This window comes from Phyllobates terribilis, unplaced genomic scaffold (genome assembly GCF_046119375.1).
Source record: "Phyllobates terribilis strain yellow unplaced genomic scaffold, ASM4611937v1 Scaffold_14__1_contigs__length_39327217, whole genome shotgun sequence".
Classification (NCBI taxonomy): domain Eukaryota; kingdom Metazoa; phylum Chordata; class Amphibia; order Anura; family Dendrobatidae; genus Phyllobates; species Phyllobates terribilis.
This window is the reverse complement of record NW_027362774.1, coordinates 21557754-21629842: the sequence shown is the minus strand read 5'-3', so window position 1 is coordinate 21629842 and position 72089 is coordinate 21557754. Positions and strand designations below refer to the sequence as shown.

General features: G+C 46.5%; 1 protein-coding gene across 1 annotated transcript; it reads right to left on the bottom strand.

Moving 5' to 3' along the window:
• Nucleotides 1-32172: 32172 nt before the first annotated feature.
• Nucleotides 32173-63876, bottom strand: WDR88 (WD repeat domain 88). The gene is made up of 11 exons (XM_073659939.1): nucleotides 63752-63876; nucleotides 62795-62905; nucleotides 62300-62388; nucleotides 61765-61828; nucleotides 36633-36771; nucleotides 34999-35128; nucleotides 34724-34908; nucleotides 34098-34180; nucleotides 32791-32859; nucleotides 32519-32611; nucleotides 32173-32358 (listed from the first exon to the last, which is right to left on the bottom strand). Exons 1-11 carry the CDS (start codon nucleotides 63854-63856, stop codon nucleotides 32212-32214), a joined length of 1215 nt encoding a protein of 404 aa, XP_073516040.1. The 5' UTR covers nucleotides 63857-63876; the 3' UTR covers nucleotides 32173-32211.
• Nucleotides 63877-72089: the final 8213 nt, after the last annotated feature.

The following is a 72089-nucleotide window of genomic DNA, read 5'->3' as shown; positions in this document are numbered from 1 at the left end:
ATAATGCTCCCTGTGCCTCTACACAGTAATAATGCCCCCTCTGTGCCTCTACGCAGTAATAATGCCCCCTGTGCCTCTACACAGTAATAATGCCCCCTCTGTGCCTCTACACAGTAATAATGCCCCCTCTGTGCCTCTACACAGTAATAATGCCCCCTGTGCCTCTACACAGTAATAATGCCCCCTCTGTGCCTCTACACAGTAATATTGCCCCCTGTGCCCCTACACAGTAATAATGCCCCTCTGTGCCTCTACACAGTAATAATGCCCCCTGTGCCCCTACACAGTAATAATGCCCCCTCTGTGCCTCTACACAGTAATTATGCCCCCTGTGCCCCTACACAGTAATAATGCCCCCTGTGCCTCTACACAGTAATAATGCCCCCTCTGTGCCTCTACACAGTAATAATGCCCTCTGTGCCTCTACACACTAATAATGCCCCCTGTGCCTCTGCACAGTAATAATGCCCCCTGTGCCTCTACACAGTAATAATGCCCCTGTGCCTCTACACAGTAATAATGCCCCCTCTGTGCCTCTACACAGTAATAATGCCCCCTGTGCCTCTACACAGTAATAATGCCCTCTGTGCCTCTACACAGTAATAATGCCCCCTGTGCCTCTACACAGTAATAATGCACCCTCTGTGCCTCTACACAGTAATAATGCCCCCTGTGCCTCTACACAGTAATAATGCCCCCTGTGCCTCTACACAGTAATAATGCTCCCTCTGTGCCTCTACACAGTAATAATGCCCCCTGTGCCTCTACACAGTAATAATGCCCCTCTGTGCCTCTACACAGTAATAATGCCCCCTGTGCCTCTACACAGTAATAATGCCCCCTCTGTGCCTCTACACAGTAATAATGCCCCCTGTGCCTCTACACAGTAATAATGCCCCCTATGTGCCTCTACACAGTAATAATGCCCCCTGTGCCTCTACACAGTAATAATGCCCCCTGTGCCTCTACACAGTAATAATGCCCCCTGTGCCTCTAAACAGTAATAATGCCCCCTCTGTGCCCCTACACAGTAATAATGCCCCCTCTGTGCCTCTACACAGTAATAATGCCCCCTGTGCCTCTACACAGTAATAATGCCCCCTGTGCCCCTACACAGTAATAATGCCCCCTCTGTGCCTCTACGCAGTAATAATGCCCCCTGTGCCTCTACACAGTAATAATGCCCCCTGTGCCCCTACACAGTAATAATGCCCCCTCTGTGCCTCTACACAGTAATAATGCCCCCTCTGTGCCTCTACACAGTAATAATGCCCCCTGTGCCCCTACACAGTAATAATGCCCCCTCTGTGCCTCTACACTGTAATAATGAGTCCTCTGTGCCTCTACACAGTAATAATGCCCCCTGTGCCCCTACACAGTAATAATGCCCCCTCTGTGCCTCTACACAGTAATAATGCCCCCTGTGCCCCTACACAGTAATAATGCCCCCTCTGTGCCTCTACGCAGTAATAATGCCCCCTGTGCCTCTACACAGTAATAATGCCCCCTCTGTGCCTCTACACAGTAATAATGCCCCCTCTGTGCCTCTACACAGTAATAATGCCCCCTGTGCCTCTACACAGTAATAATGCCCCCTCTGTGCCTCTACACAGTAATATTGCCCCCGGTGCCCCTACACAGTAATAATGCCCCTCTGTGCCTCTACACAGTAATAATGCCCCCTGTGCCCCTACACAGTAATAATGCCCCCTCTGTGCCTCTACACAGTAATTATGCCCCCTGTGCCCCTACACAGTAATAATGCCCCCTGTGCCTCTACACAGTAATAATTCCCCCTCTGTGCCTCTACACAGTAATAATGCTCTCTGTGCCTCTACACAGTAATAATGCCCCCTGTACCTCTGCACAGTAATAATGCCCCCTGTGCCTCTACACAGTAATAATGCCCCTGTGCCTCTACACAGTAATAATGCCCCCTCTGTGCCTCTACACAGTAATAATGCCCCCTGTGCCTCTACACAGTAATAATGCCCCCTGTGCCTCTACACAGTAATAATGCCCCCTCTGTGCCTCTACACAGTAATAATGCCCCCTGTGCCTCTACACAGTAATAATGCCCCCTCTGTGCCTCTACACAGTAATAATGCCCCCTGTGCCTCTACACAGTAATAATGCCCCCTGTGCCTCTACACAGTAATAATGCTCCCTCTGTGCCTCTACACAGTAATAATGCCCCCTGTGCCTCTACACAGTAATAATGCCCCTCTGTGCCTCTACACAGTAATAATGCCCCCTCTGTGCCTCTACACAGTAATAATGCCCCCTGTGCCTCTACACAGTAATAATGCCCCTCTGTGCCTCTACACAGTAATAATGCCTCTGTGCCTCTACACAGTAATATTGCCCCCTGTGCCTCTACACAGTAATAATGCCTCTGTGCCTCTACACAGTAATAATGCCCCCTCTGTGCCTCTACACAGTAATAATGCCCCCTGTGCCTCTACACAGTAATAATGCCCCCTCTGTGCCTCTACACAGTAATAATGCCCCCTCTGTGCCTCTACACAGTAATAATGCCCCCTGTGCCTCTACACAGTAATAATGCCCCCGGTGCCTCTACACAGTAATAATGCCCCTCTGTGCCTCTACACAGTAATAATGCTTCTGTGCCTCTACACAGTAATAATGCCTCTGTGCCTCTACACAGTAATAATGCCCCCTGTGCCCCTACACAGCAATAATGCCCCTCTGTGCCTCTACACAGTAATAATGCCTCTGTGCCTCTACACAGTAATAATGCCCCCTGTGCCTCTACACAGTAATAATGCCCCTCTGTGCCTCTACACAGTAATAATGCCCCCTGTGCTCCTACAGAGTAATAATTCCCACTGTGCCTCTACACAGTAATAATGCCCCTCTGTGCCTCTACACAATAATAATGCCCTCTGTGCCTCTACACAGTAATAATGCCCCTCTGTGCCTCTACACAGTAATAATGCCCTCTGTGCCTCTACACAGTAATAATGCCCCCTGTGCCTCTACACAGTAATAATGCCCCCGGTGCCTCTACACAGTAATAATGCCCCTCTGTGCCTCTACACAGTAATAATGCCTCTGTGCCTCTACACAGTAATAATGCCTCTGTGCCTCTACACAGTAATAATGCCCCCTGTGCCCCTACACAGCAATAATGCCCCTCTGTGCCTCTACACAGTAATAATGCCTCTGTGCCTCTACACAGTAATAATGCCCCCTGTGCCCCTACACAGTAATAATGCTCCCTGTGCCTCTACACAGTAATAATGCCCCCTCTGTGCCTCTACACAGTAATAATGCCCCCTGTGCCTCTACACAGTAATAATGCCCCCTGTGCCTCTACAAAGTAATAATGCCCCCTCTGTGCCTCTACACAGTAATAATGCCCCCTCTGTGCCTCTACACAGTAATAATGTCCCCTGTGCCTCTACACAGTAATAATGCCCCTCTGTGCCTCTACACAGTAATAATGCCTCTGTGCCTCTACACAGTAATAATGCCCCCTGTGCCTCTACACAGTAATAATGCCCCTCTGTGCCTCTACACAGTAATAATGCCCTCTGTGCCTCTACACAGTAATAATGCCCCCTGTGCTCCTACAGAGTAATAATTCCCCCTGTGCCTCTACACAGTAATAATGCCCCTCTGTGCCTCTACACAGTAATAATGCCCTCTGTGCCTCTACACAGTAATAATGCCCCCTCTGTGCCTCTACACAGTAATAATGCCCCCTGTGCCTCTACACAGTAATAATGCCCCCTCTGTGCCTCTACACAGTAATAATGCCCCCTGTGCCTCTACACAGTAATAATGCCCCCTGTGCCTCTACACAGTAATAATGCCCACTGTGCCTCTACACAGTAATAATGCCCCCTCTGTGCCTCTACACAGTAATAATGCCCCCTGTGCCTCTACACAGTAATAATGCCCCCTGTGCCTCTACACAGTAATAATGCCCCCTCTGTGCCTCTACACAGTAATAATGCCCCCTCTGTGCCTCTACACAGTAATAATGCCCCCTGTGCCTCTACACAGTAATAATGCCCCCTCTGTGCCTCTACACAGTAATATTGCCCCCGGTGCCCCTACACAGTAATAATGCCCCTCTGTGCCTCTACACAGTAATAATGCCCCCTGTGCCCCTACACAGTAATAATGCCCCCTCTGTGCCTCTACACAGTAATTATGCCCCCTGTGCCCCTACACAGTAATAATGCCCCCTGTGCCTCTACACAGTAATAATGCCCCCTCTGTGCCTCTACACAGTAATAATGCTCTCTGTGCCTCTACACAGTAATAATGCCCCCTGTACCTCTGCACAGTAATAATGCCCCCTGTGCCTCTACACAGTAATAATGCCCCTGTGCCTCTACACAGTAATAATGCCCCCTCTGTGCCTCTACACAGTAATAATGCCCCCTGTGCCTCTACACAGTAATAATGCCCCCTCTGATAATGCCCCCTGTGCCTCTACACAGTAATAATGCCCCCTCTGTGCCTCTACACAGTAATAATGCCCCCTGTGCCTCTACACAGTAATAATGCCCCCTGTGCCTCTACACAGTAATAATGCTCCCTCTGTGCCTCTACACAGTAATAATGCCCCCTGTGCCTCTACACAGTAATAATGCCCCTCTGTGCCTCTACACAGTAATAATGCCCCCTGTGCCTCTACATAGTAATAATGCCCACTCTGTGCCTCTACACAGTAATAATGCCCCCTGTGCCTCTACACAGTAATAATGCCCCCTCTGTGCCTCTACACAGTAATAATGCCCCCTGTGCCTCTACACAGTAATAATGCCCCCTGTGCCTCTACACAGTAATAATGCCCACTGTGCCTCTACACAGTAATAATGCCCCCTCTGTGCCTCTACACAGTAATAATGCCCCCTGTGCCTCTACACAGTAATAATGCCCCCTGTGCCTCTACACAGTAATAATGCCCCCTCTGTGCCTCTACACAGTAATAATGCCCCCTCTGTGCCTCTACACAGTAATAATGCCCCCTGTGCCTCTACACAGTAATAATGCCCCTCTGTGCCTCTACACAGTAATAATGCCTCTGTGCCTCTACACAGTAATATTGCCCCCTGTGCCTCTACACAGTAATAATGCCTCTGTGCCTCTACACAGTAATAATGCCCCCTCTGTGCCTCTACACAGTAATAATGCCCCCTGTGCCTCTACACAGTAATAATGCCCCCTGTGCCTCTACACAGTAATAATGCCCCCTCTGTGCCTCTACACAGTAATAATGCCCCCTCTGTGCCTCTACACAGTAATAATGCCCCCTGTGCCTCTACACAGTAATAATGCCCCTCTGTGCCTCTACACAGTAATAATGCCTCTGTGCCTCTACACAGTAATAATGCCCCCTGTGCCTCTACACAGTAATAATGCCCCTCTGTGCCTCTACACAGTAATAATGCCCTCTGTGCCTCTACACAGTAATAATGCCCCCTGTGCCTCTACACAGTAATAATGCCCCTCTGTGCCTCTACACAGTAATAATGCCCTCAGTGCCTCTACACAGTAATAATGCCCCCTGTGCCCCTACACAGTAATAATGCCCCCTGTGCCTCTACACAGTAATAATGCCCCTCTGTGCCTCTACACAGTAATAATGCCTCTGTGCCTCTACACAATAATTTTGCCCCCTGTGCCTCTACACAGTAATAATGCCCCTCTGTGCCTCTACACAGTAATAATGCCCTCTGTGCCTCTACACAGTAATAATGCCCCCTGTGCCTCTACACAGTAATAATGCCCCCGGTGCCTCTACACAGTAATAATGCCCCTCTGTGCCTCTACACAGTAATAATGCCTCTGTGCCTCTACACAGTAATAATGCCTCTGTGCCTCTACACAGTAATAATGCCCCCTGTGCCCCTACACAGCAATAATGCCCCTCTGTGCCTCTACACAGTAATAATGCCTCTGAGCCTCTACACAGTAATAATGCCCCCTGTGCCTCTGCACAGTAATAATGCCCCTCTGTGCCTCTACACAGTAATAATGCCCCCTGTGCTCCTACAGAGTAATAATTCCCCCTGTGCCTCTACACAGTAATAATGCCCCTCTGTGCCTCTACACAGTAATAATGCCCTCTGTGCCTCTACACAGTAATAATGCCCCTCTGTGCCTCTACACAGTAATAATGCCCTCTGTGCCTCTACACAGTAATAATGCCCCCTGTGCCTCTACACAGTAATAATGCCCCCGGTGCCTCTACACAGTAATAATGCCCCTCTGTGCCTCTACACAGTAATAATGCCTCTGTGCCTCTACACAGTAATAATGCCTCTGTGCCTCTACACAGTAATAATGCCCCCTGTGCCCCTACACAGCAATAATGCCCCTCTGTGCCTCTACACAGTAATAATGCCTCTGTGCCTCTACACAGTAATAATGCCCCCTGTGCCCCTACACAGTAATAATGCCCCCTGTGCCTCTATACAGTAATAATGCCCCCTCTGTGCCTCTACACAGTAATAATGCCCCCTGTGCCTCTACACAGTAATAATGCCCCCTGTGCCTCTACAAAGTAATAATGCCCCCTCTGTGCCTCTACACAGTAATAATGCCCCATCTGTGCCTCTACACAGTAATAATATCCCCTGTGCCTCTACACAGTAATAATGCCCCTCTGTGCCTATACACAGTAATAATGCCTCTGTGCCTCTACACAGTAATAATGCCCCCTGTGCCTCTACACAGTAATAATGCCCCTCTGTGCCTCTACACAGTAATAATGCCCTCTGTGCCTCTACACAGTAATAATGCCCCCTGTGCTCCTACAGAGTAATAATTCCCCCTGTGCCTCTACACAGTAATAATGCCCCTCTGTGCCTCTACACAGTAATAATGCCCTCTGTGCCTCTACACAGTAATAATGCCCCCTGTGCCCCTACACAGTAATAATGCCCCCTGTGCCTCTACACAGTAATAATGCCCCTCTGTGCCTCTACACAGTAATAATGCCTCTGTGCCTCTACACAGTAATATTGCCCCTCTGTGCCTCTACACAGTAATAATGCCCCTCTGTGCCTCTACACAGTAATAATGCCCTCTGTGCCTCTACACAGTAATAATGCCCCCTGTGCCCCTACACAGTAATAATGCCCCCTGTGCCTCTACACAGTAATAATGCCCCCGGTGCCTCTACACAGTAATAATGCCCCTCTGTGCCTCTACACAGTAATAATGCCTCTGTGCCTCTACACGGTAATAATGCCTCTGTGCCTCTGCACAGTAATAATGCCCCCTGTGCCCCTACACAGCAATAATGCCCCTCTGCGCCTCTACACAGTAATAATGCCTCTGTGCCTCTACACAGTAATAATGCCCCCTGTGCCCCTACACAGTAATAATGCCCCCTGTGCCTCTACACAGTAATAATGCCCCCTGTGCCTCTACACAGTAATAGTGCCCCTCTGTGCCTCTACACAGTAATAATGCACCCTCTGTGCCCCTACACAGTAATAATGCCCCTCTGTGCCCCTACACAGTAATAATGCCCCTCTGTGCCTCTACACAGTAATAATGCCTCTGTGCCTCTACACAGTAATAATGCCCCTCTGTGCTTCTACACAGTAATAATGCCACCTGTGCCTCTACACAGTAATAATGCCCCCTGTGCCTCTACACAGTAATAATGCCCCTCTGTGACTCTACACAGTAATAATGCCTCTGTGACTCTACACAGTAATAATGCCTCTGTGCCTCTACACAGTAATAATGCCCCCTGTGCCTCTACACAGTAATAATGCCCACTGCGCCCCTACACAGTAATAATGCCCCCTGCGCCTCTACACAGTAATAATGCCCCCTGCGCCCCTATACAGTAATAATGCCCCCTGCGCCTCTACACAGTAATAATGCCCCCTGCGCCTCTACACAGTAATAATGCCCCCTGTGCCTCTACACAGTAATAATGCCCCCTCTGTGCCTCTACACAGTAATAATGCCCCCTGTGCCCCTACACAGTAATAATGCCCCCTGTGCCTCTACACAGTAATAATGCCCCCTGTGCCCCTACACAGTAATAATGCCCCCTGTGCCTCTGCACAGTAATAATGCTCCCTGTGCCCCTACACAGTAATAATGCCCCCTGTGCCCCTACACAGTAATAATGCCCCCTGTGCCTCTACACAGTAATAATGCCCCTCTGTGCCTCTACACAGTAATAATGCCCCCTGTGCCTCTACACAGTAATAATGCACTCTGTGCCTCTACACAGTAATAATGCTCCCTGTGCCCCTACACAGTAATAATGCCCCCTGTGCCCCTATACAGTAATAATGCCCCCTGTGCCTCTACACAGTAATAATGCCCTCTGTGCCTCTACACAGTAATAATGCCACCTGTGCCTCTACACAGTAATAATGTCTCCTTTGTGCCTCTACACAGTAATAATGCCCTCTGTGCCTCTACACAGAAATAATGCCCCCTCTGTGCCTCTACACAGTAATAATGCACCCTCTGCCCCTACACAGTAATAAAGCTCCCTGTGCCTCTACACAGTAATAATGCCCCCTGTGCCTCTACGCAGTAATAATGCCCCTCTGTGCCTCTACGCAGTAATAATGCCCCCTGTGCCTCTACTCAGTAATAATGCCCCTCTGTGCCTCTACGCAGTAATAATGCCCCCTGTGCCCCTACGCATTAATAATGCCCCCTGTGCCTCTACGCAGTAATAATGCCCCCTGTGCCCCTATACAGTAATAATGCCCCCTGTGCCCCTATACAGTAATAATGCCCCCTGTGCCTCTACACAATAATGCCCCCTGTGCCCCTACACAGTAATTATGCCCCCTGTGCCCCTACACAGTAATAATGCCCCCTGTGCCCCTACACAATAATAATGCCCCCTCTGTGCCTCTCCACAGTAATAATGCCCCCTCTGTGCCTCTACACAGTAATAATGCCCCCTGTGCCCCTATACAGTAATAATGCCTCCTCTGCCCCAATACAGTAATAATGCCCCCTGTGCCTCTACACAATAATGCCCCCTGTGCCCCTACACAGTAGTAATGCCCCCTGTGCCCCTACACAGTAATAATGACCCCTGTGCCCCTACACAATAATAATGCCCCCTCTGTGCCTCTCCACAGTAATAATGCCCCCTCTGTGCCTCTACACAGTAATAATGCCCCCTGTGCCCCTACACAATAATGCCCCCTCTGCCTCTACACAGTAATAATGCCCCCTCTGTGCCTCTACACAGTAATAATGCCCACTGTGCCTCTACACAGTAATAATGCCCCAGGTGCCCCGACACAGTAATAATGCCCCTGTGCCCCTACACAGTAATAATGCCCCCTGTGCCTCTACACAGTAATAATGCCCCTCTGTGCCTCTGCACAGTAATAATGCCCCCTCTGTGCCTCTACACAGTAATAATGCCCCCTGTGCCTCTACACAGTAATAATGCCCCCTGTGCCTCTACACAGTAATAATGCCCCCTCTGTGCCTCTACACAGTAATAATGCCCCCTCTGTGCCTCTACACAGTAATAATGCCCCCTCTGTGCCTCTACACAGTAATAATGCCCCCTGTGCCTCTACACAGTAATAATGCCCCTCTGTGCCTCTACACAGTAATAATGCCTCTGTGCCTCTACACAGTAATAATGCCCCCTGTGCCTCTCCACAGTAATAATGCCCCTCTGTGCCTCTACACAGTAATAATGCCCCCTGTGCCTCTACACAGTAATAATGCCCCCTGTGCCTCTACACAGTAATAATGCCCCCTGTGCCTCTACACAGTAATAATGCCCCTCTGTGCCTATACACAGTAATAATGCCTCTGTGCCTCTACACAGTAATAATGCCCCCTGTGCCTCTACACAGTAATAATGCCCCCTCCGTGCCTCTACACAGTAATAATGCCCCCTCTGTGCCTCTACACAGTAATAATGCCCCTCTGTGCCCCTACACAGTAATAATGCCCCCTGTGCCTCTACACAGTAATAATGCCTCTGTGCCTCTACACAGTAATAATGCCCCCTGTGCCTCTACACAGTAATAATGCCCCCTGTGCCTCTACACAGTAATAATGCCTCTGTGCCTCTACACAGTAATAATGCCCCCTGTGCCTCTACACAGTAATAATGCCCCTCTGTGCCTCTACACAGTAATAATGCCCCCTGTGCCTCTACACAGTAATAATGCCCCTGTGCCTCTACACAGTAATAATGCCCCTCTGTGCCTCTACACAGTAATAATGCCCCCTGTGCCTCTACACAGTAATAATGCCCCTCTGTGCCTCTACACAGTAATAATGCCTCTGTGCCTCTACACAATAATAATGCCCCCTGTGCCTCTACACAGTAATAATGCCCCCTGTGCCTCTACACAGTAATAATGCCTCTGTGCCTCTACACAGTAATAATGCCCCCGGTGCCTCTACACAGTAATAATGGCCCCTGTGCACCTACACAGTAATAATGCCCCCTGTGCCTCTACACAGTAATAATGCCCCCTGCGCCTCTACACAGTAATAATGCCCCCTGTGCCCCTATACAGTAATAATGCCCCCTGCGCCTCTACACAGTAATACTGCCCCTCTGTGCCTCTACACAGTAATAATGCCTCTGTGCCTCTACACAATAATAATGCCCCCTGTGCCTCTACACAGTAATAATGCCCCCTGTGCCTCTACACAGTAATAATGCCTCTGTGCCTCTACACAGTAATAATGCCCCCGGTGCCTCTACACAGTAATAATGGCCCCTGTGCACCTACACAGTAATAATGCCCCCTGTGCCTCTACACAGTAATAATGCCCCCTGCGCCTCTACACAGTAATAATGCCCCCTGTGCCCCTATACAGTAATAATGCCCCCTGCGCCTCTACACAGTAATACTGCCCCCTGCGCCTCTACACAGTAATAATGCCCCCTGTGCCCCTACACAGTAATAATGCCCCCTGTGCCTCTACACAGTAATAATGCTCCCTGTGCCCCTACACAGTAATAATGCCCCCTGTGCCCCTACACAGTAATAATGCCCCCTGTGCCTCTACACAGTAATAATGCCCCCTGTGCCTCTACACAGTAATAATGCCCCTCTGTGCCTCTACACAGTAATAATGCCTCCTGTGCCTCTACACAGTAATAATGCCCTCTGTGCCTCTACACAGTAATAATGCCCCCTGTGCCTCTACACAGTAATAATGCCCCCTGTGCCTCTACACAGTAATAATGCCCCCTGCGCCTCTACACAGTAATAATGCCCCCTGCGCCTCTACACAGTAATAATGCCCCCTGCGCCTCTACACAGTAATAATGCCCCCTGCGCCTCTACACAGTAATAATGCCCCCTGTGCCCCTATACAGTAATAATGCCCCCTGTGCCTCTACACAGTAATAATGCCCCCTGCGCCTCTACACAGTAATAATGCCCCCTGCGCCCCTATACAGTAATAATGCCCCCTGCGCCTCTATACAGTAATAATGCCCCCTGCGCCTCTATACAGTAATAATGCCTCCTCTGTGCCTCTACACAGTAATAATGCCCCCTGTGCCCCTACACAGTAATAATGCCCCCTGTGCCTCTACACAGTAATAATGCCCTCTGTGCCCCTACACAGTAATAATGCCCCCTGTGCCCCTACACAGTAATAATGCTCCCTCTGTGCCTCTACACAGTAATAATGCCCCCTCTGTGCCTCTACACAGTAATAATGCCCCCTGTGCCTTTACACAGTAATAATGCCCCCTGTGCCCCTACACAGTAATAATGCCCCGTGTGCCTCTACATAGTAATAATGCCCCGTGTGCCTCTACACAGTAATAATGCCCCCTGTGCCCCTACACAGTAATAATGCCCTCTGTGCCTCTACACAGTAATAATGCCCCCTGTGCCTCTACACAGTAATAATGCCTCCGCTGTGCCTCTACACAGTAATATTGCCCCCTGTGCCTCTACACAGTAATAATGCCCCCTGTGCCTTTACACAGTAATAATGCCCCCTCTGGACATCTACACAGTAATCATGCCCCCCCTGGACATCTACACAGTAATAATGCCCCCTGTGCCCCTATACAGTAATAATGCCCCCTGTGCCTCTACACAGTAATAATGCCCCCTGTGCCTCTACACAGTAATATTGCCCCTCTGTGCCTGTACACAGTAATAATGCCCTCTGTGCCTCTACACAGTAATATTGCCCCTCTGTGCCTCTACACAGTAATAATGTCCCCTCTGTGCCTCTACACAGTAATAATGCCCTCTGTGCCTCTACACAGAAATAATGCCTCCTGTGCCCCTACACAGTAATAATGCCCCCTGTGCCCCTACACAGTAATAATGCTCCCTGTGCCTCTACACAGTAATAAAGCCCCCTGTGCCTCTACGCAGTAATAATGCCCATCTGTGCCTCTACGCAGCAATAATGGCCCCTGTGCCCCTACGCAGTAATAATGCCCCCTGTGCTTCTACACAGTAATAATACTCCTGTGCCTCTACACAGTAATAATGCCCCTCTGTGCCTCTACGCAGTAATAATGCCCCCTGTGCCTCTACACAGTAATAATGCCCCCTGTGCCTCTACACAGTAATAATGCCCCCTCTGTGCCTCTACACAGTAATAATGCCCCCTCTGTGCCTCTACACAGTAATAATGCCCCCTGTGCCCCTACACAGTAATAATGCCCCCTGTGCCTCTACACAGTAATAATGCCCCCTCTGTGCCTCTACACAGTAATAATGCCCCCTGTGCCCCTACACAGTAATAATGCCCCCTGTGCCTCTACAAAGTAATAATGCCCCCTCTGTGCCTCTACAAAGTAATAATGCCCCCTGTGCCCCTACACAATAATGCCCCCTCTGCCTCTACACAGTAATAATGCCCCCTCTGTGCCTCTACACAGTAATAATGCCCCCTGTGCCCCTACACAGTAATAATGTCCCCTGTGCCTCTACACAGTAATAATGACCTCTGCCTCTACACGGTAATAATGCCCCCTCTGTGCCTCTACACAGTAATAATGCCCCCTCTGTGCCTCTACACAGTAATAATGCCCCCTGTGCCTTTACACAGTAATAATGCCTCTGCTGTGCCTCTACACAGTAATAATGCCCCCTGTGCCTCTACACAGTAATAATGCCCCGTGTGCCTCTACACAGTAATAATGCCCCCTGTGCCCCTACACAGTAATAATGCCCTCTGTGCCTCTACACAGTAATAATGCCCCCTGTGCCTCAACACAGTAATAATGCCCCCTGTGCCTCTACACAGTAATAATGCCCCCTCTGGACATCTACACAGTAATAATGCCCCCTGTGCCCCTCTACAGTAATAATGCCCCCTGTGCCTCTACACAGTAATAATGCCCCCTGTGCCTCTATACAGTAATAATGCCCCTCTGTGCCTGTACACAGTAATAATGCCCTCTGTGCCTCTACACAGTAATAATGCCACCTGTGCCTCTACACAGTAATAATGTCCCCTCTGTGCCTCTACACAGAAATATTGCCTCCTGTGCCCCTACACAGTAATAATGCCCCCTGTGCCCCTACACTGTAATAATGCTCCCTGTGCCTCTACACAGTAATAATGCCCCCTGTGCCTCTACGCAGTAATAATGCCCCTCTGTGCCTCTACGCAGTAATAATGCCCCCTGTGCCCCTACACAGTAATAATGCCCCCTGTGCCTCTACACAGTAATAATGCCCCCGGTGCCTCTACACAGTAATAATGCCCCCTCTGTGCCTCTACGCAGTAATAATGCCCCCTGTGCCCCTATACAGTAATAATGCCCCCTGTGCCCCTATACAGTAATAATGCCCCCTGTGCCTCTACACACTAATAATGCCCCCTGTGCCCCTATACAGTAATAATGCCCCCTGTGCCTCTACACAGTAATAATGCCCCCTGTGCCTCTACACAGTAATAATGCCCCCTCTGTGCCTCTACACAGTAATAATGCCCCCTGTGCCCCTACACAGTTATAATGCCCCCTGTGCCCCTACACAGTAATAATGCCCCCTGTGCCCCTACACAGTAATAATGCCCCCTGTGCCCCTACACAATAATAATGCCCCCTCTGTGCCTCTACACAGTAATAATGCCCCCTGTGCCTCTACACAGTAATAATGCCCTCTCTGTGCCTCTACACAGTGATAATGCCCCCTGTGCCCCTACACAGTAATAATGCCCCCTGTGCCTCTACACAGAAATAATGCCCCCTCTGTGCCTCTACACAGTAATAATGCCCCCTGTGCCCCTACACAATAATGCCCCCTCTGCCTCTACACAGTAATAATGCCCCCTCTGTTCCTCTACACAGTAATAATGCCCCCTGTGCCTCTACACAGTAATAATGCCCCCTGTGCCACTACACAGTAATAATGCCCCCTGTGCCCCTACACAGTAATAATGCCCCCTGTGCCCCTACACAGCAATAATGCCCCCTGTGCCTCTACACAGTAATAATGCCCCCTCTGTGCCTCTATACTGTAATAATGCCCCCTGTGCCCCTACACAGTAATAATGCCCCCTGTGCCCCTACACAGTAATAATGCCCCCTTTGCCTCTACACAGTAATAATGCCCCCTCTTTGCCTCTACACAGTAATAATGCGCCCTGTGCCCCTACACAGTAATAATGCCTCCTGTGCCTCTACAAAGTAATAATGCCCCCTCTGTGCCTCTACACAGTAATAATGCCCCCTGTGCCCCTACACAATAATGCCCCCTCTGCCTCTACACAGTAATAATGCCCCCTCTGTGCCTATACACAGTAATAATGCCCCCTGTGCCCCTACACAGTAATAATGCCCCCTGTGCCTCTACACAGTAATAATGCCCTCTGCCTCTACACAGTAATAATGCCACCTCTGTGCCTCTACACAGTAATAATGCCCCCTCTGTGTCTCTACACAGTAATAATGCCCCCTGTGCCTTTACACAGTAATAATGCCTCCGCTGTGTCTCTACACAGTAATAATGCCCCCTGTGCCTCTACACAGTAATAATGCCCCCTGTGCCTCTACACAGTAATAATGCCCCCTCTGTGCCTCTGCACAGTAATAATGCCCCCTGTGCCCCTACACAGTAATAATGCCCCCTGTGCCCCTACACAGTAATAATGCCCCCTTTGCCTCTACACAGTAATAATGCCCCCTCTGTGCCTCTACACAGTAATAATGCCCCCTGTGCCCCTACACAGTAATAATGCCTCCTGTGCCTCTACAAAGTAATAATGCCCCCTCTGTGCCTCTACACAGTAATAGTGCCCCCTGTGCCCCTACACAATAATGCCCCCTTTGCCTCTACACAGTAATAATGCCCCCTCTGTGCCTCTACACAGTAATAATGCCCCCTGTGCCCCTACACAGTAATAATGCCCCCTGTGCCTCTACACAGTAATAATGCCCTCTGCTTCTACACAGTAATAATGCCCGCTCTGTGCCTCTACACAGTAATAATGCCCCCTCTGTGCCTCTACACAGTAATAATGCCCCCTGTGCCTTTACACAGTAATAATGCCTCCGCTGTGCCTCTACACAGTAATAATGCCCCCTGTACCTCTACACAGTAATAATGCCCCCTGTGCCCCTACACAGTAATAATGCCCTCTGTGCCTCTACACAGTAATAATGCCCCCTGTGCCTCTACACAGTAATAATGCCTCCGCTGTGCCTCTACACAGTAATAATGCCCCCTGTGCCTCTACACAGTAAAAATGCCCCCTCTGGACATCTACACAGTAATAATGCCCCCTCTGGACATCTACACAGTAATAATGCCCCCTCTGTGCCTCTACACAGTAATATTGCCCCCTGTGCCCCTACACAATAATAATGCCCCCTGTGCCTCTACACAGTAATAATACCCCCTGTGCCTCTACACAGTAATAATGCCCCCTCTGGACATCTACACAGTAATAATGCCCTCTCTGTGCCTCTACACAGTAATAATGCCCCCTGTGCCTCTACACAGTAATAATGCCCCCTCTGTGCCCCTACACAGTAATAATGCCCCCTGTGCCTCTACACAGTAATAATGCCCCCTGTGCCTCTACACAGTAATAATGCCCTCTGCGCCTCTACACAGTAATAATGCCCCCTGTGCCTCTACACAGTAATAATGCCCCCTGTGCCTCTACACAGTAATAATGCCCCCTCTGGACATCTACACAGTAATAATGCCCCCTCTGGACATCTACACAGTAATAATGCCCCCTCTGTGCCTCTACACAGTAATATTGCCCCCTGTGCCCCTACACAATAATAATGCCCCCTGTGCCTCTACACAGTAATAATGCCCCCTCTGGACATCTACACAGTAATAATGCCCCCTCTGTGCCTCTACACAGTAATATTGCCCCCTGTGCCCCTACACAATAATAATGCCCCCTGTGCCTCTACACAGTAATAATACCCCCTGTGCCTCTACACAGTAATAATGCCCCCTCTGGACATCTGCACAGTAATAATGCCCCCTCTGTGCCTCTACACAGTAATAATGCCCCCTGTGCCTCTACACAGTAATAATGCCCCCTCTGTGCCCCTACACAGTAATAATGCCCCCTCTGTGCCTCTACACAGTAATAATGCCCCCTGTGCCTCTACACAGTAATAATGCCCCCTCTGTGCCCCTACACAGTAATAATGCCCTCTTTGCCTCTACACATTAATAATGCCCCCTGTGCCTCTACACATTAATAATGCCCCCTGTGCCTCTACACAGTAATAATGCCCCCTGTGCCCCTGCACAGTAATAATTCCCCATCTTGGCCTCTACACAGTAATAATGCCCCCTGTGCCTCTACATAGTAATAATGCCCCCCTGTGCCCCTACACAGCATTAATGCCCCCTGTGCCCCTACACAGTAATAATGCCCCCTGTGCCTCTACACAGTAATAATGCCTCCGCTGTGCCTCTACACAGTAATAATACCCCCTGTGCTTCTACACAGTAATAATGCCCCCTGTGCCTCTACACAGTAATAATGCCCCCTGTGCCTCTACACAGTAATAATGCCCCTGTGCCTCTACACAGTAATAATGCCCCCTGTGCCTCTACACAGTAATAATGCCCCCTCTGGACATCTACACAGTAATAATGCCCCCTCTGTGCCTCTACACAGTAATATTGCCCCCTGTGCCCCTACACAATAATAATGTCCCCTGTGCCTCTACACAGTAATAATGCCCCCTCTGGACATCTACACAGTAATAATGCCCCCTCTGTGCCTCTACACAGTAATATTGCCCCCTGTGCCCCTACACAATAATAATGCCCCCTGTGCCTCTACACAGTAATAATACCCCCTGTGCCTCTACACAGTAATAATGCCCCCTCTGGACATCTACACAGTAATAATGCCCCCTCTGTTCCCTGCATATTAATAATGCCCCATGTACCTCCTTATGGTAATAATGCCCCCTATTGTACTTCATAATAATACCCCCCTTTGTGCGTCCTTTTTAATGCCACACACCCCTATTGCTCCTTCCTAAAGTAATATTAATCCACCCCTGTGCCTGGCAAAAAAAAAACATAAACTAATGCTCGCCTCACTCTGCTCCTACGCTGAGCAGTGATGTGCTCCTCTCCACTGCAGTTTCTGGGCCGGCATGATCTAGTGACATCATTGCACTGCCCGATGTCTCAGGCGTTATCACCGACCTCTTTTGGCTGTATGCAGCGTGCAGCATTCCTGTGTAAGTGGTGGAGCAGGGAGCAGATGGCTTTCTGCTCCGCTAGAGTTGTTGACAGTATCTACTTCCTGAGAATGCAGATGTTTGTAGCAATCACTGCGGCCCACTGCCGGAGTGGCCCATCTGACATTTGCCAGAATTGCCAGATGGCCTGTCTGGCACTAGTATCGGCCCATAAGTAGAGGGATCCCAATGCCAATGTCACGGGTGTGTCAGATGTAGCAGACAGTCTGTGACGATACAATTTAAAATCTTAATTAACCAGACGATTAGATTAGTTAATCCAAGAGAAATACATTACTGTGTTTTATTAGAGATTGCTGGCTGTGTTTTACTAATGTTCTGCTTGCTTGTCAGTTTATGTACACTAATTTAACTTGTAAAGTGTCCAGCATTCCACTAATCTCATTAGCATCTCAGAAGCCTCTAACCAGTGTTCAAAAAATCGTCTAGGCCCATTGTGTAAGTGTTGAAAGAAGATCCGGCGGAGCCTTCACCACAGGGAATCTCACATGTCGACCCAGGTGATGAGGTCACCTGAGAAATATACCTCCACTAATGCACACTTAGCTTTGGGGGAGGAGGGTGAGAGCAGTTCTGCCCATTCAGGTGGCTGAGCCCAGAGAAGCAGAAAGAACATGTGTTTTTGTAGCAGTCAGACTTGGGACAGAGAATCAAGGAGCTTCGGAAAGACTTTACAAGGAGAATGAAAGACATCCTTCAGGACAGCAGATGGATTGCATGGCACCCAAAGAGACACAGATTTGAATTCTATATGATTCTAGCCTAAGTGTGTATGGCCCTGACTGGAAAGATACAGATCTGCTCCATTTGACCATCAGAGAGACATGGATACAGTTTGGGGAGACCAGGGTTGGGACGAAGAAGTCATCTGGCCCCATGTATATGTTGTTTGGGGTTGCCAGGAGGCACCCACCGGTCACCTACAACCCTCAGAGACATTCGGAGAAGCCAGATTGGGACCCACCGGTCATCTGGCCCCATGGAAACTGTCGGAGAGGCCAGGTTGGGACTCTCGGGTCTCCTGGTCTTGTACCTCGATGGACTGCTAGCTTCCTAAGATTGCCGCTACCTCCTCTCTGTGGGGGCCCGCTAGAAGCAGGGAGGCCACTGGAGGTCTCCAAAGTCGCAGCTGTTCTATCCCAGGCGGGCGGAGAAGGAAGGGTGAGACTGTGTAATGTTGTACCAACTTAGGTATTTGCTGGGACTGTTCTGTGTGTTTATTGTCCACTTTGTGGTTCAATAAAGTATTGCCATGCTGTTTTACCCTCACCCTCTGTTGTCTGAGAAGCATTACTCCCACGGAAGACCCCGGGTCTTCACACAGTCGTTCTGCAGCTGGTTGCAGAAGGTCACTTCGTTTGGCATTACAGATACCTTCTTAAATCTGTCTTACTCTAGGACCCAGCGGCTACCTCCCTCCTGCTCTGATTAAACACCCAGGGCTGGGTGTCACATACTTTCAGTTTGCTACAGGGAGGCGCCGGTGATATTCCCATGTTCCCTTGTGAAGGCTTGGAGCAATTGTAGTCTGCTTACTTCCTCGCTGGCGCTTGGAGGACGTTTGGTGTAATCTCTCTGAAGTCGGCTCAAGCTAATTTGCTTCCCCTGTGTTTGTCTCCCTTGTTGTCTTTAGTTGTTAGTGGGGACTGACCAGTACTCACCCCCCCCCCCTTTCCCTATCCAGGGCCTAGGTCTAGGGAGATACAGGGCTTAGGTTTCCTGTTCGGCGATTGGTGAGGAACCAATATAGGGACGGTAGGGGAGACAGGGTGATATTAGATCAGCCTTGGAGGTCTCCACTCCCCCTTTCCCTAGTGTCTGGGCTCCCTTTCCCTCTTCACTTCATGTTGCACTTTCTTTCCTACACTGTGCATGACATTATCACCGTTCGTGCATATTTAAGAAATAAAAAAAACTGACACGTGGTTTTATTTGTGTGATATTTTTTTGGTATGGTTTTGGTTGCAGAGCCCACAGAGCAGCTGCGCTGTCTGTCTCTGGAGGTGACTGACCTCCGCTGTGAGGTTCAGCAGCAGCATCAACAGCTGCAGGTCGCTAATGTTGGGGTCTCTGCAGGTAGGCCGGTCCAGCTTGAACCTAAGGTTGCCCTCCCGGACAGGTTTTCAGGAGGTAGGAACAAGTTTTTTGTGATCAAGGAGGCATGCAAACTATGCTTTAAACTTCGTCCTTACTCCTCCAGAAGTGAGGAGCAACGAGTGGGAATTGTAATCTCACTGCTGCAGGGCGATCCTCAATCCTGGGCGTTTTCTTTACAGCAGGATTCGGTTTGTCTCCAGTCTGTAGAGGTTTTTTTGGGGGGCCCTAGCCCTCATCCATGATGACCCTGACCGAGTCGCCTTGGCTGAGTCTAGGCTACGTCGCCTTCAGCATGGGAATCTGTTAGTGGAGACGTACAGCTCTGAATTTCGTAGATGGGCGACGGATTCTAAATGGAATGACTCAGCTCTTAGAAGCCAATTTTGTGATGGGCTTACTGAAAGGTAGAAAGATGCTTTGGCAGTATATGAAACCCCTCAGTCCTTGGAGGCTGCCATGTTGTTGGCCATACTTATTGATAGACACCTTCGGGATAGACGGGTGAGACCACCTTCTCCGGGGCCTTCTTGTCAGGGTTAGGTACCTCTGGCGGTGAATCATTACTGGGGGAGGTGGAGGAACCCATTCAGTTAGGGGGTGCCTCTACATCATACATTTCCCCGGAGATTCGCAAGAAAAAAGGCGTATGTTTTTTTGTGGGAAAAAGAGACATTTTATTAGGGCCTGTCCTTCGATTCCTAAGCAAAAGGAGACTCGTTAACTCTCGGTAGTCTGGAGTTGGATAAGAAAGGGGTGCATTTATCGTCAACTTGCAGTTCCTGGTTTGTCCTGATAGCAGAGGTGGTGCTAGAGAGCAAAACCGAAAAAATTTCTGTGGTTGATGCTGAGTTTGTGAAAACTCATGGTCTTGTTTGCTGTACTTTAGCTAAGCCTATTCCCATATTTGCCATCGACTCAGCGCCACTTGCACAGAAAGCTCTAACTCAGATTGTACATAATGTAAAACTGAGGGTGGGGTCGGTTCATTGTGAGATAATCCTTTGCTATGTCCTGGACAGTCATCCCGCCCCAATTGTTTTAAGTCTTCCGTGGTTGGTGAAACATAATCCGTTGGTGGATTGGCAAACTGGGGAGATTATTGAATGGGGAGATTACTGCCATGAGAACTGTCTAGATATTTCCCTTGCTACAGTTTCTACGGAAATATTACCTGCTTTTCTGTCTGGTTTTGAGGAAGATTTTTCTGAGAGTGGGTGTCAGGATTTGCCTCCTCATCGTGCTTATGACTGTCCTATTAACCTGACCCCTGGAGCTAAACTACCAAAGTCCAGACTGTATAATCTTTCTGGCCCTGAGAGACAAGCCATGAAGGATTTCATTGCAGAGAGTCTGGAGAAAGGACATATCAGACCCTCATCTTCGCCTGTGGCAGCAGGGTTCTTCCTCGTGAAGAAAAAAGATGGCGGTCCACATCCCTGTTTAGATTTCTGGGAATTAAATCAAATTACCATCCGAGATCCATACCCTCTTCCTCTGATTCTTGATTTGTTCAGCCAGGTTGTAGGAGCTAAGGTATTCTCCAAGTTGGATTTAAGGGGAGCCTACAATCTGATTAGAATCAGAGAAGGGGACGAATGGAAGACAGCGTTCAATATCCCTGAAGGACATTTCAAGAGTCTGGTTATGCCTTTTGGTTTGACCAATGCACCTGCTGTGTTCCAGCATTTCATAAACTATATTTTCCATCATTTGGTGGGGATGTTTGTGGTGGTCTATCTGGCCGATATTTCGGTTTACTCACCTGATTTTGAGACACATCGGGGGCATGTTAAGCAGGTTCTCCAGATATTAAGGGATAACAAACTATATGCCAAACTAGAAAATGTGTTTTTGCCGTTCAGGAGGTGCAGTTTTTGGGGAACTTGTTGTCATCTTCGAGTTTTCGGATGGATCCGGAGAAGATCCGTGCAGTCCTTGATTGGGACCGTACCGAGAACATGAAGGCTCTACAACGTTTTCTGGGCTTTACTAATTTTTACCAGAAATTCATCCAAAATTACTAAGTAATTGTGAAACCCCTTAGTGACATGACCAAGAAGGGGTCTGATTTTTCCAAATGGTCGAATGCCTCCCTCTAGGCTTTTTATTCCTTAAAGAATTATTTTGCCACTGCTGCTATTCTCAGTCAACCCGATGTTTCTCAACCCTTTATTGTGGAAGTTCATGAGTCGGATGTGGGGGTTGGGGCTGTGTTGTCTCAGGGTCCGTCCCCTGGTAAACGGTGTCCATGCGCCCTCTTTTCTTAATTTCTCTCAGCCAAAGACAATTTTTATGACGTAGGTAATAGGGAACTTTTGCCGATCAAATTGGCGTTCGAAGAATGGCAACATTGGTTGGAGGGGGCTGTCCATCCTATTACTGTTATTACTGACCATAAGAATCTGTCATATCTCCAGTCAGCTAAACATCTCAACCCTAGGCAAGCCAGATGGTCCCTGTTTTTTACTAGGTTCAATTTTGTTGTCACTTTTCCTCCAGGGGTTAAACATGTCAAGGCTGATGCTTTGTCCCGGAGCTTCCCTGGTGGTGGTGACCATGAGAACCCTGCCCCAATATTACAGAAGGGGGTAGTCATTTCGGCATTATATCCTGAACTGGAGGGTGAGGTGTTGGAGGCTCAGGGGGACGCCCCTGTCTCCTGCCCTTCAGGAAGGTTATTTGTACTATCTAATCTGCGACGCAAAGTAATTAAGGAACATCACAACTCTGTGCTTGCTGGTCATTCAGGTGGTAAGTCAACCACAGACCTCCTCTCTCGTCGTTTTGGTGGCTGGGGTTGCACTGGGATGTGATAGGACACGTACAGTAGGTACGGAAAGTATTCAGACTCCTTTAAATTTTTCACTCTTTGTTTCATTGCAGCCATTTGTTAAATTCTAAAAAGTTCATTTTTTCTCATTAAAGTACACTCTGGACCCCATCTTGACTGAAAAAAAACAGAAATGTAGAAATTTTTGCAAATTTATTGAAAAAGAAAAACTGAAATATCACATGGCCATAAGTATTCAGACCCTTTGCTCAGTATTGAGTAGAAGCACCCTTTTGAGCTAGTACAGCCATGAGTCTTCTTGGGAATGATGCAACAAGTTTTTCACACCTGGATTTGGGGATCCTCTGCCATTCTTCCTTGCAGATCCTCTCCAGTTCCGTCAGGTTGGATGGTGAACGTTGGTGGACAGCCATTTTCAGGTCTCTCCAGAGATGCTCAATTGGGTTTAGGTCAGGGCTCTGGCTGGGCCAGTCAAGAATGGTCACAGAGTTGTTCTGAAGCCACTCCTTTGTTATTTTAGCTGTGTGCTTAGGGTCATTGTCTTGTTGGAAGGTGAACCTTCGGCCTAGTCTGAGGTCCAGAGGTTTTCATCCAGAATATCTCTGTACTTGGCCGCATTCATGCTTCCTTCAATTGCAACCAGTCATCCTGTCCCTGCTGCTGAAAAACACCCCCATAGCATGATGCTGCCACCACCATGTTTCACTGTTGGGATTATATTGGGCAGGTGATGAGCAGTGCCTGGTTTTCTCCACACATACCGCTTAGAATTATCACCAAAAAGTTCTATCTTCGTCTCATCAGACCAGAGAATCTTATTTCTCATAGTCTGGGAGTCCTTCATGTATTTTTGAGCAAACTCTATGCGGGCTTTCATATGTCTTGCACTGAGGAGAGACTTTCGTTGGGCCACTCTGCCATAAAGGCCTGACTGGTGGAGGGCTGCAGTGATAGTTGACTTTGTGGAACTTTTTCCTATCTCCCTACTGCATCTCTGGAGCACAGCCACAGTGATCTTGGGGTTCTTCTTTACCTCTCTCACCAAGGCTCTTCTCCCACGATTGCTCAGTTTGGCTGGACGGCCAGGTCTAGGAAGACTGCTGGTGGTCCCAAACTTCTTCCATTTAAGGATTATGGAGGCCACTGTGATCTTAGGAACCTTGAGTAATGCAGAAATTCTTTTATAACCTTGGCCAGATCTGTGCCTTGCCACAATTCTGTCTCTGAGCTCCTTGGGCAGTTCCTTTGAGCTCATGATTCTCATTTGGTCTGACATGTACTGTGAGCTGTGAGGTCTTATATAGACAGGTGTGTGCCTTTCCAAATCAAGTCCTATCAGTTTAATTAAACACAGCTGGACTCCAATGAAGGAATAGAACCATCTCAAGGAGGATCACAAGGAAATGGACAGCATGTGACTTAAATATGAGTGTCTGAGCAAAGGGTCTGAATACTTATGACCATGTGATATTTCAGTTTTTATTTTTTAATAAATTTTCAAAAATTTCTACATTTCTGTTTTTTTTCAGTCTAGATGGGGTGCAGAGTATACTTTAATTAGAAAAAAAATGAACTTTTTAGAATTTACCAAATGGCTGCAATGAAACAGAGTGAAAAATTTAAAGGGGTCTGAATACTTTCCGTACCCACTGCATCTGCTTGTAGTATTTGTGCGCGTTCTAAGGTTTCGCATAACCATCCATCTGGTACTCTTCTTCCGCTACCTATCCCTAGAAGGCCATGGACACACTTGTCCATGGATTTTATTTCTGACCTGTTTCTGCAGGCAAAACAGTGTTTTTGGTGGTTGTAGATAGGTTCAGTAAAATGGTTCACTTTGTCGCATTACCTGCACTTCCAAATGCCAAGACACTTGCTCAGATGTTTATAAATGAGATCATGAAGCTTCACGGGGTTCCTTCTGATGTGGTGTCAGATCGGGGGACCCAGTTTGTTTCCAAGTTCTGGAAGGCGTTCTGTTCTCGACTGGGGGTGCAGCTGTCCTTTTCCTCTGCCTTCCACCCTCAGTTGAATGGACAGACCGAGAGAGTCAATCAGAATTTGGAGACATCCTACTTACCGCTGGCAGAATTTGCCAATCATCGTCAAGAATTCACTGGCAGGTCACCGTTCTTTGGTGCATACGGTTATCATCCTCAGTTTGGTACCTTTAGTGGGGGAGGAGCTACGGGAGTTTCTGAGGAGGAACGTTTTGCTTCATCGCTCTCCTCAGTGTGACGGGGGGTTCTGAGTAATTTAAAGATCATGGGAGACAGGTATAAAGGTATGGCTTACAGAAACACTAGCCAGGTCCGGATTTGGATGTGAATGACTTTGTGTGGTTTTCTACCAGGAATATCAAGTTGAAAGTCCCTTCTTGGAAGTTGGGACCTAGGTTTATTGGTCCCTATAAAATAACCGCCGTCATTAACCCAGCAGCGTTTCTGTTATGATCTGCAACATGATCTAAGGAAAGATAGGGGAAAGCTGTCCCTACAGTAAGACTAAGCTGAATCCCTACAATGTAGCGGGCTGCCTGTTCCTAGTGAACAGACCCGCCTTAGTCCTCGGCTAGTCTGAACGAAGACCTATAGAATTAAGGGAGGGGTCCCTAAAGAACTAAGGACTGGGACAAAAATGGGACACCTCCTAAACAGAAGTTGTTGTAGAAAACAAAAGACAAACTGACAAAAAGTACTAAAGGTCCCAGAGGACCAAGCAAACTAGACAGAGAAAGGCACAGAAGCACCAGGCTAGCAAAACAGTCAAACAACACTGAAGTCCAGCAAAGCCAGAAGGGGGGAGCTGGAATATAAAGGCAGAAGGTCAAAATACAAGATAGAAAAAACTAACAGGAGGGCTCTAACAGTACCCCCTCTTTTATGAGGATCCTCCGGATCCTCCAGGCCCAGGCCTATCCGGAAACCTCCTGTGGAAAGCTTTAACAAGCCAAGAGCAGAGACATCATCCGACCTTACCCAGGAGTTGTCTTCGGGACTGAAACCGTTCCAGGAGACAAGATACTGTAATTTACCTCTATGCCATCTAGAATTCAAGATACGCAAAATTTCAAATTCGCCGTCTTCCACCACAGGGGGAACTGTGACAGTGGCGTCCCTATCAGATACGTCAGCCTTTTTCAACAAAGAAACATGAAACACAGGATTAATCTTCCAGGAAGTAGGGACCTCCAACCTAACAGCAGACGGGTTAACCACCTGAAGCACTTTAAATGGACCCACAAACTTAGGACCCAGTTTTTTAGAGGGAATCCTCAACCGCAGGTTCTTCGAGGACAACCAAACCATGTCACCCACAGTAAACAAAACCTCTTTACGTTTCCTGTCAAAATACTTCTTGGACTTCTTGTTAGCCTCTTGAAGGTTACAACGTACATTAGTCCAAACTCTCTCCAAATCACCGGAAAAATTCTCCTCCTCCGGCACCGCCGACCCTAATTTGGCGAAGGAACCAAAAGACGGATGTCTCCCAGTACAACAAAAAAAAGGAGAACACCCAGCAGAGGAGGATGTATGATTGTTAAGTGCAAATTCTGCGAGAGGCAGAAACTCAGACCACCCCTCTTGATTGTCCTCCACAAAACAACGCAAAAACTGTTCAACATCCTAGTTCTTTCTTTCAGTCTGTCCATTAGACTCAGGATGATAACCAGACAAAAATGACAAATGGACTCCCAACCTGCCACAAAAAGCACGCCAAAAGCGAGCCACAAACTGAGGTCCTCTATCAGAAACAATATCTGTTGGAACGCCATGGAGTTTGACAATCTCCTTAACAAACGCCTTAGCGAGTGTCTTGGCGCAGGGCAACTTAATGAATGGAACCAAGTGACACATCTTACTAAAACGGTCCACGACCACCCAGATGACAGTAAAACCCTCGGACACCGGAAGATCAGTAATAAAATCCATTGTGAGATGCGTCCAAGGCGCACTAGGAACCTCCAGAGGGCAAAACAGCCCCGCAGCAGCAGTATGTGAAGCCTTCGACCTCGCACACACAGTACACTGACGCACCCACTTGATGACTTCCTTCTGCCATCCAGGCCACCAAAAACTGCGACTGATAAGTCTCTTAGTTTCCAAAATTCCTGGATGACCTGCCAACCGAGACTCATGACACGCCACAAACAAATCTCTCCTAAAGGCTCTAGGCACGAACAACCTCCCATGGGGAGTGTTAGATGGAGCATCATCTTGAGCATTCAGAATCCCATTCTCCAAAACGGAGTCCAAAGCCGCCACCACAACTCCTTTCTGCAAAATGCTCTCCTCCTCCTCGGCACCGACCGTAGGAGAGAAGCTGCGAGATAAAGCATCGACTTTAACATTCTTAGTACCAGGGATATAGGTAACAGAAAAATGAAACCGAGAAAAAAAAAGTGCCCACCTAGCTTGACGGGCATTCAAGCGCTTGGCAGCATCCAGATAGATCAAATTCTTATGATCTGTGAAAACCTGAATAGGAAATCTAGCGCCTTCCAAAAAATGACGCCAATGCTCAAACGCAAGTTTAATAGCCAGCAATTCCCGATTTCCAACATCATAATTCAGTTCGGTTTCCGAAAATTTCCTCGAAAAGAAGGCACAAGGATGTACTCCACCCTTGTTCTCCTGAGACAAAACTGCTCCGACGCCCACCGATGAAGCATCGACCTCGACTAAAAAAGGCTTGATCTCATCAGGCTGCATAAGGATAAGGGCAGAACTGAACCTCTCCTTGAGATACACAAAAGCTTCAATGGCCTCAGTAGTCTACTGGGCCGTATTCGCACCTTTCCTGGTGAGATCGGTTAGAGGTTTAACAATTACAGAAAAATTCTTAATGAATTTCTTGTAATAATTGGCAAAACCCAAAAATCTCTGTATAGATTTCAAACCAATAGGCCTAGGCCATTCCTGCACAGCCTGAATCTTCACAGGGTCCATCTCAAAGCCCTCGCTGGAGATAATGTAGCCCAAAAAAACTAATTTTCTGCACAGCGAACTCACATTTCTCCAGTTTAGCAAAGAGTGAATTATCACTCAATAACTGCAAAACTTCACGTACACTCTGCCAATGGGACTCCAGATCTGGTGAATAAATCAAAAGGTCTAAGGATGTCATTAATAAGGTTCTGAAAAAATGCAGGTGCATTGGTAAGACCGAAAGGCATCACCAGATTCTCAAAATGACCTACCGGAGTGTTACAAGCAGTTTTCCATTCATCACCCTCCTTCACTCGTAACACATTGTATGCCCCCCGGAGATCAATTTTGGAGAACCACTTGGCTCCCACTAACTGGTTAAACAAGTCAGTAATTAACGGCAATGGGTAGGAATTGCGTACGGTAATCTAATTAATTTCACGAAAATCCAGACATGGACGTAAACCGCCGTCCTTTTTTTTAACAAAGAAGAATCCAACTGCCACAGGCGACTTAGAAGGTCTAATGTGACCAGCAGCCAGGCTTGTCTGTATGTATTCCTCCAAGGCCTTTCTTTCAGGGATAGTCAGATTAAGCAAGCGACTTTTGGGAAGAGTAGCACCCGGAACAAACTCAATGGCACAATCATAATCTCTATGAGGTGGTAAAACTTGCGACTCCTCCTCCGAAAAAACCCTCCAAAAATCTTGAATCGGTACAGGTAATTCCCCTTTTTCCACAGCCGCAATGCGACCATTACAACATTTATCATAACACTTCGGACTCCAAGACTTAATCACATTAGTAGACCAGTCCAATAAAGGATTGTGCAGTTTTAACCAAGGCAATCCTAGAACGACCGGAGAGGGTAAATTATCCAATACAACCAAGTCCAAAATTTCTTGGTGAACTCCATTGATAGTGAGAGGAAATGCAGCAGTCTTGTGAGTAATACATTTCAAAGGAGTGTTATCAATTGCAACCACAGAAATAGGTGATGACAAAGGTTTGGATTTCAATTTAAGGTTTTCCAAAAACCCCTTATCAATCACATTAAGTGTTGAACCACAATCCACAAATACCTGAAATTCAATCAAATCTCCCTGCAGAGTAGTACTCCCAGAAAGAAACACTCCTACAGAGCGTAAACAAGCTATACGGGCGTAACTGACCTTTTTTTTTTCTTTACTTAAACGACGCTCACAATACTCAATCAAATGGTCAGCTTTACCACAATAAAGACATAAACACTCGGCAAATCTCCGGTCTCTTTCCTGAGAGCGGAGTGACATCGCCCCAACCTCTATTGGTTCTCCGCTGTCAGAGCAGATTTTCTGGGAACTGGGACCTGACGTTACAGGAGTTTTTACATCATTCACACTGGACCTCAGTCTCCTGTCCACACGAACTGCTAACTGCATAGCTTCCTGCAGAGTCTCATGTGCAGGGAATGCAATTAGCAAATCCTTAACCCTTTCATTCAGACCAGCAAGAAATAAACATCTCAGCGCAGAATCATTCCACTTAACTTCTGAAGCCCATCTCCTGAAGTGTGTGCAATAATTTTCAACATCATCTGACCCCTGATTCAAACGTCTAAGTTCTAATTCAGCAGATGAGATTCGATCAGGATCGTCATATAATAGCCCCATAGCAGAAAAAAATTCTTCAACAGACCTTAGACATGGATCATTAGGCTGGAGAGAAAAGGCCCACCCCTGTGGTTCTTTGCGCAAAAGTGACATGATAAACCCAATGAGCTGTGATTCATTCCCAGAGGACCTTGGTCTCAAACGAAAATATAACAAACAAGCATTTTTAAAGGAAAAAAAATCTTGCTGTTTACCACAAAAAACATCAGGCAGTCCTACCTTGGGTTCGACAAAATGCGCTCCAGAACAACTACTCACGTGTTGCTGGAGCTCGGCCACCTCCAGAGACAATCCCTGCAAGCGTTGAGCCAAATCCTGGACGGAAACCATACTGATCCCCGAATTTCTTTCGATTTAGTTTTTTTGGCTGGACTTACTGTCATGATCTGCAACATGAACTAAGGAAAGATAGGGGAAAGCTGTCCCTACAGTAAGACTAAGCTGAATCCCTACGATGTAGCGGGCTGTCTGTTCCTAGTGAACAGACCCGCCTTAGTCCTCGGCTAGTCTGAACGAAGACCTATAGAATTAAGGGAGGGTCCCTAAAGAACTAAGGACTGGGACAAAAATGGGACACCTCCTAAACAGAAGTTGTTGTAGAGGATTTCGGGGCCATCATACTGTGTGGGGAAATTATACTGTGTGTGGGAAGCTGTGGCAACATCAGACTGTGTGGGGAGTTGTGGGGGCTTCATACAGTGCGGGGGTGACTGGGAGCATTACACTGTGTGGTGGGAGCATCATACTGTGTGGGAGGCTGTAGGGACATCATACTATATGTGGGGAGTTGTGGTGACATCATACTGTGTGGGGGATTGTGGAGACATCATATCGTGTGTGTGGGGGAGTTTTGGGGACAACATACTGAGTGCGGGGGGTTGTGGGAATATCATACTGTGTTGGGATGACTGGGGGCATCATACTGTGTGGTGGGAGCTGTTGATCAAGGTATGAGGCCTGAATAACATTTTGATTCCCTGCTAGTGGTGAGAATACAAATTACCATAAGTGTTATCTTAACAATTATCAGCAGTAGCAGCACGTCACGGCAATAAAATTAATATTAATATGAGCAGAATTAATGTCAGCCTATTGGTTTGGCCGTTCACAACAGTCACAGTCTCTCTCTTGGCCCCTCGGGAAAGTTATTTTCCCTCCTCAACATCCACGCATGTACTCACATATACATACAGTAGGCTTATACATACAAGTGCTTCTCACAAAATTAGAATATCATCATAAAGTTAATTTATTTCAGTTCTTTAATACAGTGAAACTCCTATATTATATAGAGACATTACACACAGAGTGATCTATTACAAGTGTTTATTTCTGTTAATGTTGATGATTATGGATTACAGCCAATGAAAACACAAAAGTCATTAACTCAGTAAATTAGAATAATTAACAAAAACACCTACAAAGGCTTCCTACGAGTTTAAAAAGGTCCCTTAGTCTGTTTCAGTAGGCTCCACAATCATGGGGACTGATGACTTGACAGATGTCCAGAAGGCAGTCACTGACACACTCCACAAGGAGGATAAGCCACAAAAGGTCATTGCTAAAGAAGCTGGCAGTTCCCAGAGTGCTGTATCCAAGCATATTAATGGAAAGTTGAGTGGAAGGAAAAAGTGTGGTAGAAAAAGGTGAACAAGCAACCGGGATAACCGCAGCCTTGAAAGGATTGTTAAGAAAAGGCCATTCAAAAATTTGGGGGAGATTCACAAGGAGTGGACTGCTGCTGGAGTCATTGCTTCAAGAGCCACCAAACACAGACGTATCCAGGACATGGGCTACAAGTGTCACATTCCTTGTGTCGAGCCACTCATCACCAATAGACAACGCCAGAAGCGTCTTACCTGGGCCAAGGAGAAGAAGACCTGGACTGCGGCTCAGTGGTCCAAGGTGTTGTTTTCAGATGAAAGTAAATTTTGCATTTCATCTGGAAATCAAGGTCCCAGAGTCTGGAGGAAGAGTGGAGAGGCCACAATCCAAGCTGCTGGAGGTCTAGTGTGAAGTTTCCACAATCAGTGATGGTTTGGGGGCCATGTCATCTGCTGGTGGAGGTCCACTGTGTTTTATCAAGACCAAAGTCAGATCAGCCGTCTACCAGGACATTGTAGAGCACTTCATGCTTCCCTCTGCCGACAAGCTTTTTGGAGATGGAAATGTCATTCTCCAGCAGGACTTGGCCCCTGTCCACACGGCCAAAAGTACCAATACCTGGTTTACACACAACAGTATCACTGTGCTTGATTGGCAGCAAACTCGCCTGACCTTAACCCCATAGAGAATCTATTATAGAGAATCTATGGGGTATTGTCAAGAGGAAGATGAGAGACACCAGATCCAACAATGCAGACGAGCTGAAGGCGGCTATCAAAGCCACCTGGGCTTCCATAACCCCTCAGCAGGGCCACAGGCTGATCCCTCCATGCCACATTGCCGCATTGATGCAGTAATTGATGCAAAAGGAGCCCGACCAAGTATTGAGGGCATTTACTGAACAGACATTTTAGATTGTAAAAACATTTTTAAAGCTGTTGTTATGAAGTATTCTAATTTACTGAGATAATGACTTTTGTGTTGTCATTGGCTGTAAGCCATAATCATCACCATTAACAGAAATAAACACTAGAAATAGATCACTCTGTGGGTAATGACTCTATATAATATAGGAGTTTCACTTTTTGTATTGAAGAACTGAAATAAATTAACTTTTTGATGAAATTCTAATTTTGTGAGAAGCACCTGTATATACAGTAATACATGCACCCATACAATGCATTTACACACACAGATATTCAGAGAATCATACTCCTGCACATAGATACACACACATATATAGTACAGACATATACACACACAGTACATACATATACAGTACACATCCATACAGACATATACTCACTCATTACTTCATATAAAACAAGAATCCAATTACAAGACATAACACAGAGATCTCTTATTTTGTATTTTCGGCCTTTCACCTTTATTCCTGCTGTAATAACAGGCATATAATACACTATATTTAATATAGAGGTGAGATCACACGGCACAGGGGCTGGTGGGGGGCACGCTGGGCAGGGTGGGCATCCTGCTACATGGGGCAGAGAGGCGACAGAAGAAGCACTTGGTGATCACGTTAGCATTGTCCCAGTGCTTGATAGGAAACGGCTTCTCGCACTGTTCACACTGAAAAGAAGCACAAACATGAACAATTAGTAAACAAACAGAACTTTCGGCCTATAATACGACTGTCTCAGCCGCCACCGGACCCCCTCCATCACTTATACCACATGTACATGACGGGGCTGCGTCCTCTCTCTTGTTCTTCGACACGTTAAATTCTTACCCGCGTCAGCCGGGAGCCGATGGCTTTCTTGTTTTCGATGACAGCGGGGATTTCTTCGTAGTTTTCTACGTTCCACAGTCGCAGCGTAGAGTCCTGTGTGGATGAACAGTCGGTAATCACAGGCGCATTGTCCTTACAGGGGTCATCCATGGATCAGGCTCTGGAATCAGTCACGTGCGGTGACCCCAGTACCGTCCACATACACCCCACTATACTAAACCAGAAACCGCCGTAATGGCCGAAGGAGAAGCAGCAGCCGCTCCTGATTTTACCTTAGAAGAAGACAAGATCCACTTCTTGTTGGCACTCAGTGCGACATCCAGGACCCAATCAGTGTGACCCTAACGATGAGACAAAATTATCAATTAATTACATTATTTTTGCAACCAAAAGATGCATTTTTTTAGCAAGAAAATGTCCCAGGCCTCCTCCTCCTGCTACAGGGAATCACATGATGGAGGGATGGATGGAGGGATGAATGGAGGGAGAGAGGGAATGAGAGATAGATGGATGGATGGAGAGAGGGAAAGAGGGATATATGGAAGGATGGATGGAGAAAGAGATGATGGTGGGCTGGATGGATGGAGAAAGATATGGATGGTGGGCTGGATGAACGAAGAGAGGGAAGGAGATAGGGAGGGATGGAGAGATGGATGGAGGAAGGGAAGGAGGGATAGATGGAAGGATGGAGAGAGGGATTGATGGATAAATAGGGAAGGAGGGAGGGAAGGATGGATGGATGGATTAAGATATGGATGGAGGGATGGATGGAGAAAGGGATGGATGTGGGATGGAGGGGGGGAGAGAGAGGAGTCAGGGATGGAGGGATGGAAGGACGGAGGGAGGGATGGATGGTGGGAGGGATAGACAGATGGATGGAAGGATGAGAGAAAGAGAAAGAGGGAAGGAGAGAGAAAAAGAGGGAGGGACGGAGAGATGGAAGGAAGGACAGAGGGAAGGATGGAGAGATGGATGGAGGGAAGGAGAGAGAAAAAGAGGGAGGGACGGAGAGATGGAAGGAAGGACAGAGGGAAGGATGGAGAGATGGATGGAGGGAAGGATTGATGGAGGGAGAGAAAAAGGGATGGATGGTGGGATGGAAGGAGGGATGGATGGTGGGATGGAGGGAGAGATGGAGAAAGTGATGGATGAATGGATGGAAAAAAGGATGGAGGGAGGAAGGATGGATGAATGAATGGAAGGAGAGATGGATGGAGGGAGGGATAGATTCAGGGATGGAGAGATGGATGGAAGGAGGAAGGTAAGGATTGATGAAGGGAGGGAGGTAGAAAAAAAGAAAAAAAACAATACTAATCCAAATTTAGTGCAGGTGTAAACCTCCAGGTCCATGGACCAGTAAATACAGAAAAACAAATGAAGGGCAGCAGTACCATGCAATCAAGGCGAAAAAGTGACTTAGTGACCGATTTATTCCATGCCTGCAATTTTGCTGAGAAATGGATTAAGTCACTTTTTTTGCACCTGGCCTGTACAGGAGCGCTGCCTTCCTTTTGATTTTCTGCAGGTAGGTAGATAGATAACAGATAGATGCAGGTCACCAGAACTCAGGGGAACTTACCTTTAGCACAAGTTTCTTGCACTTGGACTGAACATCCCAGAGTACAATTGTTTTATCAAATCCTCCGGATAGAAGGATGGACGCTGAGGAGGCAGAAGAACATAATAGTCAGTGTCTCATAGAGAGTAGGGTTAGGATTTGCATCTCTTCCTGGCTATCCCTATAATCCAAACCCCCCCATTCCCATCTTCAAGACTCTTCTCGTGCTGCAGCATTTCTCTGGGATGCGCTACCCCAGAAAATCAGATTCACAATTTCGAACGTGCCCTAAAACCCACAATTTTATGCAGGCTTATCACAATACATAATAATCAAACTTTTCTCTATTTATCCCCTTTTGCATTATTCCTCACAGTCTGATCCATTCAAGCAACATATTTCCCCATATTTTTAAAATATATACAAACTGTGCTTTACTTCCCCTCTCCGGGTCCAGGGCTGAGTTTCCGCCGTTGCTCCTGATGTCTGTTATTGCCAGCAGGGCTGGCGTCCCACCGGTAGCACTGCAGCCAGTCAGTGAGCTCACTGATTGGCTGCAGAGTTGTCAACGTGACGTCAGCCCTGCAATTACAGACACTGGGTGTAGAGGAGGAGAATCAGGTCTTAGTTTCCCCAAAATAACTCACCGTCCTTTGAGAAGACGCAAGAGCTGACCGACCCAGTGTGAGCGTTATGGAGATGATCGGGTCCTCTATAGCGGAACTCTCCGGTGTTCACATCCCAGACTTTTAAGCCTTTATCCCAGGATGCTGAGCACAAGGAGCGGCCATTGGGACTGAAGCCACAGTCCGAAATCACATTGTCGTGAGCCCTGCAATAAAACGATACTAGAATAATGGTGCCGCTCTATGTAATTCTGCAGAAAGGAAAACACTTGTCCTCAGTCTTTGCTGTTCCTTACCGCTTCATTTGGATGGTCGTATGTTTTGCAGTGATGTCCCACAATTTCACAGATCTGTCAGATGATACGGAACAAATTCTCCGACTTTCCGGATCAAAACAGCATCTTGTAATGGTGGACGAGTGATGGTCTGAAAGAGGGAAGAATCGTTTGGCTTTATATATGAACACGTGGAGCGAGGGTGTGTGAGCTACATCCCACAACTGTGCCGGAGGAAACCTGCACGAACGGACACTATGTGCAAGTCTGTGCACCCACCTGTCGTGTGTCCCTGTGAGTCCGAAGGTGCACGCTGTCGTTTTTTTCCAATTGTGTAACCAAAAGATCCACATTTTAGCCAGAAAATCCCCGAGGTCTCCTCCTGCTTACAGGGAACCACATGATGGATGGAAGGATGGAGGGATGGATGGATTGAGGGATGGAGGATGGATAGAGAGGAAAGGATGGAGGAATGGATGGAGAAAGGGATGGATGGTGGAGTGGATGGAGAGAGGGAAGGAGGGAGGAATGGATGGAGAAAGGGGTGGGACGGAGGGATGGAAGGAGGGAGCGAGGGTGGGACGGAGGGAGGGAAGGAGGGAGGAATGGATGCAGAAAGGGGTGGGACGGAGGGAGGGAGGAATGGATGAAGAAAGGGATGCATTGTGTGGTGCATGGAGAGAGGGAAGGAGGGAGGGATGGAAGGAGGGAGGGTGAGTGAGAGGGAGGGATGGAAGGAGGGAGGGTGGGACGGAGGGATGGAAGGAGGGAGCGAGGGTGGGGCGGAGGGAGGGAGGAATGGATGCAGAAAGGGGTGGGACGGAGGGAGGGAGGAATGGATGAAGAAAGGGATGCATTGTGGGGTGCATGGAGAGAGGGAAGGAGGGAGGATGGAAGGAGGGAGGGTGAGTGAGAGGGAGGGATGGAAGGAGGGAGGGTGGGACGGAGGGATGGAAGGAGGGAGCGAGGGTTGGACGGAGGGATGGAAGGAGGGAGGGAGGGAGGAATGGATGAAGAAAGGGATGCATGGTGGGGTGAATGGAGAGGGAAGGAGGGCGGGATGGAAGGAGGGAGGGTGAGTGAGAGGGAGGGACGGAGGGATGGAAGGAGGGAGGGAAGGTGAGATAGAAGGAGGGACGGAGGGATGGAAGAACTACGTAGGGTCCAGGTGCCACTGACTACATAGGGTCCATATGCAGTCCGTTGTGGACTGGGACAGTAACACGGACTAAAACTACGATCACATGAAGTTATTTCCAACTTATTGATCAATGAGCGGTTGGACCGCTGAGCACTGAACTCCACTACTTCCAGCAGGCCCAGCAGAGGTTCACGTGCTCAACCTCTGCTTCGGGTAGAAGGGGCTCTGCAGAGCCTTATTGGGGTCCCAGTATTAAAACATCATTTATGCAGCTTTGTCTGTTAGTAAGTTATCCCCTATCCTATGAGAAACTCTCTTTAACCCTTTAGCAACTAATCAGATTGCTGCGGATAATTTCAGGTGCAAATCAGAGTTTGAAAGCAAAGATCTGATTGGTTGCATCGGACCCATCTCAACTGTGGGAGGAAGCAAAGAGTAGGGTTCTGCTATTCCTGGCAGTATTTCCAGGGATAACTTACTATCTTAGGAATAACCCTTTAAAGAGTAGGCTTACCTTTAATGTACATCACTTTGGAAGCCACCGTGCAATCAATGATACAGATGCCATTGTCCACATCCACGCTGCAGACTACGTGCTTTCCATCTCCTGAAATGTTGCATGATGTAACAAGGCCATCCAGGCTCACCGACCACTAATGACAGAATCGTATACTATGTATGAAACATCATACACAGTTTATATATATATATATATACTGCATATATATATATATATATATATATATATATATATATATATATATATACAGTGCCTACAAGTAGTATTCAACCCCCTGCAGATTTAGCTGGTTGACATATGCGGAATTAACTTGGCATTGTGACATTTGTACTGTAGATCAGCCTGGAAGTGGGAAATGCACTGCAGCAAATTTTGTTTTTGTTTTTTTTTTTTGTTTTTTTTTTAAATGGAAAAAGTTAATTCAGAGTGTCATTTATTATTCAACCCCTCAAACCACAAGAATTCTGTTTGGTCCCCCTAAAGTATTAAGAAGTAGTTCAGGCACCAAGAATAATGAGCTTCACATGTGTGGATTAAAGATCTCTTTTGCCAGCCTTTTCTGACTATTTAAGATCCTCCCCAAACTTGTGAACAGCACTCAGACATGGTCAACATGGGAAAGACAAAGGAGCATTCCAAGGCCATCAGAGACAAGATCGTGGAGGGTCACAAGGCTGGCAAGGGGTACAAAACCCTTTCCAAGGAGTTGGGCCTACCTGTCTCCACTGTTGGGAGCATCATCCGTAAGTGGAAGGCTTATGGAACTACTGTTAGCCTTCCACGGCCAGGACAGCCTTTGAAAGTGTCCTCCCGTGCCGAGGCCAGGCTTGTCCGAAGAGTCAAGGCTAACCCAAGGATAACAAGGAAGGAGCTCCGGGAAGATCTCATGGCAGTGGGGACATTGGTTTCAGTCAATACCATAAGTAACGTACTCCACTGCAATGGTCTCCGTTCCAGACGAGCCCGTAAGGTACCTTTACTTTCAAAGCGTCATGTCAAGGCTCGTCTACAGTTTGCTCATGATCACTTGGAGGACTCTGAGACAGACTGGTTCAAGGTTCTATGGTCTGATGAGACCAAGATCGAGATCTTTGGTGCCAACTACACACGTGACGCTTGGAGACTGGATGGCACTGCATACGACCCCAAGAATACCATCCCTACAGTCAAGCATGGTGGTGGCAGCATCATGCTGTGGGGCTGTTTCTCTGCCAAGGGGCCTGGCCATCTGGTCCGCATCCATGGGAAGATGGATAGCACGGCCTACCTGGAGATTTTGGCCAAGAACCTCCGCTCCTCCATCAAGGATCTGAAGATGGGTCGTAATTTCATCTTCCAACAAGACAACGACCCAAAGCACACAGCCAAGAAAACCAAGGCCTGGTTCAATAGGGAAAAAGTCAAGGTGTTGGAGTGGCCTAGTCAGTCTCCTGACCTTAACCCAATTGAAAACTTGTGGAAGGAGCTCAAGAATAAAGTCCACATGAGACACCCAAAGAACCTAGATAACTTGGAGAAGATCTGCATGGAGGAGTGGGCCAAGATAACTCCACAGACCTGTGCCGGCCTGATCAGGTCTTATAAAAGACAATTATTAGCTGTAATTGCAAACAAGGGTTATTCCACAAAATATTAAACATAGGGGTTGAATAATAATTGACCCACACTTTTATGTTTAAAATTTAATAAAATTCAACTGAGCAACATAACTTTTTGGTTTGTAAGATTTATGCTTCTGTTCATAAAACCTACTCTCGTTTGCAGTTTGAAGGCTCTAACTTATTTGCATCTTATCAAACCAGCTAAATCTGCAGGGGGTTGAATACTACTTGTAGGCACTGTATATATATAGAAAGAGAAGTCTGACAGATTTGAGCAATATACATGTGGTGCATTCATTATATATATTGTATTCCATCCTAAACATCGCCCACCTAGGACCTCAAATACAGAGGGATCATCTTGAGACCATACAAAAAGGGGGGGGAGAGAGCGAGGACCCCAAAAAACGATGATCCATCAAAATTGTATATAAAAGTATAAATTTTATTAGAACATTGCAATTTGGGGTGAAAATGCATACATTGAGTCACACTGTGTATTAAAATGGCGCGCACAGTGGAGACAAAAAGTTCCTAAAAAGGTACAGTTACCATAGTATATATAATAATATCAGATATCAGTGACATGGTAACTACCCACACTTATATATCCCGCTCATTAGAACTATATAGGACATGTGGCTGTACAATGACCAATCTATCAGAAGGTAGGTATAGCCATGTAAATCAAAGTTACCTTGAGTAGCTGCCACGTGCGCACCAACCCCGACGCGCGTTTCGGCAACAAGCCTTTGTCAAGGGGTATATAGGTAGAGTGTATACGTGCAGTGTTAAAAAGGTATCGTCGACCAATGAGATGGTGCCGACAATAGCACACCCCACGCCCTCCACATGTGTATATTTGCGGCTGCAGACTCCCAGAGATGCCTTGCGCCAACCGGAAGTGATGTAATCGGTCACCGTAGTAACCAGACATGCATAGTGGTGGCGCCGCCCATATACCCAGGGATGCAATGCGCAGACCGGAAATGACGCACCCGTTCCGACGGTAACCAGGACGCCCAACAGCGGCGACATCACTGGAGTGACCAGTTGGAGATGTCGCAAGCAGGAGAGCGTACCGGGACCATGGGACACGTGCGTACAGGTAGGCAAAGCATTGTATAGGGGAGGGAAAAAGATTATCCTATTAGAGTAACATTTTAACGCCAGCAATCGTGCATATGAATATATATATGGGAGCAACAGTCGCTGCGTATGCAGTCATGGGCGATAACAAATCCTAATGCATCCTATCAGAGTATACAACTACATAATATATAATCATATAGGGAATTTCCCATATGGTAACAACTCCATATAACCGTGAAAACATGTTAAGTATATCCAAACGTCGAAAAGGAGGAACACTATTTAAGGATGAATATAACATATTATTCCCATATCACATATACATGATGTACATAGTAACAATAGTGCATAAGCACGGATGACATATAGCTGATTGTAGATGTAGGCGATCTTGTTAGCATAACATCAGAGGGAGGCAGCAACTGAATTCATGCTTGTATGGCCGGGGTATAATATAGACGCGTAGTGAATAAGCCAAACGAGGCAAATGGGCGACGTACCTGATGTAAAAATAAATGGTTAAAATAAATAAAAACAGCAACAGAGAGAATCAATAATATGCATATCGAAGGGGGAAGGGAGAGGAAAGGGGGAGGGGGAGGGAAAGGGGGGGGGTAGAAATGGTGGCGGTCACAAAAATGGGACGAAACTCAGACTTTCATTGTGACCATTTGGTTGGATAGTATTGAGGGTCCAAATCCACCTGGCCTCCAATTGGGCCAGGCGTTTTGAGATTTGGCCCCCACGGATCCCCATGTCAATGCAATCAATGCCTTTTACTCTCAGTAGGTTACTGTTACACTGGTGGCATTGTTCGAAATGACGTGGGATGGTTTTAAAGTGGACAAATCTGTCTGCTCCAATGCTGAGTAGATACCCAGTACATGTTCTCTAATCCTTATTTTGAGATGGCGCGTAGTAAGGCCCACATATATGAGCCCACAAGGGCATGTGACATAATATATAACATTTTTGGTTAGGCAATTGATGCGTTTTTTGAGTTTATATTTTTTTTGGCCGCTCGCATCACAAAAATCCTCAGCCTTATCAACATTAGTGCATGATGCTCTACAATGCCCACATGGTGTACAACCAAGTTTGATAGTCACAGCATCCAAAAACGTGGGGTTGGGCTCTCCTACATAATGACTCCTAATGAGGTGATCGTGAAGGTTCTTGGATCTACGAAACGTAATTGAAGGTGTCGATGAAATAAATTTCGATAGTATCGGATCACATCTCAAAACCGGCCATGCCTTACTTAGTGCCTTTTTCATTGCAGGAATCTGTGTGCGAAATTTAGTGATAAATCTGACCATATCGTTATGTGAAGTATCACGAACCTTGTATAATAGGTCGTGCCTTGATGAGAATTTATCCCTGTGATAAGCTCTTTTGATGGCCCTCCTACTGTATCCACGTTCAAGGAATCGGGATGTCAATTCTCTGGCCTGTGTTTCAAAGTCGTGTTCAGTCGAGTAGATCCTGCGGAGTCGCAGGAACTGTCCGACTGGGACCGACTGTACCATGTGTTGAGGATGGGAGGAGGAAGCATGTAGGAGCATGTTGGTAGAAGTAGGTTTCCTATTAGTGTTGAGCGAACATGCTCGACACTGCTCGGTACTCGCCCGAGCATCACGCTACTCGGGATGTTCGGCGAGCACCGAGCATTTCCGGGTTACTCGGGCGGGAGCTCGGGTCTCCGCCCTGCATGTTTGGCGCTCTTTACAGAGCCAATGAACATGCAGGGATTGCCAGCCAGTCACTGTAATGCCGCAGCCATGTTGTTTGTGGGCATTACAGTGATTGGCTGGCCGCACAGCGTCACCTCGAGTATTTAAAACCGGGCGCCGCCATCTTGGACACAGTCGCTCCGGATCAGACAGTGTAGGGACAGCGCTGTTGATTTAGGGAGAGATATATCCTGCAAAATAGTTAGTGTAGGGTCTGTAAAGGCTGCCAGATCAAACAAACAGTCCTTCTCAGGACTAATATCCATCCCAGGTATATCAGGCAGGCAGGCAGGCAGGCTGTATAGGAGACGCAGTGGTTATACCATCAAACGCTGCATTACAGTCCTGTGTGCTCCACCTGTTGCTGAAATTGCTGGACTTAGCTCCAGGTCCCGGGGGCCAGGAAAAATCCTTTTTTTTTATCTAAATCCTCTTTTTTTTTTCCTCCTTCACAATGTACAAATACCCATCTTATTAACCTTTTGGTGCCCCCCCCCCAAAAAAAAGAAAGTGTGCCTCTGATTTTTCAGACACAAATATATCTGTTGAAAATAGTCTGGTGTAGGCCAGAGAAATAGAAGTGTGGTTTTGCAGTTCTATGGGCCATTTGTATCTAAAAAAAACAGTTTGAGTGTGTCGCTCACTGTTCAGCCGCAAATATATATATATTTTAAAAAGCCTGGTATACACCAGTAAATTATTACTGTGGTTTTGATGTTCCATGGTAAAACATCTCTATTATCCTGTTTTTGGCATTTTTTGCTGTATAAAAATAATAATAGTGTCTCCCAGATTTTTCAGACACAAATATATCTGTTGAAAATAGTCTGGTGTAGGCCAGAGAGACAGAAGTGTGCTTTTGCTGTTCCACGGAAAAAATCTCTATTATCCTGCTTTTTGCATTTTTTGCTGTAAAAAAAAAAAAAAAAATAGCGTCTCCCTGATTTTTCAGACACAAATATATCTGTTGAAAATAGTCTGGTGTAGGCCAGAGAGACAGAAGTGTGCTTTTGCTGTTCCACGGTAAAAAATCTCTATTATCCTGCTTTTTGCATTTTTTGCTGTAAAAAAATAGTGTCTCCCTGATTTTTCAGACACAAATATATCTGTTGAAAATAGTCTGGTGTAGGCCCGAGAAATACAAGTGTGGTTTTGCAGTTCCACGGTACAAACCTCTATATTATCCACTTTTGGGCCATTTGTATCTAAAAAAAACAGTTTGAGTGTGTCGCTCACTGTTCAGCCGCAAATATATATATATTTTAAAAAGCCTGGTATACACAAGTAAATTATTACTGTGGTTTTGATGTTCCACGGTAAAACATCTCTATTATCCTGTTTTTGGCATTTTTTGCTGTATAAAATAATAATAGTGTCTCCCTGATTTTTCAGACACAAATATATCTGTTGAAAATAGTCTGGTGTAGGCCAGAGAGACAGAAGTGTGCTTTTGCTGTTCCGCGGTAAAAAATCTCTATTATCCTGCTTTTTGCATTTTTTGCTGTAAAAAAAAAAAAAATAGTGTCTCCCTGATTTTTCAGACACAAATATATCTGTTGAAAATAGTCTGGTGTAGGCCCGAGAAATACAAGTGTGGTTTTGCAGTTCCACGGTACAAACCTCTGCATTATCCACTTTTGGGCCATTTGTATCTAAAAAAAACAGTTTGAGTGTGTCGCTCACTGTTCAGCCGCAAATATATATATATTTTAAAAAGCCTGGTATACACCAGTAAATTATTACTGTGGTTTTGATGTTCCACGGTAAAACATCTCTATTATCCTGTTTTTGGCATTTTTTGCTGTATAAAAATAATAATAGTGTCTCCCTGATTTTTCAGACACAAATATATCTGTTGAAAATAGTCTGGTGTAGGCCAGAGAGACAGAAGTGTGCTTTTGCTGTTCCATGGTAAAAAATCTCTATTATCCTGCTTTTTGCATTTTTTGCTGTAAAAAAAAAAAAAATAGTGTCTCCCTGATTTTTCAGACACAAATATATCTGTTGAAAATAGTCTGGTGTAGGCCCGAGAAATACAAGTGTGGTTTTGCAGTTCCACGGTACAAACCTCTGTATTATCCACTTTTGGGCCATTTGTATCTAAAAAAAACAGTTTGAGTGTGTCGCTCACTGTTCAGCCGCAAATATATATATATTTTAAAAAGCCTGGTATACACCAGTAAATTATAACTGTGGTTTTGCCGTTCCACAGTAAAAAATCTCTATTATCCTGCTTTTGGCATTTTTTGCCGTAAAAAATAAATAGTGTCTCCTGATTGTTCAGACACAAATATATCTGTTGAAAATAGTCTGGTGTAGGCCCGAGAAATACAAGTGTGGTTTTGCAGTTCCACGGAACAAACCTCTGTATTATCAACTTTTGGGCCATTTGTATCTAAAAAAAACAGTTTGAGTGTGTCGCTCACTGTTCAGCCGCAAATATATATATATTCAAAAAAGTCTGGTATACACCAGTAAATTATAACTGTGGTTTTGCTGTTCCACAGTAAAACATCTCTATTATCCTGCTTTTGGCATTTTTTGCCGTAAAAAATAAATAGTGTCTCCTGATTGTTCAGACACAAATATATCTGTTGAAAATAGTCTGGTGTAGGCCCGAGAAATACAAGTGTGGCTTTGCAGTTTCACGGTTCAAACCTCTGTATTATCCACTTTTGGGCCATTTGTATCTAAAAAAAACAGTTTGAGTGTGTCACTCACTGTTCAGCTGCAAATATCTCTATTTAAAAAAGTGTGGTATACCCCAGTAAACAATAACTGTGGTTTTGCCATCCCACGGTAAAAAATCTCTATTATTCAGGTTTTGGTAGTTTTTTCCGTAAAGAAAAACAGTAGTGTCTCCTGACTGTTGTGACACAAAAATATATCTGTTGAAAATAGTCTTGTGTAGGCTCGACATCCCAGTGTGGTTTCGCAGTTCCACGGGTCAAATCGCTGTATTATCCAGTTTTGGGCCTTTGGTATCTAAAAAAAAAGCAGTTTGAGTGTGTCGCTCACTGTTCAGCCGCAAATATCTCTATTTAAAAAAGTGTGGTATACCCCAGTAAACAATAACTGTGGTTTTGCCATCCCACGGTAAAAAATCTCTATTATTCAGGTTTTGGTAGTTTTTTCCGTAAAGAAAAACAGTAGCGTCTCCTGACTGTTGTGACACAAAAATATATCTGTTGAAAATAGTCTTGTGTAGACCCGACTTCCCAGTGTGGTTTCGCAGTTCCACGGGTCAAATCGCTGTACTATCCAGTTTTGGGCCCTTGGTATCTAAAAAAAAAGCAGTTTGAGTGTGTCGCTCACTGTTCAGCCGCAAATATCTCTATTTAAAAAAGTGTGGTATACCCCAGTAAACAATAACTGTGGTTTTCCTCTTCCACGGTTCTAATCTACTCTTTAATTACCCTTTTTCAATTGATAGTGCAAGTGTAAGCTATTTTACTTCATTTACAATGGGCAAGGCTCGTGGCAAGGGACGTGGAAGTGGACGTTCTGGTGATGGTTCGTGCAGAGGACGGGGCCGTGGCCAAGGTGAAAATGTGCCACAACCAACAGCCACATCTTCTCGCTCCCACTTCTTGACCGAATTACTAGGGAAGCACAGAACAACACCAGTATTGAGAACAGATCAGTGTGAACAGGCTATTAATTGGATAGCAGACAATACTTCCAGTTACCTGGGCACCACCACCTCCGGTCTGTCTTCCACACGGTCAACTCTTAGTAGCCGTGAGTCTCGACCGCATACTCCTCCTCACCCTGATGCTCCTTCCTCCCACCATGCCGAGTGTCGTCAGACAGCAAGTGATCCCACACTTGGACACTCTGAAGAGCTATTCACTGGTCCATTTCCATATTTGGGCCCCTCGCCTGATACGCTTGAAGTGGTGGAAGAGGAGATCCCATGTTGGGATGCCCAAATATTTGAACAGCCACGGCCACAGGAAGTCGACGTTGGCAATCTGTCCCAAGAGGTGGACGATGACGAGACACAATTGCCAGGAAGTGAGGAGGAGGATCGTGGTGCGCAAGTGGAAGAGGAGGAGGTGGTGGATGATCTAGTAACTGACCCAACGTGGAAGGAGGACATGCAGAGTGAGGCCAGCAGCACACAGGGGGAGGGAGGCAGAGTACCCCAACAGGCAGGAAGAAGCAGTGTGGTGGCCGCAGACAGAAGGCAGGCAACCGTTCCCGTAACACCAACACGAGGGACGTTGCCAGTACAAGCGGTAGGTCTTCCAGAGTCTGGAATTTTTTTAAAGACTCTGCTGATAACCCCAAAAAGGCCATATGTTCCAACTGCCATGCCAGCATCAGCAGGGTTGCCAAAACTACCAGCCTGACCACCACCAGCATGATCAGGCACATGGCAGCAAAGCACCTGACTTTGTGGGGCGAAACCCAGGGTCCACGACCAGTGTCAGCGGGTGTCACCACTGCTTCTTCCACTGTTGTGCGTGCAATAGAACCCCCTGTTGTGTGTGCAAGGCAATCCCCTGTCCATACTGCATGTAAAGATGCCCCCTCCTCTCAGTCTTCACTTGTTATGGCAGTTTCTCAAGAAACAGCATCAACGTCCACGTCCCACCGCAGCGTTCAATTGTCCATATCCCAGACCTTTGAACGAAAGCGGAAATTCGCAGCTAACGCCCCACAGGCCACAGTCCTAAATTTGCACATTTCACGACTGCTTGCATTGGAAATACTGCCTTTTAGGCTGGTGGAGACGGAATCCTTCCGCAATCTTATGGCGGTGGCCGTCCCTCGGTACTCGGTCCCCAGCCGACACTATTTTGCCCGGTGTGCCATCCCCGGCCTACACAAGCATGTGTCCCAAAGCATCTGCCGTGCCCTCAACAACGCAGTTACTGGGAGAGTCCACCTGACAACGGACACGTGGACAAGTGCTTGTGGCCAGGGACAGTACATCTCTCTGACGGCACACTGGGTAAACATAGTGGAAGCCGGGACCCAGTCGGACCACATCCTCCTCACACCGAGGATTGCGGGCCCTATGTCAGTCAGAGTTGCCCCCACAGTGTACAGCTCCTGCGCATCCTCCTCCTCCTCCTCATGTTCAGCCTCCATCTCAGATATCACCACATCAGTTACAAGCTGGAAGCATTGCAGTACTGCCTCCACCAAGCGGCAACAGGCTGTGCTGAAACTCATAAGCTTAGGTGATAAACCTCACACTGCTTGTGAGTTGTGGACAGCTGTGAAAGAGCAGGCAGATCTGTGGCTGAGAAAGCTGAACCTACATCCCGGCATGGTCGTGTGTGACAATGGCCGTAACCTGGTGGCGGCTCTGAGGCGAGGTGAGATCACACACGTACCATGCCTGGCTCATGTGCTTAACCTCGTGGTTCAGCGGTTTCTTAAATCGTACCCCGAGTTGCCAGATCTGCTCGTGAAAGTACGCCGCCTGTCAGCTCATTTTCGCAAGTCGGCTACAGCTTCCGCCGCCCTTGCTGTGTTGCAGCAGCGTTTGCAGCTTCCGGCACACCGACTGGTGTGTGATGTCCCCACACATTGGAACTCTACCCTCCACATGTTGCAAAGGATTTGTGAGCAGAAGAGAGCAGTTGTGGAGTACCAGCTGCAACAAGGCCTTCGATATTCAGGTCAGACTCCACACATAAGACCTCAGGAGTGGACCTGGATGTCTGACATATGTACCATCCTGACAAACTTTGAGGAGGCCACCAAGATGGTGAGTGGCGATGACGCCATCATTAGTGTCAGCATCCCACTTGTCTGTCTTTTGCAACGCTCTCTGCAGAGAATTAAAGAGGAGGCATTGCAGCCAGAGTATGATGAGATGGATCAAGAAGCCGTAGCGGGCGATTACACACAGCCCAGCCTCATCTCATCCCAACGTGCATTGGGGGACAATGAGGGAGAGGAGGAGGAGGAGGAAGAACAGGAGCTGCTATCATGCGTTGTAGACGGTAGTACCTGTACAAGTGTCATACCGTCGGTTCAGCGTGGGTGGCCTGAGGACAGGGGGGAGGAGGAAGAGGAGGAGGAGAGCATGGTCAGTCGTCATCTCGGTGAGGACACGGAAATCTTGCCCGTTACCAGTCTGGCATGCATGGCTGACTTTATGTTACGCTGCCTTAACCGTGACCCTCGCATTGTCAAAATGTTGGGTGACAGTCATTACTGGTTGGTGACACTTGTAGACCCCCGCTACAAGGAGAACTTTCACTCTCTTATTCCTGAGGTGGAGAGGTCTACAAAAATGGGGCAATACCAGAAGGCCCTTGCTGCAGAACTCTTAAAAAAATTCCCATCTGAACACGCTAGCGGCAGAGTTCACAGTTCGTTGCCCAACCAAGGCGTACAGGCGAGAGAGATGCAACTCCAATCCAGCAGAGGCAGGGGAACACTGTCAACGTTCTGGGACAGTTTTCTGACACCCGCCCAGCTTACAGGCCCTGAGGCGCGGGGTACTCTCACAAGGAGTGGAAAGTTTCAAAAGATGGTGATGGAGTACCTTGCCGATCGTACCAGCATCCTCCGTGATTCCTCTGTGCCTTTTAATTATTGGGTATCCAAGCTGGACACTTGGAATGAACTCGCTCTGTACGCCTTGGAGGTCCTGGCCTGCCCTGCCGCTAGCGTGTTATCGGAGCGTGTTTTTAGTGCCGCTGGGGGAATTATAACTGATAAGCGCACTCGCCTGTCAACTGACCATGCTGACAAGCTGACCCTTATCAAAATTAACAAGGGCTGGATTGGGCCAGACTTCTCATCACCACCAAATGACAGCAGAGTAACATAAAGTCAAATCCACTGTGTTATTTCGGGAGGTGTATTCACATGCACCGCTTCATACCCACACATGGGTATACGCTTCCTCGTTTCGGCTGTTTAATCTTCTTCTCCTTATCCTCAGCCTCCACCACCACTATACCACCAAGGTGCCAGCATTGCAAGTTCCTCCGTCCTAATCTTTGGCAGCTTTTGCTTGGAAAGCATAAGCAAATACCATGGGACACCCACTCCCCAATAATGGGACTTATGTTTGTAATATGCTGTACTGCATGACTCTTGTAAGGGGCATTGCAAGTTGCTTCGTCCTAATTTTTGGCAGCTTTTGCTTGCAAGGCATAAGCAAATACTATGGGAGACCCACTCCCCAATAATGGGACTTATGTTTGTAATATGCTGTACTGCATGGCTCTTGTAAGGGGCATTGCAAGTTGCTCCGTCCTAATTTTTAGCAGCTTTTGCTTGCAAGGCATGAGCAAATACTATGGGACACCCACTCCCCAATAATGGGACTTATGTTTGTAATATGCTGTACTGCATGGCTCTTGTAAGGGGCATTGCAAGTTGCTCCGTCCTAATTTTTGGCAGCTTTTGCTGGGAAAGCATAAGCAAATACTATGGGAGACCCACTCCCCAATAATGGGACTTATGTTTGTAATATGCTGTACTGCATGGCTCTTGTAAGGGGCATTGCAAGTTGCTCCGTCCTAATTTTTGGCAGCTTTTGCTGGGAAAGCATAAGCAAATACTATGGGAGACCCACTCCCCAATAATGGGACTTATGTTTTTAATATGCTGTACTGCATGACTCTTGTAAGGGGCATTGCAAGTTGCTCCGTCCTAATTTTTGGCAGCTTTTGCTTGGAAGGCATAAGCAAATACTATGGGACACCCACTCCCCAATAATGGGACTTATGTTTGTAATATGCTGTACTGCATGGCTCTTGTAAGGGTCATTGCAAGTTGCTCCGTCCTAATTTTTGGCAGCTTTTGCTGGGAAAGCATAAGCAAATACTATGGGAGACCCACTCCCCAATAATGGGACTTATGTTTGTAATATGCTGTACTGCATGGCTCTTGTAAGGGGCATTGCAAGTTGCTCCGTCCTAATTTTTGGCAGCTTTTGCTTGCAAGGCATAAGCAAATACTATGGGACACCCACTCCCCAATAATGGGACTTATGTTTGTAATATGCTGTACTGCATGTGAAGCGCCCCCTGGGCCGTGTGTACACGTGTGTGGGATACCCGGTGCCGGGTCTCTGGGGTCTGTAGTCTCCGTGGCGGTGACCCGGTCCCGTGGCTCAGGCTGGTCAAACCAATGGCAGTCTTTCTTAGGTTTTGAGGTTAATTGTCCGACTGCGCCACCCGTGGATTGCGGTCAGGGAGTACCACCGCTGCGAGGCAGACCGCTGAGGCTGGTGTTGTGTGCGCAGCATAGAATGGGATAACTCCCCTCGGGAGGAGTATAGCCTCAGGGCAGTGAGTGTGGATGATGGGGGTGATGGTGCACGAGCGCAGCAGGAACGACTCAGAGTCTTTGCAGTGCAGTTCAGGGTCTTTACTGATGATTATAAGGTAGACCCTCCCGGGAGTACTGGCTAGCATAAGAGGCCTGGTCAGTCTGTGAGCAAGCAGGAGTTCCCCTGGCCAGGTGGAGTTGTAGGCCTCCCCGTCTGTCTGCACTCTTCCTGGCTACCTTGCTGTAAGCGGGTAGAAGTAGCCCACGTCCCTGAGTGTACCGTGTAGTGCTCACCCGTATGGCTGGTGACTTGGGGCCTTCTGTTAGCCTCCGCTCCACGACGGCGGTGCTGGTCCCTTGCTTGTGACTGAGCCTCCGGGCTTCTATGGCCAGAGGACCTGAAATCCCCTGCCGGCTGGTTTCTGCTGCTGGATATATAAGTCCTCACAGCTTCGGACTCCTGTGTCCAGTTCCTATTGTCTTCTGCCAGGGCGAGCTCTGCTCAGCTTCCAGCCCCTGGTCTTTAGCTCCTAGCTCCTACAGAGCTCCTTGCTGTTACTTTCCCTTGCTCTCACTCTGACTCTGACTGTTCTCTGACTCACTCAACCCCGCCCCAGATCCAGTTTATAAGGACAGAATTCTCCCCTCCCAGGACTGGGGCAGGAGGATGTTGCATGTTTAAGGGATCCTGACCAGGAAACCTCCCACTTGCTCTCCGACGTAATATCTCTATTACTGTGGTGACCAGACCCCTGGGGTGCCACACATGGCTCTTGTAAGGGGCATTGCAGTTCCTCATAATTTTTGGAAAGCCTTCCATTCACTGCTTAGGCCAACAGTGCACAGGAGACCCAGTTGCTCTAAATCGAAAAAAAGGTTTAGTTAACGCCCTCTGACCTCCATGTCATTTCCAAGGGGCATAGGAGTGGCTCGAAATTTTTGGTAGGCATTGCACTTACAGTATGCCCTATAACTGTGTAGCCGAACCGATCCTTTTGTTACAGAAACATATCCTACAAGACATATCTGGTTGACTGGCCTGATATTGATTTGAATGGTCCCTGTTCCTCCTGCTCTTTCTCCTTTGCCACCACCTCATCCATCATTTATCACCTGAAGCTTTGTTTTAACGGGAGTCATAGAACTGGGATAGTAGCAGGAAAACATCCAGCAATCCTCGGAGGAGGTAGGATATGCGCCAAAACGCGGACCACCTCAGGCCTAGCCGCTACTACATACATGCGCTTGCATTCCAAGAAAACAAAGCAGATGCTAACTTCTATCATCATCATCATGCTCCTCACCTAGGCACTCTCAACTCCCCTGATGGAGAAGCCAGGGCCCACCGGAGGAGTCTGGTTCTCTGGTGGGCTCGTCCAATGCTGCCCTAAAGCAGGCCAGGCTAAGAAAAGTGTGGGGGAAGGTGACAGGAGAAATCAGGGCGGCTGGGGACCGAGTATGGACACCTGGCTGCCACCTGGCGGCTGGGGACCGAGCGTGGACACCCGGCCGCCGGGCGGCTGGGGACAGAGTATGGATACCTCGCTGCCGAAGCGGCCATGAGGTAGTGGCCAGCTTCGGCCTCCTCCAAACTAAAAGGCCCCATTTCAAGTGAAAGCTAGCAGTATGGTATTGCAGCCTGCGGGTGGGTGGGTGGAGGTACAATTGAACACTGCCCTGGGACAAGGACTTGCACGGGGATAGTTGCAAGTCTGCATCTTCTGATGCGGCAAGGATCACTTCTGATGGGCACACTTTTAGACAGTGACCTGGGGGTCAGAGATGCTTCCAGGGGTCTTCCCTGTGCTGATCCCTTGTCTTTTCAGCACTGTATGCATGTGTCACACAGCAAATGGCCAGATAAGGTTGTAAAATGTTAAAATGACATTTCCCGGTGAAATCATTTGTCACGGTTGAAAGCAATACAAAAGTGCAAAAATGCATGAAAAATGCTACTTGTGAACATAGCCCAAGGTGTGGAGGAGTATTTTTGTTTTTGGTTATTTATTTTACCTTATACACAAGTTTTTACCCTGGAAAGGAAATTCCTTAACATATTTCACAGGAAAACCGTTTCAGTTTCGTTTTTGAACGTTTTATTGTGAGCCCGCAAAAGTGGCTTAATACCTCTGACCACGTTGTTGACAGCAGTGACCTGGGGGTCAGAAATGCTTCCAGGGGCGATCCCCATGCTGCCCCCATGTCTTTTGAGCACTGTCACTATCGTTTTGGGCACTTTTTAGGCTTTCTACAGACTGCCGGGGGTGCTGCCGCAAAAATGCTCGGGTCTCTCATAGACTAACATTGGGCTCGTTGCTCGGGTCGAGCACCCGAGTATCATGGTAAGCTTGGCCCGAGCTTCGAGCACCCGAGCATTTTAGTGATCGCTCAACACTATCAGTCGTCATCTTGGTGAGGACACGGAAGTCTTGCCCGTTACCAGTCTGGCACCCATGGCTGACTTTATGTTACGCTGCCTTAACCGTGACCCTCGCATTGTCAAAATGTTGGGTGACAGTCATTACTGGTTGATGACACTTTTAGACCCCCTCTACAAGGAGAACTTTCACTCTCTTATTCCTGAGTTGGAGAGGTCTACAAAAATGGGGCAGTACCAGAAGGCCCTTGCTGCAGAACTATTAAAAAAATTCCCATCTGAACACGGTAGCGGCAGAGGTCACAGTTCGCTGCCCAACTAAGGCATACAGGCGAGAGAGACGCAACTCCAATCCAGCAGAGGCAGGGGAACACTGTCAATGTTCTAGGACAGTTTTCTGAGACCTGCCCAGCTTACAGGCCCTGAGGCGCAGGGTACTCTCACAAGGAGTGGAAAGTTTCAAAAGATGGTGAGGGAGTACCAGCGTCCTCCGTGATTCCTCTGTGCCTTTTAATTATTGGGTATCCAAGCTGGACACTTGGAATGAACTCACTCTGTATGCCTTGGAGGTCCTGGCCTGCCCTGCCGCTAGCGTGTTATCGGAGTGTGTTTTTAGTGCCGCTGGGGGAATTATAACTGATAAGCGCACTCGCCTGTCAACTGACAATGCTGACAAGCTGACCCTTATCAAAATGAACAAGGGCTGGATTGGGCCAGACTTCTCATCACCACCAAATGACAGCAGAGTAACATAAAGTCAAATCCACTGTGTTATTTCGGGAGGTGTATTCCCATGCATCGCTTCACACCCACACCTGGGTATACGCTTCCTCATTTCGGCTGTTTTTTGCTCTTCTCCTTATCCTCAGCCTCCACGACTACTATACCACCAGGGTGACCGTGGTCCATGTTGCCAGCATTGCAAGTTCCTCTGTCCTAATTTTTGGCAGCTTTTGCTTGGAAGGCATAGGCAAAGACTATGGGAGACCCACTCCCCAATAATGGGAATAATGTTTTTAATATGCTGTACTGCATGGCTCTTGTAAGGGACATTGCAAGTTCCCCCTTCCTAATTTTTGGCAGCTTTTGCTTGGAAGGCATAGGCAAAGACTATGGGAGACCCACTCTCCAATAATGGGAATAATGTTTTTAATATGCTGTACTGCATGGCTCTTGTAAGGGGCATTAAAATCGTCTTGTTAAGCTACTGTGACCTCCACGTCTCTTCCAAGGGTCGTTAATATTGTCTTTTTATTCCACTGTAACCTCCACCACTCTTCCAAGGGGCAATGATATTGTCTTTTTATTCCACTGCGACCTCCACCACTTTTCCAAGGGGCATTAAAACCGTCTTGTTAAGCTACTGTGACCTCCACGTCTCTTCCACGGGGCATTGATATTGTCTTTTTATTCCACTGTAACCTCCACCACTCTTCCAAGGGGCATTAAAACTGTCTTGTTAAACCACTCTGAACTCCACGTCTCTTCTAAGGGCATTAAACCATCTTGTTAAGCTACTGTGACCTCCACATCTCTTCCAAGGGGCATTAAAACTGTCTTGTTAAACCACTCTGAACTCCACGTCTCTTCTAAGGGGCATTAAAACCGTCTTGTTAAACCACTCTGAACTCCACAGCTCTTCCAAGGGGCATTGACATGTTGTTTTTAATTACCTCTAACCTCCACGACTCTTGCAACGGGCATTGCATTTCCTCCTAATTTTTGTCAGCTTTTGCTTTTCAATGCATAGGCGAACACTAAGGGAGACCCACTCCCCAATAATGGGTAGAAGGTTTTTAATACGCTGTAATCCACGTCTGTTTCAAGGGGCATTGCAATGCCTAATAATTTTTGGAAAGCCTTCCATTCCCTGCTTAGGCCAACAGTGTACAGGAGACCCAGTTGCTATAAATGGAAAAAACAGTTTAGTTAAGGCCCTCTGACCTCCATGTCACTTCCAAGGGGCATTGGAGTGCCTCGAAATTTTTGGTAGGCATTGCATTCACTGTATGCCTTATAACTGTGTAGCTGAACCGCTCCTTTTGGTACGGAAACATATCCTACAAGACATGTGTGGTTGGCTGGCCTGATATTGATGTGAATGGTCCCTGTTCCTCCTGCTCTTTCTCCTTTGCCACCAGCTCATCCATCATTCATCGCCTGAAGCTTTGTTTTAACGGGAGTCATAGAACTGGGATAGTAGCAGGAAAACATCCAGCAATCCTCGAAGGAGGTAGAATATGCGCCAAAACGCTGACCACCTCAGGCCTAGCTGCTACTACATACATGCGCTTGCATTCCAAGGAACAGAAAGCTAAGGAGGTGGATGGCCTCATGATCATGAATAATTTACTCGTTGTGTAGGAGGCTGACCACTGCTGCTGTCTACCTTCTGAACTTTGTGTTGAAGCCTGATTGACCCAGGACCCGCAATCCTCTATGTCTGGAGGACGTGTTGCATCCCAGTGTCCAACTGTGTCCCGGCTTCCACAATATTAACCTAGTGTGAAGGTGTCAGTGAGATGGACCATTCCTGGCCACATTCACTTGTCCACGTGTTTGTGGTTAGGCTGTCCTTCCCACTAAATGCACTGGGGAGGGCACAGGTAATGTTTTGGTATGCGCGCTTGTGTATAAGGCGCACCGGGACAAATAGGGGCGGCTGGGGACTGTTTATGGACACCCGGCCACCCCCACGCGGCTGGGGACTGTGTGTGGGCACCCGGCCGCGGGGCGGCTGGGGACTGAGTATGGACACCCGGCCGCCCCCTGGCGGCTGGGGACCAAGCGTGGACACCCGGCCGCCGGGTGGCTGGGGACTGAGTATGAATACCAGGCTACCGACGCAGCCATGACGTGGTGGCCAGATTCCACCTCCACATGCCTAAAAGGCCCAATTTCAAGTGCAAGCAAGCTAGCAGTATGGTATTGCAGCCTGGGGGGTGGGTGGGTGGCAGGCTGCATACTTGCGCTTGTATTGCAAGTTATGGGGGAGGTACAATCGAACACTGCCCTGGGACAAGGACTTGCACGGGGATAGTTGCAAGTCTGCATCTTCTGATGCGGCAAGGATCACTTCTGATGGGCACACTTTTAGGCAGTGACCTGGGTGTCAGAAATGCTTCCAGGGGTCTTCCCCATGCTGTTCCCATGTCTTTTTAGCACTGTATGCATGTGTCACACAGCACATGGCCACATAAGGTTGTAAAATCTTAAAATGACATTTCCCGGTGAATGCATTTGTCACGGTTGAAAGCAATACAAACGTGCAAAAACACATAAAAAATGCTACTTGTGAACATAGCCCAAGGTGTGGAGGAGTATTTTTGTTTTTGGTTATTTATTTTACCTTATACACAAGTCTTTACCCTGGAAAGGATGTTCCTTAACCCCTTTCCGACCTGGTCAGTAATAGTACGCACCAGGTCGGGAAGGCCGGTTCAGCGGGGGCTCCGGCGGTGAGCCCGCACTGAAGCGAGCACATGTCAGCTGATTATTGGAATCGTAATCCACCCGCGGCTGTTAATATGTTAAATGACAGTGGCATTTAACTCGCGCTTCCGGGAGTCCTAAGCCCCGCCCATCAGTGACCCCGTCACGTGATCGCGGGTCACCAATGGGTGGGCATGACAACTCAGGGTCTGCAGCAGACGCCTGTGGTTGTCATGTCTCAATTGCTATGAGCGCCAGCTAATGGTCAGCGCTCATAGCAAGTGAGCATTTCTCCTGCATACAAGCGATCTGCTCATCGCTTGTATGCAGTAGAAGCAATCAGACAACTGCTGCTTCTAGTCTCCTCTGGAGACTATAGAAGCAAGCAGAAAGTGTAAAAAAAAGTTTTTAAAAAAATAAAAAAAATAAAAAATATATAAAAGTTTAAGTCACCCCCCTTTCGCCCCATTCAAAATAAAATATATATATATATATAAAAAAAAACCACATACACATATTTGGTATCGCCGCGTTCAGAATCGCCTGATCTATCAATATAAAAGAAGAATTAATACAATCAGTAAACGGCGTAACGAGAAAAAAATTTTAAACGCCAGAATTAAGTTTTTTTGGTCGCTACAACTTTGCAATAAAATGCAATAACGGGCGATCAAAACATCGGATCTACCCCAAAATGGCATCAATAAAAATGTCAGCCCGGCACGCAAAAAATAAGCCCTCACCTGGCCCAGATCCCGAAAAATGGAGAAGCTAAGGGTCTCGGAAAATGGCGTCATTTTTTTTTGTTTTTTTAGCAAGCTTTGGATTTTTTTTTCACCACTTAAATAAAAAAGAACCTATACATGTTTGGTGTCTATGAACTCGTAACGACCTGGAAAATAATGATGGCAGGTCAGTTTTAGCAATCTGTGAACGTGGTAAAAAAAGGACCCAAAAAACAACTGTGGAATTGCATTTTTTTGCAGTTTCACTGCACTTGGAATTTTTTTCCCATTTTCCAGCACATGATATGGTAAAACCAGTGATGGTGTTTAAAAGTACAACTCGTCCCGCAAAAAATAAGCCCTCACATGGCCATATTGAACGAAAATTAAAAAAGTTCTGGCTCTGGGAAGAAGGGGAGCAAAAAAGGAAAACACAAAAACAGAAAGACCCATGGTCGTTAAGGGGTTAACATATTTCACAGGAAAGCACTTTCACTTTCGTTTTTGAACGTTTTATTGTGAGCCTGTAAAAGTGGCTTAATACCTCTGACCACGTTGTTGACAGCAGTGACCTGGGGGTCAGAAATGCTTCCTGGGGCGATGCCCATGCTGTCCCCATGTCATTTGAGCACTGTCACTATCGTTTTGGGCACTTTTTAGGCTTTCTACAGACTGCCGGGGGAGCCGCCGCAAAAATGCTCGGGTCTCCCATAGACTAACATTGGGCTCGTTGCTCGGGTCGAGCACCCGAGTATCACAGTGAGCTCGGCCCGAGCTTCGAGCACCCGAGCATTTTAGTGCTCGCTCAACACTATTTCCTATAGATATTAGTCTGTATGAGCCCATCCTTATCTTTTTTTAAAAGAGACATCCAAAAATTCTGCTTTTTCTGCACTATATTGGTAGGTAATATAAATATTACGGTCATTGGCATTCAATTCTTCCATGAATCGTGTCAGTTCAAAATCCGTGGCCTGCCAGATAATCAGAATGTCATCAATGTACCGCATCCAAGAAAGAACACATTGATGACAGCCGATCTGACAGGAAGAGGTCCCTTTCCCACAGCCCCAGGAACAGATTGGCGTATGAGGGAGCGAAGGCTGCCCCCATGGCTGTTCCCTGGAGCTGCAGAAAAAAGGACCCCTTGAACGTGAAAAAATTATGGGTCAAAGTGAACTCTAGCAGTTCAAGCACCAAATCTTTAATAGATACCGGAAGGTCAGAGCCATCAAGGAAATACCTAGTTGCTGACAAACCGTCCCCATGTCTGATGTTGGTATATAGAGATTCGATGTCAGCTGTGACTAGGATAGTGTCAGAATTCAAGTATACCCCATCCATTTTGCGTAGAAGATCAGTAGTGTCTTTTAGGAAAGAGGGTAAAGTTTCCACCAAAGGCTGCAATTTAGAATCGATCCATCTATTTACCATCTCCAAATAGTCCCCCCCCCCCCCCCGATATAATGGGCCGTCCAGGAGGAATGGATGAATTTTTATGGAGTTTGGGTAACAAATATAGTGTGGGTATAGTGGGTTCAGTTACAATTAGTGCTGAAAAAAGGTCCTGAGTGATCACCTTATTGTTCAAGGCTTTATTGAGAGTAACCTGCAGTTGTCGATTGAAGGCAGACAAGGGGTTGTATGTACGTTTTTTATAACAGGTGGAATTATTAAGTTGGCGAAATGCCTCGGACTCATACATTTTCTTTGGCCAGATAACGATATTCCCCCCCTTGTCTGCCGGTTTCAGTACGACATCAGACAGGTTACTCAATTGTTTCAATCTCATACGTTCCTTCCTGGTAAGGTTATCCTTTTTAATTTGACATGGTATATTAAGAAATTCATTAGTAACAATTTGCACAAACAGGTCAACGTTTGTGCAATTAGAAAGGGGAGGGAACTTCTTGGAGTGGGGTCTGATAGATGGAGGAATCTTACCGTGTTCGGAGGTATTATGCTCAGTGGCCAAATCTTCTAAAGTTCTTAGGGCCAGTTGTTCCTCCTCTGTTGGAAACAATTTGTCAAGATTAATATCATGAAAATGGCGTTTGAATATTAATGACCTAGCAAATATACGCAGGTCTATGATAGCAGTAAATTGATCAAAACCAGAGGAGGGAGAAAAAGTGAGCCCTTTAGTAAGCAAGGATAGGTCCTCTGCAGAGAGGACATGATTACTGAGGTTAATTATCTTGTTATCTTTTTTTCTCTTGTCTATCAGGGTAGATTGATATCTGTTATATGGATGGAAATTGTAGTCACGTTGTTTGTTAACCTCAGATCGAGTCATCATAGATGTAGTAGATGTATCTGAAGTTTCACTGAGGTATGACGCTGAGGTGACAGATGGAGTGCGTGATGTTCGAGATTAGGTATTGGAAGGTTGACGCCAGCGGCAAACAGTTTTCATTTGATAATCGCGTACATCACGATTAAACTTGGTGCGTTGTGATTCATGGATTTTTTTGACCATGTTATCAACTGAGCTTTCCATTTGGGTCTCAAATTGTATTAATTTCTCAGCAGGACAGCTCAACTTCAAATTAATTTGTGCTGCATCTATTAATTTGTCCAAATTGGAGCAGACAGATTTGTCCACTTTAAAAACCATCCCACGTCATTTCAAATAATACCACCAGTGTAACAGTAACCTACTGAGAGTAAAAGGCATTGATTGCATTGACATGGGGATCCGTGGGGGCCAAATCTCAAAACGCCTGGCCCAATTGGAGGCCAGGTGGATTTGGACCCTCAATACTATCCACCCAAATGGTCTCAATGAAAGTCTGAGTTTCGTCCCATTTTTGTGACCGCCACCATTTTCTTCCCCACCCCCACCCCTCCTTCCCCTCTTCCCTCCCCCCCCTTTCCCCTTTTCCCTTTCCTCTCCCTTCCCCCTTCGATATGCATATTATTGATTCTCTCTGTTGCTGTTTTTATTTATTTTAACCATTTATTTTTACATCAGGTACGTTGCCCATTTGCCTCGTTTGGCTTATTCACTACGCGTCTATATTATACCCCGGCCATACAAGCATGAATTCAGTTGCTGCCTCCCTCTGATGTTAAGCTAACAAGATCGCCTACATCTACAATCAGCTATATGTCATCCGTGCTTATGCACTATTGTTACTATGTACATCATGTATATGTGATATGGGAATAATATGTTATATTCATCCTTAAATAGTGTTCCTCCTTTTCGACGTTTGGATATACTTAACATGTTTTCACGGTTATATGGAGTTGTTACCATATGGGAAATTCCCTATATGATTATATATTATGTAGTTGTATACTCTGATAGGATGCATTAGGATTTGTTATCGCCCATGACTGCATACGCAGCGACTGTTGCTCCCATATATATATTCATATGCACGATTGCTGGCGTTAAAATGTTACTCTAATAGGATAATCTTTTTCCCTCCCCTATACAATGCTTTGCCTACCTGTACGCACGTGTCCCATGGTCCCGGTACGCTCTCCTGCTTGCGACATCTCCAACTGGTCACTCCAGTGATGTCGCCGCTGTTGGGCGTCCTGGTTACCGTGGGAACGGGTGCGTCATTTCCGGACTGCGCATTGCATCCCTGGGTATATGGGCGGCGCCACCACTATGCATGTCTGGTTACTACGGTGACCGATTACATCACTTCCGGTTGGCGCAAGGCATCTCTGGGAGTCTGCAGCCGCAAATATACACATGTGGAGGGCGTGGGGGTGTGCTATAGTCGGCACTATCTCATTGGTCGACGATACCTTTTTAACACTGCACGTATACACTCTACCTATATACCCCTTGACAAAGGCTTGTTGCCGAAACGCGCGTTGGGGTTGGTGCGCATGTGGCAGCTACTCAAGGTAACTTTGATTTACATAGCTATACCTACCTTGTTATAGATTGGTCATTGTACAGCCACATGTCCTATCTAGTTCTAATGAGCGGGATATATAAGTGTGGGTAGTTACCATGTCACTGATATCTGATATTATTATATATACTATGGTAACTGTACCTTTTTAGGAACTTTTTGTCTCCACTGTGCGCGCCATTTTAATACACAGTGTAACTCAATGTATGTACAGTTATATGAAAAAGTTTGGGCACCCCTATTAATCTTAAGCTTAATGTTTTATAAAAATTGGTGTTTTTGCAACAGCTATTTCAGTTTGATATATGTAATAACTGTTGGACACAGTAATGTTTCTGCCTTGAAATGAGGTTTATTGTACTAACAGAAAATGTGCAATCTGCATTCAAACAAAATTTGTCAGGTGCATAAGTATGGGCACCCTTATCATTTTCTTGTTTTAAATACTCCTACCTACTTTTTACTGACTTACTAAAGCACTTTTTTTGGTTTTGTAACCTCATTAAGCTTTGAACTTCATAGCCAGGTGTATGCAATCATGAGAAAAGCTACTTAAAGTGGCCACTTGCAAGTTGTTCTCCTGTTTGAATCTCCTCTGAAGAGTGGCATCATGGGCTCCTCAAAACAACTGTCAAATGATCTGAAAACAAAGATTATTCAACATAGTTGTTCAGGGGAAGGATACAAAAAGCTGTCTCAGAGATTTAACCTGTCAGTTTCCACTGTGAGGAACATAGTAAGTAAATGGAAGAACACAGGGACAGTTCTTGTTAAGGCCAGAAGTGGCAGGCCAAGAAAAACATCAGAAAGGCAGAGAAGAATGGCGAGATCAGTCAAGGACAATCCTCAGACTACCTCCAGAGAGCTGCAGCATCAACTTGCTGCAGATGGTGTCACTGTGCATCGGTCAACTATACAATGCACTTTGCACAAGGATAAGCTGTATGGGAGAGTGATGCGAAAGAAGCAGTTTCTGCAAGCACGCCACAAACAGAGTCGGCTGAGGTATGCAAAAGCACATTTGGAGAAGCCAATTTCTTTTTGGAAGAAGGGCCTGTGGACTGATGAAACCAAGATTGAGTTGTTTGGTCATACAAAAAGGTGTTATGTATGGCGGCAAAAAAACACAGCATTCCAAGAAAAACACTTGCTACCCACAGTAAAATTTGGTGGAGGTTCCATCATGCTTTGGGGCTGTGTGGCCAATGCCGGCACCGGGAATCTTGTTAAAGTTGAGGGACGCATGGATTCCACTCAGTATCAGCAGATTCTTGACAATAATGTTCAAGAATCAGTGATAAAGTTGAAGTTACGCAGGGGATGGATCTTTCAGCAAGACAATGATCCAAAACACCACTCCAAATCTACTCAGGCATTCAAGCAGAGGAACAATTACAATGTTCCGGAATGGCCATCCCAGTCCCCAGACCTGAATATCATTGAACATCTGTGGGATCATTTGAAGAGGGCTGTCCATGCTCGGCGACCATCAAACTTTACTGAACTGGAATTGTTTTGTAAAGAGGAATGGTCAAAAATACCTTCATCCAGGAACTCATTAAAAGCTACAGGAAGCGACTAGAGGCTGTTATTTTTGCAAAAGGAGGATCTACTAAATATTAATGTCACTTTTCTGGTGAGATGCCCATACTTATGCACCTGTCAAATTTTGTTTGAATGCAGATTGCACATTTTCTTTTAGTACAACAAATCTCATTTCAACGCAGAAACATTACTGTGTCCAACAGTTATTACATATATCAAACTGAAATAGCTGGTGCAAAAACACCAATTTTTATAAAACATTAAGCTTAAGATTAATAGGGGTGCCCAAACGTTTTCATATAACTGTATATTCACCCCAAATTGCAATGTTCTAATAAAATTTATACTTTTATATACAATTTTGATGGATCATCATTTCTTTGGGCCCTCGCTCTCTCCCCCCTTTTTATATATATATATATATATATATATATATATATATATATATATATATATATATATATGTAGTTACAGAGTATTCATAACATACCAGCATTTTCCCGGTCTGCAAATCCCAAAGCTTGACAGTTTTGTCATATGATGATGTCACCATCCTAGAGGGCAGGAAAATGATTAACATAGTTTTATTAACCATAAAAAGCGTAGGGAGAATTGATCCCCCTTGTGCAAACTGCACTCATGTTTGGATCCAACATCGATGTGCCATATTGGCACCCGGCACATTGATGCATTACAGGGACAGTTATATATTTGAGCGGCCACCATGTAAGTGTGAATTTCCTGTGCAGCGATCCATCGGATATTATCATCATGATGGCTTCATTAAAAAAAGATATCATCTCATTGAGACAAACCTTTTAAGTCTGGTTATACACATGAAAAAAACTGACGGTCCAAATATGGGCTGCGATGTCCAAAAAGGCCACGGTTCTCCTAAGCCTAACCCTACAGTTTCATAGGCATACGGTGTGTCAGGCTGCAGAGTTCGGGTCGGGAGAGACTCAGGCTGTGAATGATGGACGTGCAAAACCGGAGTAAATAGAAGTTGATAAGAAAATTGTCACCTGGTGTTGTCACCTGTCGGATTGCACTCAGAGATAGGACCGCTGTGCTCATCTTTAAAATCACAGATCGGGGAACAGGTAGAGAAATCCTGAAAAAAAAAAAAAAAAAAAGAAACAGCAAAATTACTGTTCAGTCAGGAAGAATCGCATTGTGTTATGGCTGCCTTCACGTCATCACAGTTCCCTCTATAAGTGTTATTATATGACATGGTGACCATTAACAGGCAGCAGCTCTCTGCCCTGGCTAATAAACGGGGGCTCCTGATCATGACGAACAGGTCAGTAGCGACCATGTGACAATCCCTGGACAATCCCTTTAAAGAGGTTGTCCACTACTTTATCCTTGTAAAATGGGTCGGGGTCCGACACCCGGCACCCCCACAGATCAGCTGTTCTCGGTGGCCGCCGTCCGGAGCTGCTCTGTCTTCTGGTGGCCGCAGAGAACAACAGATCCCAAATTTGCAGGTCAGGCACAGTCCCCCAGGGGTCACCTACCCACAGTTTTGCTGTTGCATCATGGGAACTTGTCAGAAGTTTTGTATCCTCAAAACAGAAATGGCAGGAAGTGACGGCCCCGCCATGTGCCTTTAAGACTCTAAAAGGAACCTGCGAAAAAAAAAAAAGAATATAAATGACAAGGCTATAAGGGGTTCATCTGCTTTGAACAAGACATGAACACTGCAGTCGATCAGTGTCCGCTGATCGCCTGCAGCGCCCAAGTGACTGGTTAATGTTTATTCAGCTTCTACAGGAAAGTCCAAAATGAGAAATCCAAGCTAAACCCACACTTTTTAGTGCAGAATTTTCTTGCGGATTTTTCTGTGCATTCTTAGCGTATTTCCTGCGGACATACGCCCCGTGGATCTGTCGTGTACCCGTTTTAGTGTGAAAATGTATGCCCGCTCTGTATATGTGTACACGGCGTGTATGTACGGTGCGTGGATATGTATTAATGCTCTATATGGCGGTATTAAACATACCATTGTCACTGTGTTTTTTTGATAAAAAAATAATGACAGAATTATTTCACAACTAATACTTAGAAAATGTATGACTTTATTTGACCACTTTATTTAATCAACGTCCCCTTTTGCTCCCCCATTTGTTATACTGAACATAAACAGTTTACATATAAAGCTGATTGAAAAGAAAAACTACAATACTCTAACCAATCAGACGGCATCTGTCATTTTTTCACCTGCTTCTGAATTATAAAAGCAGCAATCTGGTTGGTTGCTATGGGTAACAGAATGGTAATTATTGCAGTTATGTATACAAAATAATCTGTACATAAAGTTGATTGAGGGAAAAAAAAATACAATACTGTAACAACCAATCAGCTTGGTCCTTTCACTTCCTAACTACGCTTAATATATGAAAGTAGCAATCTGATTGGTTGCTTTGCTCAATGCTCGATGAGTTTTATATAATGACTGAGAGCAGTGTGACCACCTGGGACAATCTCTCACTGTTCCACATGGTCTCCTCCTCGCTGGGGTTCGTTCCGTTCCTGTGCAGTGACATCTCCATTAACACGTCTGGAGTTCTCGTCGCCATAGCAACCGGCTACAGTGGCCGCGCTGGGCCAAACTTACTGTCGTAATGCGCCATCTAGTGGCACCCTGGTGTAAGTGTCAAATACACAGTCCAGTATTCACCATGCAGATAGAGGAGGCCGGTTACTATTTTCTAGTGACTGCTTGCCCTTGTGTACCCTGTATTTTTAAAGGGGTTTCACAGTGATAGTCTATAATTATGACAGGCTGATCATGGGGGGACTTCGCTCAGGACCCCAACAGAGCAGTGGCGCTCATTTACACGCCGCCTAAATTAAATGGTTATTACTATCTTTGTGGATGGATTGTGCATGTAAAAACAAGCACTTTTGCAATTTACTGCTTGCTAAAACTTGCAGCCGTTCTTGAGATATTCACATTTTTCTTTTGTTTACAGCTCGTTGCCTAGGAGACCGACCACCGCTGTTGTCTAGTTTAGAAGCACAGTGCTGAAGATGGCCCGGATTAGGAGGCGACACGCTCCAATGATCCTCGCCAGCTTCGGAACCGGGACAATTAGAAAAGAACACCGCATGTGTTCAGGAAATGGTGGTCGGTCACCAAGGCAACGAGCTGTAAACAAAAGTGTTAATATCTCGAAAACGGCTGAACAGTTTAATTAGCAATAAATTGCAAAATTGCTCTTATTTACAAGCTCGATCTGACAATAGCCATTTATGAAGATGGGACTAACAACAGTGCCCTCTATAGTTGTGTGGCCACATCTGGTACTACAGCTCAACCAGCTCCTCTAGCACTAAGAGGGTCCGTTACTTCATTTCTGCACATCTCCCAGAAAAAAAAAAGGAGACCTAGTGGATTCCCAGAAGAGTTGGCCAATCTCTAGGGCACCGACGAAACCTAATGAAGTCTTCTTATACACAATGTCATATGAAATAAGCCCTGGTGTTCAGTCCTAGGTTCAGGGGTGGGGGTAAGGGGGCATGGAAGATGTGTGACTTTAAAAAAAGGTATCTTTGCATGCCACGGAAGTGAAGCCGGAAAATTTGGCAAGTATGTATTATCCCTTTGGGACGCGGCTCATATGGGATGATTTATTGGACAGAGTCCAGGTCTCTGATTGCAGCCTCAGGGGTCTATGAAAGATGTGTGACTTGCAAAAAGGGAATGATCCCTTTAAGGATACAGTCCTTAAAGGGATCAACTGTCAAAGCAAAATTTGCAGAAGAAAGGGATGCTTCCACAAATAAAAAAAAAAAGTTTACTCAATGCCTCCAACTTTCCTACCTCCCAGGTTAGTCAGTCCAGTGGTCTTTGGCAATTCATTGATCACTAATATCAGCTGTCTCCGTCCAGCTGACAGGCGGACTAATAAGTTTCTGTACTTGGCAGACCTGGAAGCCATTGGTAGGCTTTTGGGGGTATGTCAAAAGTAAAAGAAAAGTCAAAGATGCTATAGGATTTTTACAGGATGAAAATGGAGAAATGGTAAGAGGATGTTGAGAAGGCCGAACTTTTTAATTCCTATTTTGCATCTGTTTTCTCTCAGAAAGAAAATGTAACATCAACTGATTTTCACTGTCCTTTTAAAGGAATAGAAGAATCCAAGTTATCTGTAAACAGAAAGATTGTGAGGGAATATTTAGCTAACATAAATGAGTTCAAGTCTCCAGGTCCAGATGAATTACACCCCAGAGTACTGAAGGAGATCGTAGAAGAAATTTTAGAACCACTCTCCATAATCTTTGAAAATTCTTGGAGAACAGGAGACGTCCCAGAAGACTGGAGAAGAGCAAATGTTGTTCCTATCTTCAAAAAGGGGAAGAAGGTGGACCCAGAGAACTATAGGCCGGTGAGTCTGACTTCTATACCAGGAAAGATCTTTGAACAAATTATTAAACATCATGTATGTAAGTACCTGGATAAGAATGAAGTGATTAACCAGAGTCAGCATGGGTTTGTAACTAACAAGTCATGTCAGACTAACTTAATTTCCTTCTATGACAGAATCACTGACTGGGTGGATCAGGGAAATGCTGTAGATATAGTATATCTTGACTTCAGCAAAGCATTTGACAAAGTATCTCACACCATCCTTATTGAAAAAATGACCAAGTATGCAATGGACCAGGCAACTGTTAGGTGGATTCATAACTGGCTTAGTGATCGGACTCAAAGGGTGGTTGTAAATGGCTTCACATCCAGCTGGATGAATGTCTCAAGTGGGGTACCACAGGGCTCTGTCCTGGGACCTGTATTGTTCAACATCTTCATCAATGATTTAGATGAAGGAATTGAGGGTAAACTGATTAAATTTGCTGATGACACAAAGCTAGGAGGGATATCTAATACTAGAGAAGAGAGAGAGAGGATTCAAAAAGACCTAAATAAACTGGAGCAGTGGGCAGCAACCAACAGAATGGTTTTTAACAGGGAAAAATGCAAAGTACTACATCTGGGCAATAAAAATGAAAAAAGCATATACAGAATGGGAGGAATAGAGCTAAGCAACAGTACATGTGAAAAAGACTTAGGTATACTAATAGATCATAGACTGAACATGAGTCAACAGTGTGATGCAGCAGCAAAAAAGGCAAATACAATTCTGGGATGTATTAACAGAAGCATACAGTCTAGATCACGTGAAGTCATTATCGGTCTTTACTCCTCTTTGGTCAGACCTCATCTGGAATACTGTGTACAGTTTTGGGCACCACATTTTAAAAAAGACATAGACAAACTGGAACAAGTTCAGAGAAGAGCGACCAGAATGGTGACTGGTCTGCAAACCATGTCCTATGAGGAACGGTTGCAGGATTTGGGAATGTTTAGCTTGCAAAAAAGAAGACTGAGAGGAGACTTAATAGCTGTCTACAAATATGTCAAGGGCTGTCACATTGTAGAAGGATCATCTTTATTCTCATTTGCACAGGGAAAGACTAGAAGCAACGGGATGAAACTAAATGGGAGGAGACACAGATTAGATATTAGAAAAAACTTTTTGACAGTTAGGGTGATTAATGAGTGGAACAGGCTGCCACGAGAGGTGGTGAGTTCCCCTTCAATGGACGTCTTCAAACAGAGGCTGGACAGACATCTGTCTGAGATGATTTAGTGAATCCTGCTTTGAGCAGGGGGTTGGACCAGATGACCCAGGAGGTCCCTTCCAACTCTACCATTCTATGATTCTATGATTCTATGACTCAGGCAGCCATAGCACCTGTGATCAATCTGGGGAGAAGTCGCGCCAATATGTTGCAAAAGGACTGGTAGGGTAACAGTGAAAGCCCTCTCCCTCTCCTAATGCTCTATTAACCACGGCGTCTAAGAGGTTAAAGGGAATCTGTCAGCAGGATTTTGCCATGTAATCTGAGAGTAGGGGCTGAGACCCTGATTCCAGTAATGTATCACTTATTCGATTATTAAATCAGTGTTTTATCAGCAGGAGATTATTACTACAGGACTAGGTGTCTCGTGCTTTCGGGTCCAACCCTGTCCCTCAGGGATCCTGTTAATTTCAAGGAAACCTATTTGTGCACATAATTCAGCCTCTAACGTATCCAGCATTTTGATGAATGATGTGAAGAATATTTCCATCCTACAAACCTACCGCCAGCCACATAAAAATTATATAAAATGATGGACACAAGAGAAGTATTAATACTTGTTAGTACAGGGCGACGTTGAGCCAAACATTTCCAGTAACTTGAGTTTGCATTTCTGTAATGTTTGCCATCATGACTGATTAACCTTCTGTATAAACACTGGGTATATACATTTTGGGGAGAGGATGCCATTATAGATTTCATTTGTATGACAGTGTCGTCTGTCCAGCACCAGATCATCATCATCATCACTGAGCCCAGGTAAGATTTCTTTGCAAACTCCAAAGTGATGGTAAGTTATATGTCATCCATGTCCGACCACTGTGACCCTCGGCAATCAGTAGAACAATACTGTTCCCGCGCTTGGAAAGAGTTGTGGACCTATAAGTACTACTGTCCACTCTGATTAAAGTTCATCTATTATTTAGATCAGGCGATTCCTGCTGCTCAAACTGAATCAAAGCCTGGCTACGCGACTGCAGCCAAGGATATTATTCTCTGAAACGCTCCAGAGTTTGAGAAAAATTATACTTTGCACATCCGGCCAGAGACTAGACTAGTCCTGCTCTGTTCCCGGCCGGCTCTTCCCAGCGCTGCTGCAAGTGACTGACAGATTTCTCCCTATGTACACATGAGGGTGAGATTTGTCAATCACCTACAGTGGTGCCAGGAAGAGTCGGCTGGGGACAGAGCAGGACTAGTCTGGTCCAAAAGCATTCAGAGAATAATATACCGGGCTGCAGTTGTGCAGTCAGGCTGCGAATCGTGTTTCAGGCAGCATGACTTTGCTTGAAATGATAAGTAGTACCTAACATATAAAGCAGATCAGTCTCGATCCGGGTCTTGAGACCCCACCGATCAGTTACAAAGCCTCTGTGTGCGCACAGACAGACTCTGTACTAAGGCTATAGATCCGGACCGGTAGACTTAGTATTGATCCTGTGCACCACTCTTGGTGTATGTGACGCGCCCAGGGGGATGATAGGGGACACGACTCGGCGCCCTGGCCTTGCTGTTAGTTTTGGGGGATGTCGCGGTGGCCGGCTCCCGGGCCCGTACCCTGGGGTCACTCTTAAAAGCAGAAGAAGGAATGGGGAAAAAGGTGTATGGGGAAAGGGGAATGTTCGTGACGCCACCCGTGGTGTCTGGCGAGAATCACCAGCGCTGCAACAGTCCTCTGAGGCCGGTGTTCAGGCAGCTTAGTTGGTGCTGCTCCCCACAGGTGGAGCGGGGCCTCAGGGCAGTGTAGGAGAAGGTATGCAGAATAGAGCGTTGGCGGGTGCAGAGCCATGGAGGAAAGAACAGACAGAGGCAGTGTTTGAAGTCATCCAAGTCTTTACTCGCGGTAGTGCTTTCTCAGCTCAGAGCTTCTCTCTGCTGTCACATGGCGAGCTGCGGCCGCCAGGGTGGGGTTCAGCACACTCCAGGTAGTTCAGGGGCGCTTGACAGGACCCCTGCTCTAGCGTGTTCCTCTCCTAGTGAACTTCTCCCGCCTTGTGTCCCCCACTGTGTCCCGTACGGGTACTGCGATGTCCTTTGTGGGTAGCATGTAGCTCCCGGACTGACTGGGTGCCCTTTTTGGTGACTTGTGGTGAGAACGTGGCGTAAGGCCGGGTCCCTCTGGATGAACTCAGATTAGGGAATACAGGTGGCGACTCCGCTCCGTCCGTATCCCCCTGGGATCCACATAAGCCTCCGGACTTTTCCGACAGAGACGTGAACTGCAAAGTCAGATAATCGGGGACCGGTACCCCCTCTTGCGGCAGGGTCTCTCTGGCAGGGCCAGAATAAGGTATGCAGGTGGCGACTCCGCTCTGTCCGCACCCCTTGAGATCCTTTCACCTGTGGAGCCTATCTCCTCTGCTCCCCTCCTGGGCCTTCTTGGTTGGAATCTGACCGGGGACAGAGCCGGTTTTAACTCTGCCCCAGTCCCCCGTCTCGAGGCCTGAGACCGGGAACCGTGGACCCCTCAGCCGGCTGCAGCCTTGTGCTGACTGGCCACCCAAAGACCCACGACTAAAGACCCGGTTATTAAAATGGCCTCCAGTTATATATCATTATATTAAGTGCTAACCTAAAGTGCTTCCACCACCCTCACTCACTACGTGGTTCCCCCTAACTTTGGTTCCCCCCAACTCCTCCATTCAGGCCCGGGGCAGCACTATGGTGCTTTAGGCTCCCTTCAGAACTGGAGTGGTTTAGTGTTGAGTGCGTGGTTGGGGTCCCATGAGGCGCTCCATCCTTACCTTGGAGAGGAGATACCACACCTCATTTTGAGGTGCAGTACCCCTGTGGCGACTGAACCCTCAGGGGCGCCACATATGTAGATTTTGTTGCGGATGACACTTTATGCATTGCACTTTCAAAATCCACAACCGCCGATTAATTCACTTGCGGGAAAAAGTGGCCAACCATATTCCGGCTCTGTGCCAGCTCTGTGATTTTTTGGGATTTTTTTGTTATGACGAGTCCTGCACTGACCTGTGACATGGCACGCCTGAGGTGGAGGTGTTTTTTTTATGCATTGCATAAACTGCCAACTTATAAAAAAAAACTGCAATGCTCCAGCAAACATTGTGTGGATGCTGATTTTACTGCATAAGGCTGTGTGCCCACGTAGCGTTTTACAAGCGTTTTTGATGCAGAATTTCCGCAGCGGAAACGCTTGTAAAATGCTTGGTAACCCGCACCCCATGATCCCCAATGGGTTTCCGCAACTTCTATGCACATGCTGCGGATTTTTCCGCAGCGTTTATGCCGCGTTCAAAAATCCGCAGCATGTCATTTAATTTTGCGTTTCCGCATGCAGAATTGCCTTTGTCCAATGCATAAAAAACGCAAGGCAATTCCGCATGTGGAAAACGCGTGAAAAACGCGCGAAAAAAGCGCGATAAACGCGTGCGGAATTCCGCATGCGTTTTTCCGGGAGAGGACTTGCATTTATGCAGCAGAAATTTTCTGCTTCATAAATGCAACGTGGGCACATAGCCTAAAAGTGAAGTTGGAAAAATTCACGTATGTACATAAAAAATGCAAGGCTGCTTTCCACTTTGTATCAATTTTTAGAAAAAGTTCTGAACGTTCTAATAATTGACACAAAGTGAAACCCAGTTTGAGCTCATAATAAACATTCAGCGTCCTCAGTCCTTAACAGGTTCCCATGTTATAAAATATGTTTCTTTACTGTATAGAATAGGGATTACTGCCGTGCAACCCAAAAAATGGACACCTCAACTCAGGGCTGCCACTAGGAATTTCAGGGCCCCATACTGGTAACATTTTTGGCCCCACCCCTCCCCCTGAGACTCCACCCCAGCTCTGCCTCTACCCCAGCCATGCATCCACCCCTCAAACCTTCCACAGTCCCACCGCCCACTCTTGGAAAAACTCCACTTCTGCACCCCGTCCTCACCAATCACACATTAACAGTTTCCATCGAACACCAGATCACATACATAGCCAGCAGGTTTTGTTTTGGCCAAAAGATTTCTTAAGCCGCTACCAGGACAAGGAGACTGTTCTGGCCGGATCCTACTCTACTCTAACCTATTAAACATTTCTTATAATACCCAATACTCTTTTTAGGTATATTTTTCTTTAAAGGAATGTGTCACATAATTTTTTAAAAAATGACCAATAATGCCACGTACAAGAGACAAATACTACAACACCATGACCAGACCACATATTACCACCACATAGTGACCGAATAATACCGCATACAAGGAATACCGCCACACCATGACCAGACCATATATTACCACCACATAGTGACTGAATAGTGTCACAAACAAGGAACAAATAACGCCATACCATGACCAGACCACATATTACCACCACATAGTGATCGAATAACACCACTTACTAGGAACAAATACCGCCACACCATAACCAGACCATATATTACCACCACATAGTGACTGAATAATGTCACATACAAGGAACAAATACCGCCACACAATGGCCGGACCACATATTACCATGACATAGTGACTGACTACTACAATACTGATCAGTAAAAAAAAACAAAAAAAACCACAATACTAATATTACCATAATTGCCATTATACACAGGAGCTCTGCAAATAATATACAGTGTATAGTGTCAGTGTACAGGTAATACAATGATCACCAGTGACATTATACACAGGAGCCCCGTGTATAGTATGTAGTGTATAGTGTCAGTGTACAGGTAACACACTGACTCACTGGTGACGTCTCTAGATGAAGTCCTTCGTCTTTGCTTTCCTTGTGCATACAACACAGACCGCCATAATTTCTTCCATCCAGGACTCGTCTCTGCAGAAAATAACACACAGTTATCTACAGCAGTTTCCAATGCACATTCCCCACTTTTTCCCCAACTTCTACACTACACTAGATGAAGAAAAAAAGTGACATAGTGTCGCCCTACACAGTAACAGGACCCCCCTTCCCACTGAAAACAGTATCCTCAAAAATAAAATACATCACAACAGTAATAATATCCCTTAAATAGCCCCTACAGTAATAATGTCCCACATCCTGCCCGCATGTGACTTCATCCTGCCCTCATGTCATGTCTCCACTCTCCCTCCAATGTCTCCGCTCTGCACCCCATGTCTCAGCTCTGCACCCCATGTCTCAGCTCTGCTCCCCATGTCTCATCTCACCCCCCATGTCTCAGCT

Bases quoted from the DNA above. Each gene is read 5' to 3' on its own strand.
- WDR88 (XM_073659939.1), bottom strand. From the start codon at position 63,856: ATGGCGACGAGAACTCCAGACGTGTTAATGGAGATGTCACTGCACAGG. The intron at 62,389-62,794 runs GTAGGTGACCCC...TTTTTTTTTCAG, and splicing joins ATGCAACAGCAAAACTGTGG to GATTTCTCTACCTGTTCCCC. The intron at 34,181-34,723 runs GTGAGTTATTTT...CTGCCTCCTCAG, and splicing joins TTGCGTCTTCTCAAAGGACG to CGTCCATCCTTCTATCCGGA.